Source organism: Oryza brachyantha, chromosome 12, assembly GCF_000231095.2.
Source record: "Oryza brachyantha chromosome 12, ObraRS2, whole genome shotgun sequence".
Lineage (NCBI taxonomy): Eukaryota > Viridiplantae > Streptophyta > Magnoliopsida > Poales > Poaceae > Oryza > Oryza brachyantha.
This window is the reverse complement of record NC_023174.2, coordinates 882,269-953,067: the sequence shown is the minus strand read 5'-3', so window position 1 is coordinate 953,067 and position 70,799 is coordinate 882,269. Positions and strand designations below refer to the sequence as shown.

The window sequence follows — 70,799 nt, the reverse complement described above, 5'->3', positions numbered from 1 at the left end:
GTCCCTTAACTTTCTGCCATAAGATTCTGAATCTGTTCTATGACAGGATACTACTACTGATAAGAAAGAGAACATCCAAGAGGTAGAGCACGAGGAGAATCCCAAATCCTGTGAACTTGAATATGGGAGCTACTGCCTCTGGTCTGTTGAGTATAAGGAAGTGATGAAAGATTTTATTGTGAAGAGGCTTAAGGATCAACTATTTATGGCAAGAGCTCATTATCCTAGTATAGCAAAGCTGAAGAACCAGGAAACATTTACACGTGAACTGAAACAAAACATCCAAGAACATGAACGCATGCTCAGTGACACCATTGTAGATTCTGATCTTCCACCATTGTGAGTTCAATCTTAGTGTCAAGTCTATATCTTATTATCGTCTGCTTTGTTTCTCGTAAAGCTTACATGGTTTAATTTCATAACAAATTGTATGAGGATTAGCAAATGTCAGGACTGCTTCTTCTTTTTATATATAGTATTTGACCTTATTTGCATTCTTTTATACTAGTCATAAAGATTAAATATGCCTTGTTTTTCAGTTTTGAGTATTTTCCTTCAAACATTTCTGATTATAGAGGCTGCTTACCTTTTTTTTTTTTCCAGTTTTGCAAACAAGCTAGAGAAAATGGAGCGCACAATTGAAAGGGCGAAGTCTTGTGAAGTAGGTTGCTCAAATGTTGAACGGAAACTTAGGCAGCTACTTGATATAACTGAAGATGAAGCTTATTTCCATACAAGGCAGAGTGCATTTCTCTATCATCTTGGAGTACAAACTATGCCAAAAACTCACCATTGCTTGAACATGAGATTAACAGTTGAATATTTCAAATCCATGTCTATTCGTATGGACCAGTCAAATAAGCAGAAGCTTCAAGACCCTACATTCCAACACTATGTAATATTTTCCAAGAACGTACTTGCAGTTTCAACTACTATCAATTCAACAGTTATGAACTCCAAGGTATTTCCCAATGATACAAAACCTTATGACATATGAATAATCCATCTCAATTCTAACTTGAGTCCTCTGACACATTTCAGGATTCTGGTAACACTATTTTCCATTTATTCACTGATGCACAAAATTTTTATTCGATGAAGCATTGGTTTGACAGAAATTCATATTTGGAAGCCACTGTTCATGTGGCTGACATTGAGGATCACCAGAAGATCTATAAGGATGTTGATTCTCATGGTATGAAACTGTTATGGCCTGCTGAGGAATTCCGGGTCACATATCGTAACCGTTCTGAATCTTTCCAGAAGCAAATGAAAACTGAATACATTTCTACTTTTGGCCATTCACATTTCCTCCTTCCTGATCTTCTTCCTACCTTGAATAGAGTAGTTGTTCTGGATGATGATTTGATTGTCCAGAAAGACTTGTCATCTCTGTGGAATATCAATATGGGAAGTAAAGTGATTGGAGCTATTCAGTTCTGTGAAGTTAGACTAGGACAATTGAAAGCTTATACAGAGGAACATAATTTCAACAATAATTTATGTTTGTGGTTGTCTGGTCTGAATGTCATTGAATTGGAAAAATGGAGGGAGCTCCAGATCACCAGTCGGTATGATCAATTGCTTCAAAAGGTTAGTAGCATTTTACCATTTCTCCTACAGTCCTATCCAAAGGATCTCACATTCAATTACCAACTTATAGCATAGTAAAATATTTGAATTCCTTTCTAGTATCCCGCAAAAAGAAAAAAAGAATTCCTTTCTAGTAGCCCTTGTCTTATCCTTCAATACCATTTTACTAATTATGTTCCAATAAGGGCAGTATTTTCATGCATTTCTTTTGTCCCTGTAGTTGCAAAAGGACAGCGTGGCATCATTTCCACTCAAAGTACTTCCTATAAGCTTACTTGTCTTTCAAGATTTGACATATCCATTGGAAGATTCATGGGTCCAATCAGGTCTTGGACATGATTATGGAATTAGTCAAACTGATATAAAAAAATCTGCTACTCTGCATTATAATGGTGTCATGAAACCTTGGCTTGATTTGGGCATACATGATTATAAGGGCTACTGGAGAAAGTATATGACCAACGGGGAAAGATTTATGACAGATTGCAATATACATTAATAGCAGAGATTCACTATATGCTGCATTTGTGGTATTTTGGAGTAGAAAACCTTGTGAACTTTGCTTGAACCGAAGGTGATCTGACGTGGTGAAATCTGCTTCAGTATTTATTATGAATCGGCTATACCTAGATGGCATGGTGGCACTGCATCAATTACAAAATGGAACCAACATGAGATGCTTTCTGCCAAAATTTAGCCAATAGTAAAAATGAAAGCAGATCACCAACATTAATACCTTTGAAGTAGATTATAGGTTTAGCGAGGTGTATGATGATTCTTCCCCATGTTGTACGTTGGGATGTACCACTTTGAGATTGCAAAAGTGCAGTTAGCTGGTGGCCATCTTTCTTTTTTTGTTATATAAATTCTTTCATGTAATGACTGGCATGGCATGTACAGAGGTTAAAATGCCTTAACCAGAAATTATTGAATGATTTTTTTGGCACATGGTTGACAATTGGTATTATGCAAATATGCAATGTAGCCTCCAGGGAATTTAAGAAACTTTATGTTTGTACAGAAGGGTTGTAGTATTGTCGCTGAAAAGCAGCCCGTGTTTGGTACAGATAAGAAAAAAAAAAGTTAAATCAGTACATTAGGGTGCATCTTTTCATTGACACTTGGCCATGCAAAAGTGCAGTTCCTGGTCTTTTTAATATTCTTACTTGATATGCTTTACCAAAAAAAAAAAAGAGTAAGCTACACAGAATAACTTCAGTGTTTGACTCTACAGAAGTGCGCAGTGTCATTGAATGATTTTTCGGCACAAGTTTGACAATTGGTATTATGAAAACATGCAAGGTAGCCTGAAAGGATGTTTGTACAGAAGGATTATAGTATTGTGGTCCGTGTTATAAATTTGATACAGATAAGAACAAATAAAAAGTGAAGTGGTACCATGATTTGGGTAGGTGAAATCCATCCTTGAGCTCGGGGTCAGGTTCATCGTCTTGTTGATCTGCTGCTCCTCCACCTCCATCATCTTAATTCCTTTCCTTTGGGCAACCTCACAAGCCAGCCATCAATCAGCCTCTTCGTCTCGGTTCGATCTCGATCTGCACTGTGATGTGGGCCCGCCTTTGCAGGCACCGGACCCAAGATTTTATTGTCAAGAGGCTTAAGGATCAGCATTTTATGGCAAGAGCCCATTATCCTAGTATTGCAAAGCTGAAAACCCAGGAAACGTTTACCCATAAACTGAAACAAAAACATCCAAAAACATGAACGCATGCTCGGTGACACCATTACAGATGGTAATCTTCCACCATTGTCAGTCCAATCTTCCACCATTGCAGGTGGCGGACGACGGCCGGTGCAGAGAGGCCGAGGCGGACGGAGCTCGGGTCGGAGGACGTGGGCGATGACAATGGTGCCGGCGTTAGCCCTCGTAGATTCGACGGTCATGCAGCTGCGAAGCTCGGGTCGGCACGGATCGACAACCGCACGACACCGGTGGGGCTTGGCCGGTGCAGATTGATACCATCCTCTTCCTCCTTCGCCGGTGCGCATCGGCGGGGATTAGCCAGCACCACGCCTCGCTTCACCGGTGATATCGTCCTCTTTCTCCTTCACCGACGACCCCTCTCTCGAAAGCAGATGTCGAAGCCACTTGCTTCGTAGTGTATAGCCAGCTCGTACCTTCGTTGAGCCCGAGGTAGAGAGTCGTGCGTCCTCGCCAAGATCCTATGTCTTCTGCAGTGCGACGAAAATATGGGCCCATAGACACCATAGCCGACATGGCGGCCTAGGGCTCCTCGCTACGTCGGCGCACAGTGTCAATGCCTTCAGCTGCCACTTCGATTAGTACAAGCGCACACTCTTCGAGGTCACTAGGCCGCATCACCCAGCGACGTCGCCCTCGTCGTTTGCCTCATCCCGGACGGATCCTAGCCCAGGAACGCTTGGGGTGAGGAAAGAGGTTGCTCCGGCCGCAACCCCTTTGGATTCACCTGTTGCTGTCGGCGGCAGCCAGATCTGGTCGGTGACACATGGCACAAGCGAGCGATGTGGGTGATCTTCGCGACGGAAACGTCTTTTCAACTTTTATGACGTGCGAGACCCATGATGCAGCCGACCCACCAGGGCTGAGCGCGCGTGCGCTTGAGCACGAGTTGTTCTTTTTATAATAATCAGGTATATGTCCTGCGTTGCAACAGAACTAATTGATAAACAAATATTAATTAGTTCAAAGCGTAAATTTTATTTTTAGTATACCAAAAAAAGATTTAGAAATAATCACATGCACGTGTGTGCGTGTTGCATGCGTGCATGATTTTCGTTTTCTTGTGCAATATGTGTGGGAAGATTTTTGTCCGTGGGAGGACGGACATACGAAACTCACTAGGTGGTTTATGTGCTGGAACGTGCATCATTTATCATAATTTTGTTGCCCCCATTTTGATTCATATGTCACTTTTCATATTTACTGTCGGAGAAGGTATCATCTATACTCCTCTTTTTTTATCTATTATACTCTATTTTTTTAAAAAAATAATGGTGAATTCCATATATTAACCGTCCCATCCACTCTAATATCCACTCTACTATTTATTATGAAAAGAAAATAACCATGAGATTAATAAATCCATATATCAATAACAAATATATGTAACAACTAAAATATGACACATATAAAAATAATGTTAATAACATGTTATAATTGTTTTAAAAAAATAAATCTCGTTGCAACGCACTCGTTTCTCCTCTCAACTGTCTCAAAGGTACTGTTTACTATTCATCCTCTCAGACGACCACGTCATGTCTCAAAGGTACTGTTTACTATTCATCCTCCTCAGACAACCACGTCATGTCGTTTGAAAAATCAAAGCCATCCGTTCGGGGCCAGTTCGCTCACCCACCGTCCGCTACACTTCTCAATGCTTCTGTTTGCTCGTCCTGGCATTTTTTTTTGACAAATTGGTCCTTTTTCGCCGACTTATTTCGAAACTGATTTTTACCAAAAACTTTAATAAAAAATAGGCCTTTGAGTCAGCGCAAGTCGCTGAAGTAGTACAGAATAACGTCACGTATGTTGGCGCTAAGACATGCCAACGTGGAGCCGACCTACCGACGTGGCACGGAGGTCAGCGCCATATCTCGTGGTGCTGAGATGGCCCCAGCTTAGCGGGAGTGAATTTGGCGCTGAGGTGCACTGTATGGACCCGGTGACAGGTGAGAAATCATGGCCCCTCGTAATCCAAGTTCCGTCCCAAACTCCCAGTGATCCTCGGTGCCATCCTCCCTCTGCCTGCCAACCCGTCGGCTCTGGTTTATATGAATTCATATTTAATGTCATTTTTTTGTATTCCTGAAGAAGAGACGATACGCTGGCTGATTTGAAAGGCACTTTAGAAACCGTCGCGTGCGCACGCGTTAAATTACTGAAACTTTTGAATTTTGAATTTTATTTATTAAATAATTGACAAAATTATTCTTTTATTTCAAAAATTCATAAATCTAACCTCCTGCGGCTCTCCAGTGGGAATGCCCACGTGGCAAAAGACAGGCCGATCGGCACGTCCTTACAGATGTAAGCCTGCGGTAATACTTGGATCCATGGAGAGGAGAAAGTGAGAAAGTATCACGCCCCAACCCTAGGAACCCCTCTAGGTCGGGCCTGTGCTCTAGGATATCAAGACTTCCCTCACACAACCAACACACATGTCTTTTCTACGCACTTTGTCCTCACTCATGCGCACCCGAGAAATGACTTCCCTATCGGTCACCTATCCCAAGATTGCTCTAGGCCAAGCACACTTAACCTTGGAGTTCTCTCGAGATAAGCTTCCGGAAAAGAAGTTGCAACTTGTTGGTTTGAGTATCTATCAAATCCTATTAAGCCTTGGGCTGGGATGTTACAGAAAGCAAGGTTCAAAATGAATCTCAAGAAATCAAGCCAAAGGGCAAATGAATGAACAATGGGAGCAGCCGCCCTAGCTTGGGGGTGGGAGGGGGTATTTATACTCTCATTTTCTGCCCATTGGGGGCAAAAGATGCTCTCTTCAGAACTTCCGAAGCCTCCTTCGGAACTTCTAGCACGTGGCAAAAGATAGCCCCCAACACTTAGAAAAATTCAAAGTCAACTGTAAAAACTCAGGTCTTTAGAAGTTTTGGTCAAATCCTTCGGAACTTCTGTGAATCTTACAGTACCGAAATCAACTTCTTCGAAACTTCCGAAGCTCTCCTTCGGAACTTCCGTGATTCTTATAGAACCGATTCTGGCTTCTTCGGAACTTCTGAAGGTTCTCTTCGGAACTTTCGTCAATCATACAAAATTGAATCTGACCTCTTCGGAAGTTCCAACAGTACCTTCGGAACTTTCATAAATTTCAGCACAACTTTAAAGGATAGCAAAAGATGCACTTCAAAATATTTCTGAGCACCCCTCTTATATTACGGCATTTCTAGTGGACTCAAATTCAAAGTAAACACACACGCCAACACGAATATACCGATTTTTCTTCTCTTTTCACGTGTGCGGCGCAACAACAACTTTTTCATGAGAACTATTTATACATTCACATTCTCACACACATCATTAGTCCTGATCATTTGATTGTTATTAATCACCAAAATAAATTAGGAGCTTAGATGCACTTTCAATCTCACCTTTTTTGGTGATTGATGATAACCATTTGATTCACAAGAGATAATTGAATAAATTTGACGAAATTTTGACATAGGGTAAAGATCGAGCTCCTCCTTAAGATATGCATTATAGGCATAGGGTAGCTCCCCCTTACACCTTGCATCTCTCAATAAGCACAAATGTAAGCAAGCATAGATATAGCAATGGAAATAGCAATCTCACAAATAATATTACATCACATCACATAGTCTTAAACGAATAGAAACTAACAAGTGTTCCACCACATAGGCAATACAAATTAAACATGCGATGCAAAGATGCAAGGAGTTCTATGAATGCAATGCGACGTAGATAATTTAAGTGTTCTAACCAATTTGACACAAAAGAAGACAAATTACTTCTCCCCCTTTGGCATCAAACACCAAAAGGAGAAGAAGCGATAGAACATCGCAAGGACTCAGTTATGAGGTGCGTATGTGTCAGGATCAAACTCCTCTTCAGACTCCCACTGCCACACCTTTGGCTCACTCACTTGGCCTTCAGATCCAGTGTTAGAATGCTCCAAGTTGAGGTGCTTCTGGATTTCCTTTAGCCTCTGAGTGTTCTTCTTTCTTGCATTCCTTTCCTTGTCAAGGATTCTGTGGTTGGAGGAACAGATAATAAAGATCTTCTTTAAGAACTTGGTGGGGGGAGGAGGACTTCTGTTGACTGGAGGCTCTAGTGCGACCCCAAAAGGAGCTAGGAATGTCATGCTGTCAGGACCCGCCAGCCTAGCGAGAACCACCTGCCTGACTTGTGCCTCCTCGCTCCCCCTCATCCCCAGATTCATAGAGAGGTTGATCGAGGCGAAGACCAAGCTTAGTGTGCTTGACTTCCTTTACATACTTGGTCCCACTGACAGTCTCAATCATGAGCATGATGTAGGGAGAGTAGCCCAGACCCTTCCTGTGAGTGACAAAGGTGTTGTAGATCTCATCCTATATGAACCTTGGTACATTGAAGGGGTCAATGTTCTTCATTCCGTGAAGAATGTTGCGAGTGTAGGAGTTGATGTGGCTAGCATCTCTATCCTTAGGAGTAATGGTCTTCCTCAACATCCTGTTGAGATAGACAAAGGTAGGCTTAAGCCCTTTCACTGTCCCCAAGTCTGGGTTCCCTCCGGGGATGTACAAGCGGGACATCATACCATCATTGAGAACATCTTCGTTATGTACTTTATTGTAGATTTCCATAGGGTACTTATCAAAACATAGGAGAACCACGAAGTCATTGTAGGTAATATTGTACCACTTTCCCTATGTCATCCAAAACATCGTGTTCTCCTCAGGCCCACCAAATTACACTGTGGTATAGAACTGAGTAATGATTTCCTCACACCAATCTTGCTCAAGTTCCATGATCTCAAGAAGGAACATGCAGCTGCTGATGTTGATTATCTTATTGACCACGGGAACATTCAGCCGGCGCAAACCGTCCCAGTCTATCCACTGCATGGGGACAGTCTTGTGCTGCTTTGCCATGATCACTGTTTTATAGAAGTCTTGCTGAAACTTGGTCCAGAAGCGACTATCTGAAGCAGACCTTGTTGCATCTGGCCCACTTTGAGATCTGGCCCTCACAAGATCTTCCACCTTCTTGTTTCAGTTGGTCACATTCCCTCTGTTGACAACTGGCCCGTGAACATACAAAGGAATGAACCCTACAAAATCATATGAATTTTCTATGGATTTTGGAGGAAATTTAACAAGAGATTGAACCTCATGGAAAAAATCTTTTGAGTCTTTATCTCTTCTTAAATTCTTGTGTTTTTCTGTGGTTCAATCAAACGGTCATTTATACGTTTTTTTTATCCTTTATTTTACACTACATTTATATCAAAATCCTATATTTTTTATACTCTGTTTTTTCATTCGTGTGAGTCAGAATAGCCTTTTTAAAGGGTCGGACGATAACGAATACAGCACTAGTCACACGACACGCGCAGCTGCAGTGGACCACGACCTCCTCGATCTCCCCTATACGTTCTTTTAAATAGGACATCTTCGGTTTGGACATTGGAGGGAGATTACAACATGTGTACAGAAGGAAAAAAAAATTCCCATACTTCACTTATATAAATTTGGCGACCAGTTTTCAGATTTTATTTTAATTTACATAAATATAATTAACTTGGCCCCGTGCAACCCACATACATTTTTGCTATCTTTTGTTATAAAAATTTATCGTATTTTTGTTTGTCCGTCCGCCTCGCCCAAGTGAGCCGGTCAGGTTGCGTCGGCCAGGTCGCATGCACTGTGTACGTCTTTCGTCTACATGATTGGTCTACCATCCAGTTTAGATTATAAATGCAAAATAAGTCTATAAGTTATGAACCAATTTCACAGTTACATGCTTGTTATTTGACCATGTACAGTGAAAATATACAATGATTAATTTATACTCTTTATGGGCTTGATTGTCTGTTAAATTTTACAAACATGACATATAATTATCATTTGGTTAACTTAATTAATTAATTAATTCTGAGTCTCATATATGTTTTAGTGATGTCTTTTAAAATATAACGATTTTTTACCTGTAGCGAAGCACGAGCATCCTTGCTATAGTAATATATATCTATACTATTATAATAAATAAATTGAGTAGACATAAATTAAATTATGTGTGTATATATATTATCTAAAATAAGTATACACGTTTAGATTGAGAAATAGGAAATATCATGTGTTGTTTTTGACATGTTGGTACTCCCCTGGGTATTATGTTTTTTTAGATACAATTGAATTTTGGATCTAAGTTTAAGAATTCATCTTTTTAGAGTTTTTACACTATTATAAGTCATTCTTAAAGTCTCTTTAGTAATAATAAATCAAAATTATAAAGAAATAATAAATTATATATATAGAGAGCAATTTTACGGTTCTCGAGGAGGTACCATTTTTTTCTATATAAATTTTTTGGTACCTCTTGGTACCTTAGGTACGAAGAGATACTAAATTTTATACTAAAATTTTGATACATCTTGGTATATACTCAATGATAGTAAAATTGCTCATATATAATATCAGACAAATGGTCTAACATAAAGCCAAAATTCAATGGCGTCAAATAAAAAATAGAACGGGTATAAATTAAATTATGTAATATATATACACACACATTCATGTTGATAAATAGGTACTAGCTTGAGTTTTTTTGACACGCTGGTTATTTGTACACCCTAATGTTTATTTATAACCGTTGGCTTTTGGATTTATGTTCTATTGTTTGTTTACAAAAGTTTTGTGTAGATATAAAATATTATAAGTCATTCATAAAGTCCATATAGCAGTAATCAATCAAATTGAGAAAGATATGCATATTCACATGATCAGATATAATTGGCAGACATATCTTCGTACAACAATGCTAATCGAAACATTATTATTCCATCTTAATTGATTGCCTGCCATAGTAAGTTTTCGCTGGTGCGATGATTAAGAAGAAGCCTTTGCGATTAGTGTCGGAGTGATATCCGCAGTTAATTTACGCATGTGTATATCATGCATTCATGCTTACATCATTCTGTATATATTAGTCATCCAAGGACTATGATTTGCAGCTACACCGGCTATACTATATACGTACGACAGCATGTTTCGCCGGAGGAACAGCAACGACGGCGGCGCTCCGCCGCCACCCACACCGAACCACAGCGTGCCGCCGGCGAGTCAGCGACAGCAGGTGCAAGGCAACGTCCTCCCTGTGACGGGCGGCGAGTCGTCGACGACGATCAACCCTCCGGCGAACGTCAACGAGACGGCGAGCGCAGCACGACGGCGTGGCGGCATACTGGGGATTGGCCCTCGCGTTCGTCAACAGGCCCAGGCCCAGGCCCAATCTGTGCCACCTCCTCCTTTCTGCGCTGCCTGCAACCGCAGAATTACACCGCAGAATGACATCTACATGTTCAGGTATATTTACCCCTACTTAATTATATTTAACATCTTATCACTTGCTACTAACAAAACATTATATTATAATCATTTTTAATGCTATTAGCTAGCTCATGGTATTAGTTACTGTTCGATCTAAGGCACATTTTTACTTGTTTTACATGCACGTGTGTATTCTTATGATCATTTTTGATGGAGTAATTAACTGTGTGATGTTGTGCTGTGAGAGCTGAAAATCCACTCCATTTTATCTTTGCTTTGTTTTTGTTTTTTTTTTAATTTCAAGATGTTGCACTGCAGGGACAACGCTTACTGCAGCGAAGAATGCCGGGGCGAAGTATAAATGCGTACAATCGGTTTGGGACACTATTTCATCCTTGACCGTTAATTGCATCGATCATCAATACTGAAAGCAAACGGAATAAACCAACTCATTCCAAGCCGTATTTGGAGAAACAATTGCTCTATATATGCTATTCAGTTTATGGATGGATAGTTATGCAATATTTGTGCCTTTAACTACGGTATAACAAATCTCATCAGCTACTCTACTGAATAAGCCTCCATGCAATGCAGTGTACTTGGGTCTTACCTATGTCGGTTATATATATAGCCACAGTAAATCGCAAGTCTACTGACTATATGCATGTAATGCTACTTCTATTTATATAAATATGGTGGTATTTTAATTGTGTATTTCGTTATATATATATATAGGAAAGTTGTTTTAAAAAAACCATATTAATCTATTTTATATTTTTTTAATAATTAATAATTAATTATTTATGTACTAATCTACTATGTTTTGTATGCCGGGGTAAGTTAACTTACCCCTCGCACAAAGGCGGCCGTGGTAGAAGAAATCATATTCATTAATGAAATTAGAGAGAAACCTCATTAAGGGCCCCTTTGAATCGCAGGAATCGAAAAACAGAGGAATAGAAAAAACATAGGATTTTGATAGGAATGCAAGTGTAAAACAGAGTATTGCAAAACACAAGAAAAACGTAGGAATAACCGTTTGATTGGACCACAGGAAAAACACAAGAATTTGAGGAGATAAAGACTCATAGGATTTTTTTCCATGAGGTTCTACCTCTTGTTATAATTTCTCTAAAATTTGCATAGGAAGATACAATCCATAGGAATTTCATATGGTTCATTCCTTTGATTCAAAGGACTTTATAGAAAAAATTCATATAAGAAGAAAATCCTCTAAAATTTCTATAAACTTCCTTTGAATCAAAGGGGGGCCTAAAATGATGGATTAATTTGTCCTTCAGGCTAGCACATATTACTTGGCTTGATCTTGTCGAAACACACAATTTCTCCTATTATTCCCTCCAAAATATTAGAGCAGTGGACATGAATAAATTTCCAACTTTTTGGAAAAATGATATCCAAACTTTCAAAAAAGGATTTCCCCCAAAATTTCAAATACGTACCATAAAACTCTCAAGTCACCATCACCCCCAAGTATACTGCTACCACATTTACTCCATCTTTACTCAGGTGGCAAGTTAAAAGCTTATGGCCCGAGGGGTATTTTTTTATTTTCAAATAATTTCTCTCCTATTAGAACAAAATAATAAAACTAGGCTATGGTGTCATACGGTAAATATCAATTTTTGGAGGTGTCATCTAGCTGTGGCATATTTTCACAATGGCTAGAGACAAATTACTCTAGAGACATTGTAAGTTTTTTTGAGTTTTGGTTTTTTCCCTACCATTCACTTGGTACGTAAGTTTTGGTCTAGTTCGATCCTACATATATTCCATCCTCCGTATCACGCTCCTATATTTTAGTAATGTTATGTAAGTATTGTTTATATTGTGAATGCTTTTAAAAGGATGCATGCGTTCGGATAGCACAATCAATTTAGTACGCATGTGCTAATTACTTGGAGTGTGGGGCTAATTTTGTACACCAGATACTTCTTATGATACGATCTTTAAATCAATTTTTTGCCTGTGATTTTCTATGAAAATATATTAAAAATAAATAAATAAATATTTGTTTTTATTAAAGTATGTTTTAAGACTCATCTATGCATGTTCTAGTGTTTTCAAACTGATTGTTTTATAAGTTACTAGTAGTTAAATTTTTGTTCAAAATAATAATAATTATGGAACTAGAGGGAGTACACAGATGAGTTGACAACAAAAAAGAAAGAAAGAAAGAAAGAAAATAAAGTAAAAGGAGCCAAGGCATAAAACCCTCCGACTCCACATCTGCGAGTCGTCGGCGCCACCTGATCCCCTCGCTCCTTTGTAATTATTCTTAACTGAGCTATCCATCCACCACCATTGCTCTAGAACCACCGCTGATGTTCGAGCTGCCCCAGTCCACCCCCTACATCCTCTAGTGTTGTGGTGACAAAGTTGCTATTGAATCCTCCTCTTCTAGATATGGTGACCTCTGCTGCAAGATTGGTCCCTTAGCCGCTGAATCTACCTCTTCTCGACGCCTCACTACTATATCCGCTCCCCAGACTATCAGTTCTAGTTGTCTCTATGTGTACGGATTCTTAAATTATGGCAGGAGAGCTCAGGGCAACTGGACATTGGATAAGTATAGGGAGATAGGCACATCAAATTCAGTGTGTAGGAAGTTTGTCTCCCTGGATACTGGACGCTACCAGTGATTTGGTGCATTTAGATCGATCGATGTCTAAATATGATTTTCTATTTTTATGTGATTTGGCTTTTTTTTATATGATTCATGTTCTAGTTGGTGAAAAGGATTTTATTGGAGTTTATTTCTGCATAAATGTTTCTCTCTGGTTCTTATTTCAATTGCTTTTTTTATTTGATCAGGGCAGACTTTGGTGGAATCTTCTTAAATACAAGATTAACAAACTTGGTGAACTTATTATGTTGCAAAATATTATAACATTGGTTCATGAAAATATCAAGATTTATATCAACCCCCACGTCAAGAGGAAGTTGGTTAGTTCATGTAAAGCTATGTAAATCAAACTAATGATTGATTTATTACATTAACTTATTTTACATTACTAATTTTCCACTAGAGCATTCAATATTGGCCCAGAAAAGAAATCTGGAAATTATATTTGTGGCTATATCTAAATTAAATTGTAGAACAAGCTTAGGGCATGTTCTAATCAGCTAATTGAGCTTAGCTACTCCTCATTTTCCGTTAGCATGTTTTTCAAACTGTTAAATGCTACGTGCGAAAACTTTTTATGTGGAAACTGTTGTAAACGGCAAACAAATCTATTTGAAGATTATAATGGTTGATACTTAATTAATCATGTGCTAATGATGCTTCTCTTTTTTTGTGCCGAAGAAAAGCTAGCTTCAAGCAAAAGTTGATTAGAACACGTCCTTAGGGTTATATGGCATTAAAGGTCCATGCATTCATGCATTATTCTTTTAGGTGTTGGAATGTCTAAACAATAACTTACAAAACATTAAACTTTTGGTAAAAAAGGATGTGATCCATATCATTATCTTGCTTGTAAAGCGAGTGATGAGTCATAGCATTATCTTGATTGCTATCTATGATGAATATGAGATGATCACAAAAGTTACTTTGATGATGGTATCCAATGACATCTGTATGCCAACCTAACAAAACTTCCAAATGCTGTGACTCATTCTATCCTAACAAAACGTCTCATCAAAACTAACACTCCAAAGCAATTGAATGGAACATGCTATCACATCTATAAATAGACAGGCAAAATGAATATCCTACTCATCATTCACACAACTCAAATAATAGAGAAAAACAACAGGACTAGCATACTGCAACAATGAAGATCACTTTTGTTGTTGCTCTCCTTGCTCTGGCTGCAACCAGCGCATCTGCGCAATTTTATGCTTATAATGAAGGTTATGGGCAATATTTGTTACAACAACAACTCCTTCTACAGCAACAAATGCTTAACCCATGCAATGAATTTGTAAGGCAACAATGTAGCATAGTGGCGACTCCCTTCTTGCAATCAGTTGTTTCTTCGTTGAGAAATTGCCAAGCCATGCAACAACAGTGCTGCCAACAGCTCAAGCTGATGGCGCAACAGTCTCATTGTCAGACCATTAGCAGTGTTCAGGCGATAATGCAACAGCTACAACTACAACAGTTTGGTGGTGTGTACTTTGATGAAGCTCAAGCCCAAGCTCTTCTCACCTGGAAGTTGCCATCTATCTGTGGTATCTACCCAAGCTACTATAGTACTCCATGCAACATTCCCACTGTTGGTGGTGTCTGGTACTAAAATGTAATAGTTTAAAAGTCATACATCATCATGTGTGACCAGTTGAAACTTAGGGCAATATCAATCTAAATAAAATTAAATGTCTTGCACATTTAAATATCATGGCACTCTAAGTAAAGACCCCAACACATTGTGTATGTCATTTACCATCACAGTGGGTCATGTTTGCATTTATTATTTTACTATAGATGTGTTGTTTTCTCGCACATGACCTTACTTATACGAGAGATGCAAGAGAATGTTGGGTTTAGTAGAGATATAAAGCATGTGAGAATTTCTGGTTTTTTTTTTAAAAAAAAACATGTGAGCATTTCACCCTTAAGTTGCAGGTTTACTAGGGTGTATGTTTATTCCTTTACCTTTTCAACTGCACGTTTAGGTCTAAGAAGGTTCACATCGTTGGTTTTCATTTTTACCCATCTTAATTATTTAGCCATCCTAGCTATTTTTAAGGTCCATTGACATCTAGTTATATCTAGAAAAAATATGCTTGTTTTTTTCTCTTTGGCGTGAAAAGAAATGCATATATTCTTAAAGAATTTAAGAACTTGGGTAGTTGTATCTCAGTAGGGGTAAATTGTATTGTTGTTGCTTTGAGCAAAGTCGTCACAAGTTGTGTCTTGTTTTTTCATGTCAATATAAGTAGGGAAGTATGGCATTTGGTTTGGTGTAAAAACACAACTTGTGTTAAAAAGGGGGAAAGTCCATTTTACACCCTCAAACTCTTATGCTCGTCGAAAATACACCCCCCGAACTATAAAACCAGATATAATACACCCTCCAACTATCAATACAGGAGACTTAACCTCTCCCCCATGTTGTTTTTACCATGGTTTTTGGACACATCGGATGCGTTGTCACCCGAGCTTGCAACGACAACCCTCGCCAAGTTAGTGCATATGATTATATGGGCCAAGCATACGCAGTCTCAATCAGTTTTGCCTTCACATGGGCATTGGCGGCGGCAGCGTGGAGCTGCGAGGGTGCACGTCAGTGCTGCTAGGGCAACAACACAGTGGAGCTATGGGATCAGTGAGGCTGAGCTACCAAGGTGGTGGCGCAGGTGGTGCCCGAGATCGATGCAGTTGATAGGAGGCCTTTTTGTTGGGTTGTGGGATTAGAATGTATGTGACATTGGGGAAATTTGTGTTTTTAGGTTTATGGGTTATTCCATTCAATCTTTGATAGATCCACTGATTTTGGTTGTGGGGTTTGATAGATGGATGCACTAATAAGCTTGTGGTCATATTTCATTTCAATGGTAAATTTCTTTTTGATGGGATGAACACAGGTAATGTTAATGCATAGATGTGAGCATTTGTCTTTCATTGACCGGAGGAAGGTTTCCCTCCATGAGATTCATGGTCAGGCAAAGGGTCATTGTGATGTTGCAGAAGAGATGTTGTTTCACTAGTGCTTTCCTAGAAGATCAATGGCCAATGGACTTAGGGTTTTACATGATGATTAGTATTATCATCTGATGTCAGATAATACCACAACAAAAGTTGTGGCAGACATTATGTTGAGTTGGTTGATATTGAGATAGATGTTGAAGCAAACAAGGATGAGGTTGCTAGTGACTTCGTTGATGAGTTGGAAGAATCTAGTGGTAAAGGTGATTCAGATGACTATCCTATAGAGATGATTAGAGACAATGAGTTAATAATGATAAAAGTTTCACCAAATCATGTAAACAGATAGAGCCAATATGGGCTTGGGCCATATACTGGCGTGGAGAGGGCTTCCATGGCATCTAACATGCCCAAAAAAACATGGTGAAAATAGTTGAGGGAGGGGGGTTAAGGCCAGTATTCATAATTGTAGGATGTATTATACTCGTTTTTTAGTCACCGGTGTATTTAGACAAGTACAAGAGTTCGAGGGTGTAAATTGGATTTTTTTTTTCTTAAACACACACATAGAGATAAATCTGAAAGGTAGCAATATCTGCAAGGTAGCCTAGCCTGTAAGCGATCGGTGATTTCTGCAAAGATCAATCATTTCCACTCATCCACAGTAAGTATACAATCTTTTGTTAGGTCGTTGCTACTTTCTAGAAATGTTCCTTTAAAAATTGGTTGTATGTATTTTTCTGCAGAAAAAGATATAGTAAGGTAGCAATTTACTATTAGGGAATACACTGTCAGCATCAACCATCAAGCAACAACAGAAGCAAAATTCCAATCCTGGTGTTACAAGCCATGAAACTTAGGATCATGAGAATAATGACCTTCTAGAGGACACTTGCAGTGCTTCTGCAACTCGAGGTACTTTTCCATATCAAACCTATGTCTGGCACAAAGCTTTCTGTGTCTTGACAAAAACAGCCTCTCCGTGAAGTCTTGATACGTCGGATCCCTTGAAGTAATGAGGAAATATGCATAACCAACGAGAAGGCCAGATGCTGTTGTGAAGAAGGCAATTGGCTCCATCACATCCCATGAGAATTCCCAGAAAGTAAGACGGAAGAAGAGCCCAACTTGGCACATGAAGAAACCTAGTCCAGACCACAGGATGCGCCGGACCTGCTTGTGCGCCACCTTGTCGATCTCTTCCTTCTTCTCTTGGAGCTGCTTCAGCTCTTCCTTTCTTGAATCATTCCCTGGTGAGAGTGCAAGCGGCACAGCTCTTCGAACCAGGTCAACCACCTAAAAATTGTCAACAATAAAACATGCTTCAGTTTAATAGCATAAATGTCATTCTGTTCCGAATATTGATCAAGCAATTAGGCATGATTATCGTTTCTCTAGGGTGAAAAGCAAAAAACTCCCCCTGTTCCCCTCCTAGAAATGAACAAAAAGAAAAAGAAACAGGGAGAAATCATCACAAAGTTATGACATCATGTGCATTAAGATATGCTTTAAACTTTGGTGGGTGTAGTGTCCATAACTCATGGAATAAAGTTGCAAGCTTTGCCAAGGTTGGATGTTGAGAAGTTATAAATGGCACAAAAGACAACTACAAAGCCATTTTTAATATTTGCTTTTCCTGGTTAGAGTGTTGTATGGTCTTTGTTATGACTAGGGTAGGTGAAGAACGTTTCATTGGAGACTGGAAAAAGTAAACATATTTGGTTTTACCATATTGCGAATAGTCATAAACATATCTCATTTCCACTGTTTCTGATAAATTCTATAAATTCATGTCGAGTACATCTCAATCCAATACTTCATGGCCTCCTGGTAAAAAAAAAATACTTCATGGCCTCATGGGTTGTACGAAAAGAAATCAATTTTGAACAAGATTGCATTTGCAATTATTGCATAGTTATACAATTTGATTTACTTGAAACAAATTGCACATATCAAACCTGGACCTCCATTTCAGAAACAATATAGAGATGTTGCTGGTCCAAAAAAAAATGGGGTCTAATATAAAACCATCTAAATCTCTAAGTGTCCTGAAACAATTACCGTACAACAGTAGTTATTATAGGAGTTAAGTACCTCTAAATATATTGTGCATATCCAATTTGATCCTCCATTTGAGGAACACTGTTGACATTGCATGTCAGCAAAAAAATGGGCACAGAGGCATCTGAATGTCTAAATGGCCTAAAACCAATTAGTACATCAGTTGTCATTTGGGCAAAATGGATCCATTCGAATCTGAACCAAATCATCATGAAGCACCACGTCTAGAGATTCTAAAGGAAAGTGCAAATAAAGAATTCAACGATGCAATGATGCAAGTATGAGAAAGACGGGACGAAATTTGGGAGAAATGTCACCTTCTCGGGGTGGAGATAGGCCTTGTCCCGGAACAGCAGCACGACGCCGGCGTCGTCCATGGCCCGGACGAGCGCCTCCGCGTCGCGGCGCGTGCGCGCGGCGCCAGCGTCGACGCAGGTGTCGAGGAGCTCCCCGTAGCCGACCACCTCGTCCCGCCCGTCCCTCAGCCGCCGCTTGAGCGCCTCCACGCCCACCAGCCGCACAAGCCTCCGCGCCTCCGCCGCCGTCACCTCCGGCTCCGCCTCCGCTGGCCGCGAACGATGATGCGAAGGCGGTGAGAAGAGGCGCACGTGGCGGAGCGCGCAGGCCGCTCCGGTGGCGGCTGCCGGAGACGAGGGATGCGCGCGGCGGAGGAGGTGGGAGGCGGCCGCGCGCCACATGGTAGTGGTTGCCGGCCGTGCGGAGGTAATGGGCAGGAAGTGAACTCCATGGAGACCCCTCCCCTTTCCTTTTCTTTTCTTTTATTTTTTCTTTTTCTTTTTTCTACATGTTAAAATAATACTATATTTTGGAACTTTTTCTTTTTTTTTCTCTCTCCTTTTGTCAGTATCTCGTACTATTCATCAACATGTGATCTGTTCTTTACTTTCTAATCTGATGACTTGGAATCAAGGACAAGAATCAAGAAAGGGATGTGCAGTTAATTGCGTTATGGGGTGAACAAGACTTTTATTTCCTTGGTTTTAACCCTGCGGCTTGTGCCACCAACCAAGTTGGTCATCCTTTTGCATCCTCATGTCCTTTGATTAGTCAGTTCTTTTTTTTTTCTTCACCATTCTGTTTGAGAAAACTTCTAACAACTGCACTGTAGGTTCTCTTGGAATTTTCAGCTCCATCAATAGTTTAGATTTTTTTTTTTTACTTAGATCGTGAGAATTTATAATTATAATCCAAAAAATTGACTACAGGCCAAAAGTTAAAAGGCATATTCTCATCGGTTGTTTCTAAAAATCTCAAACTTTCCACACAGAGATTTTGTTAAACTTGGTTTGTTTTTGTATTTACAGACTTTACATTACTCATTTTATTTCAAAATATAATCATTTCAAGGATTTAAGTCATGTTCCAAAATATAAACATTTCAGAGATTTAAGTCAGGGATTTACGATACAACTTGTCCTATCCATCACTTCTTATTCAAGAATTTTTTCTATTTTACCCTCATCCATCCTTCCACCCTCATTCATTCCTCATGTATTAATCATAGTCTTTTATCGTTAATCTTGATTTGTGCTAATCAATTCATAAATACTTGCATTACTCTTATCAAACTTGACTGGAACATATGGCCTATCATTTTGACCTCTTCCAGCCCAACAGAAGTGGTTAGACTTCCTTGGCAATTGAGCCCACAAAGGCTAGGGTGGGCCTAGAAATGGAGAAACGACCCAGCCCAATTATCATTGAGGACTTTGCTCCATGCGTCTTGTTTTCCTTTTCACTTTGTTTTTCGTTTTTATCGTGATCTCACGTACTCAGCATTCTAATGGCTACCATTGATCGATAGGTTTATGGATGCTTCACTTTTGATAGACTGTGAATTCAGAATTGTGAATAGAAATGTGTGATTGCGAACTCCACAGAATGCATTCACCATAGTGAAATGGACTAGTAATTTTTGCTTTTTGAAGACAGCAAATTACCGCGAAATAGTAGGATGGATATGACACTGGTAAAACAGTGGATGCAACACAAGAGACAGGCAAAGATGGAGAGGCTGCAGCAGCTTACAGTAACTTGTATACCGTACTGGTCTCCGACGAGCGAGACAGACCAATTTATCGCCAACTGCTACGCTCGCAAGCAATTACTCCTACCAAAAACCAATACTGTATCTTCTTCACCCAACTCCTCTGAATTCTACTCATCATTTCTGAATGTTATTAAATGTTGCTACCAAGTCACACACAGACAACACAAACAAGAAGGCTATGACACAAACAAGAAGGTATCCACCGCCGGGACAGGTTACCACACCAAACCGTACAAAATTTATTTATTTTCTTAATTTATTTAATTTTAGTGAGGTTAACATAATTTCACGAGACCCTGTTGCATCTTCTGATCACAATCTAAGGTCTAGTATTGGAGATGAAACTAAGGTGGGATTTTTTTTTTTGGCAAAATCTCTTTTGATCGCTATAAATATTAATGGTACTGGGATAGCTAACAAGTTAGAACCTAAAATTGAGAGATTTTCTAAAAGAATAATAAAGGACCGATATCATTTAAAGCGACACTAAAGTGGCTATTTTATGCAACATTCAGATTGAAAGAACCCAAACAACGGGATTTGTGCAAAATGTTGTGGATTGCGTCCTCGTAAAGCAGCAGTTAGAGAGAGTAATTCTCCCTCCACCGCCTCCTCTACCAAGCCGATCAACAAAACCCTTCTTTTGAAGCACCGTCACCGCCGCTGCCGATGGATCCATGGTGGTGGACTGGTGGTCATTCTTCTATTGGATACGGTGGCCATGGCCATCCGGTGTGTCATCTTCTTCTTGTGCCATACTCACAGGAAGGCAGCATCAGCTCAGGCGTCAACTGTAGTAAGTGTGTTTGTTCTTGTTTCTTTTTGGCGTCGCTGTTTTGTTGAAACTAAGCACAATTGCGTAAGCAAAATAGCTTATTAACCATTAAAAAATTATGCGTAGAACCTTTTATTCTAGAATCAAATAATTAAAAAACTACGATGAAAAAATCTCAAAAAATTAATTTTAAATTTTAATTTTAAAATTCAAATTTTGGGGTATAAGAATAAGCATAAGAGAATCTTTGAGAGGTGTCTAAAATCCCTAAACCTGAATTTTGAGTATTAGAGAAAAAAACATAATTATGACAGGTCCCTAAATCTATTATCAATATTTACGTATATTTGTCATATTTCAGATTTGGGGAAAATATATACATTCCCAAAATCCCAATACAATACAGCTTAACTCAGTTTTAGAGATCCCCAATACACTATTTTGGGAGTTAGGTTTTAGTATTCTCTCTCGGAGGTGCACTTAGCGAAAAGTTGGGGGCTTTCTTTTTCTTCCCCCGTTTTTGTCTTTCAGGCTTCTGCTTGTTGATAACTCATCAACTGAACCCAAGACAGAACAGAAATGTAAGCGTGCCATTGGCACGGGAGAGGCGTGCACTGCACTGTTTCTGCTTCTGCTACACCAGCAGACACTGCATACAGTAACTCATATTCTGCAATTTACCAGGGCCAATTTACTATCACCTGTAGCCTCTGGTTAGTACTCAACCCAGTTACAAACCAAAATGAATGCATATTCACCCACTCTTCTGAATTCTGCTCTCATCCTTTCGGCCATTAATAATGCTACCAAGAAGCAAACAATCAGACAACAGAAAGAAGAAAGCCCACAGTTCCAATCCACAATTTTCCCCATCTGATATGATCATATCATGCTCCTATGGCTATGACAGACACTTCATCAAGGCAATGCAGTCCTCCCAACACACCCAGGTCCACAGTCTAATAAGCCAGGAGCAACATGCTGTAGGTATGTTTGCTTGGCTGCTAGCTTGCTCTCTCTCTCACACACACATCACAATTCACACACAGTGTGCAATTTGATTTGGTTTGTTGCTCCATGATTGAGGAATATTCAGGACCATTGCACTGCTTGCATGTTCCCTGGCCCACTGATCATGCAATCACCATCAATTTAATGCTAAGTAAACCATATCATCAGGATTCAGGTACTATACTAGTTTCTGATGAAATGCTCAACCAATAATCACTGTAGCCCATTCTGGCGACAGTCCTTGCAAATTACCCTTTACAACTATAAAAGCACAAGGAGTAGAGGATGTTAACCATCACATCAGGTGATGAAGAACACCAGAGAGAGAGAGAGAGAGAGAGAGAGGCCTTTCCTGGGATGGACTGAAGACGTTCAACAACCACTCTCAACTATCATCATCATTCCCAAAACCATTCCACTGGAGTGGCAACCCTTTTCTGCAACTCCAAGGCTGCCATGCAATGCAATGCAGAGAGCAAGAGAAGTCAGTGTCTTTCCAAGCTGACCTGTGCCAGTAGCTCCCCCACACTACCACAAGAGAACAAGAGACAACAGGGCACGGCCTCCTCTGCTGCTAGAAAAGGACTACTCCTTGGGCGCAATGCTGGGCCCTGGGGACAAGAAAAGATTGGGCCCTTGCTTGGACCCTTTCTTGGAGGAGAAAGAGTGATACAACATGAGAGAGAAGCTTTTGTAGTAGCAGTAGAAGAAAGAACCCATGCATCACCCCATCATGGCAAGGCAGGCAAAGGTCTAAAGGCATCACTGGGAAACAAATTTATAGCTTGCCTTCTCTCCCCACTCTGCCCCCCAATCCCAACCTCTCCATAATAAGGTGTAAGCATGAAGCAATTGCTTCATTAGCGGGTAATTGCATCAGGTGGGTCAAAGTTCCAAATCTTGATTCAAAGTGATGATTTGCTTCAAGATTTCCACATTGGCATATAACCCAGTTTGGAATGTGACTAGGAACCTAAGGCAGTTACTACTTCCAACAGTGGCATGGCAATATATAGTTAGTTGGAAGGGGTATGCCAAAAACTGACACTCTTAGCAAAGCAAACAATGTGCAGTCATCTGCCAGAAAATAAATAGCAATCATTCAGACACTTAGTATTTTGCATAAAGTTGGTAGGCCAATAAGATGCAGCAAATGATAGACAAAGCCAGCATACGGGGGGGGGGGGGGGGGGGGGGGGGGGGGGGGGTGTTAAACTACTTCAGAATGTTACCAACTAAAGGCAAATAAAATCTCAACCAAAACATTCATGCTGATATACTATAATGCCCAAGAGTATGCGAGACAATGACGTCCTGGTAAACAATGCCCAAGAAGCCCGTTTGGCTTAGGTTAGCCAGGAACCCAAAAAAAAAATTACAAAACTAGTGGAGTGGGATTTCTTGATGGGGATGGTCAAGTAACAAAATCCCCAGAATCTGAATCGTGGAAGGTGACATTGGCTGATAAAGAAACGTGGAACCAAGCTGATTATTCAAAAGGTTATAATTGCCGGAAGTGTCCAGTAAGCAAAGACTTTAACAAGCTAATCACTACCATGGCCGGAAAGGTGAAAAGGATGTTAGAGTAAACCATGTATATCCAATGAATACAGGAATAAGTGAATTCCATAAGATAATAGCCACTAACAGAGAAGTGTAAGAACAGTGATATACCAAATCAGCAGTGAAAAGATCAGTGATTTCAAATAAAAACAGGAAAGAAATCAGCAAAATTTAAGCCACCAACATCATGATTTGGAAGTATACAACACCTGTGCTACCATCATTAGGTATTCAGAAGAAACCTCCACTCATTTTCTGGGGAAAATCTGGAGCACTAACTTAAATATACATTAGACTTCTCATACTAGATGAACAATAACAATACCACTCGGTGATCATTGGCAAGGCAACACAATCAAGAATCTAATTAAACTCACTAACCACCAGATATTAGATTTTGTGATCACCGGCCATATGATAAGAATTTGCATCTCTAATGTCAGTAAGGGTTAAGAAACGCAATAACATGACGCAATGAACAAAATTGACCAGAATAGTTAAGTGGATCATGATCTGAATAAAAACTAAGCTAAGCTGAACATTAGTAACTAGCACTATGTGGAGATCTGGCAATTAGTGATCAGAGTGTTTTCATTTTTTTTTTCTTTTCTCAGAATAGACCAAATTGAGCGGCTAAAGAAGCAAAAGAACTAGGCAATTGCATCTAATAAGTAAGATGAAGTGGTAATTTAGCTCTATAAATTTCCCTCAATCCTAACGGCCAGTAGTCTGAATTGGGCGCCAAGCAGATGCCGTAAGAAGGCACAAATCCTTCCATCCAAGCTTCAGAGCACCATTCTCCTCAATAAGCGTGTATCCATCGGAGGGGAACATTCCAAGCAGCAGCGCAGCCTGAGCAGCGGCGCTTCCAGCAAGCGATGACACATGGAAGCCGGACTGCGCAAGCTTCTCACGCCAGCTCCCAAACTTAACATCTCCGGTGCGTGCCGGACCGCCCACCGCTAGCACATTGCGGATCTCCCGCGACAAGAGTTGTTGCTCCACGACATGCCGCTCTGGGCTGTCTTCGCTGTAACTTGCATCCAGTGAGTCGAACAATGCCGAATAGTAGTGGATGGCCTCCACAAAACGCGCCAGGAAGGAGCCTGAGTGGCTCAGATCCTGCTCCACCATTGTTACAACCTTTGGTGCCAACCTGATTTGTGGTCCAGAGTCAATGTCAGTACATCAATTTATTATGATTCTGTTCGACAAGAATGACTCAACTAGCAACATTTAGAACTATAAATGATAACAATAAGTTCTGAAGGACACCTAAATCGGTTGCCTTCATGGCTTGACAAGTACAGTGGGACACATATATTGCAGTCCACTAGAAAAGTTCAGCATAACTATGTGATCTAGTATGAACTGGTTAGTACTACTCCTTAGAAGATGACAGTCATTTGAGTTTAATAATCAGTATTTGACACTTAGAACTAGAAAGCTGAGACCTTTTGGCATGAAAAGTTGGTCATGATGATAAGAACTTTTTAGATCGTTCATAGTGATCCACAAACCAAATGGAGGTGATATCTTTCCCATTTCTCGGATCACCAAAGACCATGGAAAAGCTTGATACCGCAGAAGCAATAGAAAGGTGCAACCTTTTTAAGCCTAAAAAGTTGGTCATAATGACATGCTTTTAGGGCTCAAAAACGCAATTTTTTTAGGGACTGCTTCTTAATCCTATTGTGAACTAGGGTTAGTACTGCCATTGATGTGTTTGATGCGTACGTCGCAATGTCAATGAGGCGTAGGCTGGAAAGTAGCCATGATTCCGGGGTCCGAGTTGACAAAGGGAAGAAAGGAGAAAAAAGCATGGAGCAGTACTGTACCTCTGGATGAGCCAGAGCGTGTTGGAGTCGGAGCCGGTGACATCGTAGAGGGAGTGGCGCAGCCAGTGAACGGCGACGGCCTCGCGCCGCGTGACGCCCAGCTTCTCCGGGTCGAGATTCCCGGCCTTGTCAGCCACCGGGCAGAACTCGAAGGGCAGCCCCAGCGTGTCGGCGAAGTCCGACAGCCGCTTCCCCGTCGCCTCCAGCGCCTCCATGGACGCGCCCAGCCCGGTGAGCTTCACCCTGGGCGGCCCGCCGGGGCGCGACGCCAGGATGTGAAACAGCCCCGGCCACTGGAGCCCCTGCATGATGTCCAGGTCGATGATGTGGACGAGCTCCTCCCGCTCGAATGCCTCCTGGATCGCCTGGTTCGCCGTGAAGTGTGAGAACTTCACGAACGGGCTGATTCCGTTGAACACCTGGAACGCCGCCGCCACGCGCCCGTGGAGGCGCGCGGCGGCCGGCGACGGGTTGGGCAGCGGCGCGTACAGCCCCAGGCACGAGCTCACGAGGCGCGCCGACATGGCCTCCGCGAAGTAGGCGGCGACGCGCTGCGTGGAGGTGCCGAACGGCGTCGCGAGCTCCGCAATCTCCAGCAGCGCGCGGTGCGCCTCGTCGAGGTTGTCCGCGTTCACCGACTCCGCGCACTGCAGCAGCAGTGTGAGCAGGTGCAGGCCCTCCTCGTCGCGCTGCTTCCGCCGCTGCTCCTCTTTCCTCTCCTTGGCGGCCGCAGCAGCCGCCGCTGCGGCGGCGGCGGCAGCCGCGGCGGTTTCCTCCGCGGAGGGGGGCTTCGGCGACTGCGGCGGATTGGGTTCCTGCTCCTGACACTGAGGCTCGCGGCGGCGCTTGTCTTGCGGCGGCGGAGGGGGAGGAAGCGCCGCGACCGATGGGGGGGCGGGGGGCGGCGCGGCATCGGCGAGGAGAGCAGGCTGGTGGGGAGGAGGAGGCGGCGGCGGCGTGGGGTCGGAGGCGAGGAGTGAGCGGAGGCGGAGCTCGAGGATGGAAGCAAGATCGGGGTTGCAGGGTCGGATGATCTCACGGACGTTGTGGATGAGCTGCGCGATGGAGACCGCGGCGCCGCTGCTGGCGATGATGTCGCGGATGATGCCATCCACCCAGGCCGTGCTGGGCGCGCCTCCCTCCGGCGCGTGCTGCGGCGGCGCGGCGAGGTCCATCTCGGTCTGGTGGAACGCCGGGAGCTGCGTGGGCAGCGCGGGGAGCTGCGCGCTGGCAGACGACATCGGCGGCGCCCCGGCCGCGGCGGCCGCCGTGACATCTGACAAATCACCCGTGACGTGGCGGCGCGGCGGCGGCAGGTCCATGTCGGAGGCGGGGCGCTTGCGGACCATGGCGGCGGCGTGGTGTTGGTCCTCTAGGTGGTGGAGGTAGAGGAGGTGGTGGTGGTGGTGGTGGTGGTCGGATGAGGAGGGGAGAGGAGGCAGTAAGGAGGAGGAGGAGGAGGTGATGGCATGTGAGGAGGAGGAATAAGAGGCGGAGGAGGAGGAGGTGGTGGAGGAGGGGAAGAGGAGAAGGGAGGAGGAGCCCATCTAGAAACGCCAAGAGGAAGCGGCCGCGGGCATGGCGAGCGCGCGGGAGAGGTGAGGGAGGGAGGGAACAAGGCGAATGCTTGTGATGGAATTTTTATGCGTTTTGGCGCAGCACAGGCGAGGCGAGGGCGCGAGCGAAGAGTAGTAGTAAAGAGGAAGAGGCCGAGAGGAGGCGACCAAGAGGGAGAGGTCGAGGGTAATTTATGGTGGAGGTCAGGAGCATCGCCATTGCCCTTCTTGGACTCCGTGTGTCTTTTTCTCTTTTTTTTTTTCTTTTACCTTTCCCGTGTAGATTACTCGTACCAGTGTCTGTCACCGTAGTAGTGATGTTCAAACTTGACATGTAATAATGGCTGTTAATAGTATCGTACAAGTGTATATTACATGTAAGAAGAATCAAATGATCTTTTAGGAAATTTGTAGGATTTAAATCATATGGAAAATATTTTGTTTGACTCATTGAAGTAAAAAGGTATTGGTGCATATTCGGTTAGGAGAAAAAATGAAGGATTTAGATTCTACGGATTAATTTCTACAAGTATAGAAAAATAAAATGATTTTTTTCCTGCAAGTTGGAGAATGAAAATATAAAAATAATCATCCACTCAAAGCTCTGAGAAAAAAATTCTATGGATTCCTATATATTCCTCAATTTTCATATTCATATGGGGTGAATTCCTTCAAACCGTACAAATCTCCCATGAAATTCCTAAGGAATGGCAGAGTGCATATGGATTTTGCAGGAAAATTAGCACAAACTTTAAGGCCCTTTGATTCAAAGTGAATTTATAGTAATTTTAGAGGACTTCATTCCTATACGAATTTTTCAAACAAAGCCCTTTGAATCATTGGAATGAATCAGATGAGATTCTATCAAATTCCTATGGAATGTCTCTTTCCATACAAGTTTTAGAGTAAATTTAACAAGAGGTAAAAACTCATGGAAAAAATCATTTTAGTCTTTATCTCTTCTCAAATTCCTGTGTTTTTTCTGTGGTTCAATCAAACGATCATTCCTAAGTTCTCTCTATATTTTGCAATTCTCTGTTTTACACTTACATTTATATCAGAATCCTATATTTTCCATTATTCCTCCGTTTTTTTCATTCCTGTGATTCAAAGGAGCCCTAACTTCTTGCAAAATTTCTTATGAGTTTATCTCGTTCAATTCATGTGTTCTTTTATCTATTTAATGAAAAATTCATGGGTTTTTCTTCATTTTGTAATTATCTATTTTGCACATGTATTTCTATCATAATATTGTGTTTTTTCTATTTGTTTGTTTTCTTAATTAGGTGCTTTGAAGGACCCTTATTTGAAAACTTTAAAAAATTAAAAACCAATTGTTGATCATAAATTCAGACATTTCGCGATTGGAACAAAGGAATTTTAGAGATTCTTTAATAGACATGAATTGATTTGGGTGAAGTTCTAGTAAAACTTTTATGTTCCATTAAAATTGTTTATGTTAGCCACTTATAACTAGGGATGAAAAATATTGGAAAAAACCTCGACCATTCTTGTAAACGTAATTTTTTTTATTTCAGATTCAAACCTGAAAAGAGTAGAGTTAAAATTAAAAAAAAATCAAAAATACAATTATTCAGGCGCTGATATTCAGTGAAAACTGATAGTCCACAAAAATCTAAACCGTAAATCACATAGTATAACTTAGTATAGCTACTGAGGCCGCGTTCGCCCACCCCAGTTAGATATCTAAACCCCTCGTTTTCTACGCGTATGTTTCCCGAACTGCTAAATGGTGTATTTTTGTGAAAATTTTCTATAGAAAAGTTGTTTTAAAAAATCATACTAATCTATTTTATTTTTAAATAATTAATAATTAATTAATTATATATTAATCTATTACTACGTTTTCCGTACCGGATAACCCACATCCTACCTCCAGCCGAACGTGGCATGAGCCTATCCCAAATATATGTACCTTCGTAGTTTAAATTGAATTTTGAACTACAAATATAATCATATTTGAGGATAAAGGGAGTATTCAATATAACCATATTATTATAATTCATACATACGTATTCAATTATCTTCCCTTTAGCCACGTATTAAAAAAGGAGTTTACCTGGGGAGTGGTTGAGCCTCTATATGGGCAAGTAGACGCATGGAACAAATGGTTTGGGGTATTTAGAAATGCAGTAATTATTCTTATCAAAGCAGTAGTCTGCGCGAAAATACAGCAAAGCAAGAAAACAATCGGTAAGACATTAAAACTAATGTCAGTAAGGGATTTTTCAATTTACCTTGTGGTAGTCATCAGCTTATTAAATCAGTAGCCTGCACACTGAGCTTGATAGCATGGATTTTTCTATTTACCAACTAATATGTCCTCATTTACCAAATATACCATACTACTTTCTTTTTTTTAATATCTTTTTAGAATATTTTTAGATTTGTTTTATTTATATTCAGTTGTCCTGAACTATCCGGCTTTGTACCAAAGTCGCACAATAATCGTCCGAAACCGCTTGGTTTTGTTAAAAATCCGCAGAGACTGTGGAGTTTGAATTTAAAATTTTAAATGTGAATGTGTCATGTTTTCTATGGTTTTTATGTGGTAACCGCGCTACCGGCGCGTGGCAGTAACGGCTCAATGTGGTTTCGAAAATCCTGCTACTAGCATGTACTAAGCAGTTCAGTTATAGCTCACGTGAAGTTCACAGAATTCAGCTGGTCTAAGTTGAGATGGTGTTACGCTGTAATAGTAGTACAGTATTTGTTAATTTAAATCAATATTTTATCATGGATTTTCACGTGATGCATGCACTCACAAGTCGCAAGCGTCATGTTGCCCCTAAGATCGTTAATGGAGTAGTTAAGCTTTATCACCCTAGCCAACAGCTACCAGCCGGTACATTTTTTTCCCCTTTTGACACTAGTTCTGCGACTCTGTTAGCTCTTCTAATTTAGAGCGCACTTGTAAGCTAGCTCTCTCTATGCGTGACATATATGATCAGAAGCATACGTAGTTTGTGATGAGTATGCATCGGAAGAGAGGATTAGTTACTTACATCGACCTCACTAGAGCATTGAGGCTGCTGTCACAATCGATCGATCCAACGATGTTAAAAACTCGAATATTAAAATACAGAAAAGAGAACAAGAAACAGAGCTGAGTGATGACGTACTTAGATCTGTTCTTAAACAAATATCGTGCTGTAATACCAATCAAATATTAGAAATATAATAACTAATTAAAGTAACACATTAAGATTTGGCATGAGAGAACGGTGATGGCTACACTCGGGCAAAGGGTTACAGAGGTACTGGTTGGCAAGAAAGAAGAAAGGTACACCCTATCTCACACAAACCTACTGCCATCCAGGTATGATATCCAAACATCACGGCAGACTAATGACGACATTCCCGATGTAATATTTAGATAGTGTGCATAGAATTAAATAATAATGTATTTGGTTGGCTGGATATCCCTTGATGGGAGAGGGCAAATCTGGATAGAGCGAAATAGGAAGGGAATATCATAAAGACATTAGATAAGCGTATTTGGGCAAATTAGACAGATGAGTTCATCAACCTTCCCTAATCATGATCATTAGTGATTGTCTAGTGATAATTAACATATTTTGTCATTAATTAGTAATTATCAACTTTAGATTAGTGTTAATTAGTGATCATAGATATATTTTGTTGCTAATTCGTATTAATTATAATAAAATATATGATGATTAATTTATATTGTTATTTATTAGTAATTCAATATACTTGTTCATCCAACCAAATAAAAAATTGAATTATTCCATTCATTCAACAAACATAAAATTGAATCACCATGTCGTGACAATATGAATTGTCATGTCTCTTCCCACCTTACCGCCAACCAAACATATCCTAAGACCCCGTTTAGTTCCTAAAAATTTTTACCCAAAAACATCACATCAAATCTTTGGACACCAAAATAGAGTATTAAACATAGATAAAACGAAAAACTAATTATGTAGTTATGTGAGAAATCGTGAGACAAATCTTTTGAGCCTAATTAGTACATGATTAACTATAAGTGCTACAGTAACCTACATGCTCTAATGACGATTAATTAGGTTCAAAAGATTCATCTCGCGGTTTTCATGCCAGCTGTGAAATTCGTTTTTTCATTTTTGTCCAAAAACTTCTTTCGACAATAGGTCAAACGTCTGACGTGACACAAAAAAATTTCATTTCACCGGCTAAACACGCAAAAAGTTGTGTCCACGTTTATTGCGCTAGCTAGGCTGTTGACTGGCAGGAAACTTTAGATTGGGTTAATAAGTTAGGCGTTCTTTAGTTCTCAATTTTTTTTCAAAAACATCACATCGAATTTTTGAATACCGAAATAAAGCATTAACATAGATGAACCAAAAAACTAATTGCACAGTTATGGAAGAAATCTTAAGACGAATCTTTTGAGCCTAATTAGTCCATGATTAGCTATAAGTGCTACAGTAACCAACATGTGCTAATGACGGATTAATTAGGCTAAAAAAATTCGTCTCGCGGTTTCTAAGCTAGCCGTGAAATTCTTTTTTTTATTCATATCCAAAAACTCCTTCCGATATCCGATCAAACATTCAATGTGATGTTTTTGTAAAAAAAAATTTTGGTACCTAAACACCACCTTAGGTTGGCACGCTGGGACATAGGAGTATCTTGGGCGAATAAAAGGGGCTGGATATATACAAACGTTGTTGTCAACGAGTCTTTGGAGCATGGATCGATCGATGATGGATGGATGTATGCACGGATCATTCGATACGTACCTTGTTGAGGACGGAAAGATGGCCATCTCCATCTGTCCCTCCCAGTGAGAGAATTCATTTCATTTGGTCAGTAAAACCAAGACAATGGCTATACCTATACCTGCTAGTATCGATCTCTCTCTTCAATCTCTGCACCTTGTATCTAGGGTTCACGCGGTTACTGCGTGCTCTGCTGGACCATGGCAACGGAAGGATGCAGTTTGAGTTGCTCTAAATTTTGTTTAAATTTAAAAACTTTTAAAAAAATCGTAAAGAAAAATATCAGTGGTATGAATCGATTTATAGAGTCGTTTGGTGAAAGAAAGCTATAAAATATTTGAGTTTTTAACAGAGATTAAGGTTCAACCTATTGTTATCCTTGGAAAAATAAAAAATAAAAATAGCATTTTTCCACATGACCCAGGAAGGCACAACTATAAAATTTGTGCTAGTTATTATTGTATTGGTATAGGCATGTATTATAACTTCTAATCATGTTCTATATTAATTATCAACTGTGAATTGACGTTCGAATATCCATTTTTAATAGATGTCATGCCAAACTTTTCTGTTTTACAAATACTATATCCTAATGTTCCAAATATATCATATTATTTATTTCCTATTATTTTTTGATTTTATAATATTTTTTAGTTTTTTCTATTTTTATCCGCGGAATGAACTGCTCACGGTTTTCTACACAAACCATGTGGTTTTCACAATTTTCATACTTTTTGCATAAACCTTGCTGTAACCGCCCTGCCACCAGTACACAGCTTTCCTACACAATGCCAATGAAACATCTCAGTGCACCATAGCAATAGCGTCTTATGAGCGGTGACAATGTCTCTATGTGTGACAAAGGGCTAGGTGGGCCCCACAACATTTTCCTTTGGTTATGTGTGTAGCCAAGCAACTCTCTCTTTCACCCACTCCTTTATATGATCAAAAAAATTCTAGTTGACGCTTTTATCGCCCATTATTGTAATTGTTTTAGAGACATCTTCCAACCCACCTCCTAAGTTGTTTTTATTGAATAAACTAGTCATAATATGTTACAGTTGGACTTAGAGTTGAATAAATGGACTTAGAGTTGTATTAGATGATAGGAGTATAATTAGTGTTGAATTTTGCAACCTGACATCCCATTAAATAGAGAGAGGGTCCATGACAATGTAACTATGGTGACAATAGTGTACCATTGACACACGGAAGAATGGATGACGACAAGACCATAGATCCGTGGTAACAAGGTATTTTGTTGATTAAGGAAGAGTGACTATGAATCAGAGCTCTAAGAATTATCCTCCGACTGAACGTTATAATAAATATCATGTATGTCTTTATCTAGTGTGTTTCAGTTGATATATGGTTAATGAATTAAATGCTACATTTTTTTATTATAAGAAGTTAAATGCCTAGTAACTTCTAACCGGAATAAAGAGGAGTAGAACGGTAATACTATGGTCAATTGTTGGGGGAGGCAGGGCATGAGAGACTGAGAGGGGAGGGAACGCATATCAAGAGGTATATATGCAAGGGAAATGGCAGTAGGTAGAGGTAGAGGGGGTGCTTTGTGCATTGGACCCCGGCTGGCTGGCTTTCTGGCGCTGTCTTCTTCACTCGTCCATCACCAACGTCGATGTGCCTCGATCCTGTTTCCGGGGTGCTGGAAAGCGTCTCTCCTTTTCCTTCGTCACTTGCTCTTGTTCCTTCTCATTTTGCAGCCTCCTCACCTGCTGTGCTGCGTGCCTCGTGCCGTCTCGCTCTTCGCATCCATCCAACACACCCAACTCCAATGAGCTCGCTCTTACCAATGTGTAGTACTTACTAGGCATGCATGTGTTGATGAAGCCCCAACCATATGAACCATGCAGAGCTGCAGAAAATCCATTAGGTTAACGTCTTTTTAGAGCTTAGAGTTTGCAGTGCTCCCGTGTCGATCGATGACAACGGTAGGATACGCTCGGATGCCCCTTTTGCCGCACTATTCGTCTGGATATGAATATAGCTGCTGCTGCTGATGCTGATGCTGCACGACACTGGCACTGTTGCGTAGATCGAGCCAATTAAATCAGCTACTGATCACTTGGATGGATCATTGGCTACCTGTATATATGAGACAAGCAAGCTGTAGCAGAGCCTGTAAAAACTCAGGTCATGGTCACGCGTCCCTCGGCCGGCTGAATTTTGTTTCCTGCACACTTCTGCTCAATTCCTTTGTAATCTTGTTCATGATAATTCTAGCTAGCTTCAGCTGCCGGTCCACCTGATCCACATGGCCATGGCCGAGCAATGAATATCTTCACGATTCGCACACATACCACTGTCTCTGCTCATCGTTCAGTCATCATATTCATCCACAAATGCACCAAGAAAGTACACATATTATACAGTACTGCCAGTACATCAATACTCTGCCTATATACTGTATGTTCATTCATTGAACAATACGTACTGCTCGTGATTGTACAGTCTGCGTCAACTACAAATGCACTATAAACAAGCAGGCCGGAGTAATAGTGCTCTCTCGGTTCAGCTCAGGCTTTCAAAATACTGTGATGGTACTCCAGCCTTTTTATTTAAGAAAGTTGCAGCCTTTAACAGTGCTCCCTCCGTTAATTAATTGGTTAGGACTGTCTCGCTTCCAAAATACTTATTCTAGGTTGTTTTTGTATAGATTAAGTTTTTTTAAAAAAAATATCTATAGTGCCTCTCATTAAATAATGTGTGGTTAAAAGTTGGATGGTATTTGAGGATAGTATAGAGAAAAATTGTATTGAAGATGATTGATGGAATAGTTACTATATCTGTTCCAAAATATAATTATTTAGAGGATGTTTAACATAGACTAAAAATAAGTTTAATAGTAGAGTCAGCTACTCGCTATAAGCTTATATAAGACCTAACATGTATATATAGACTCTACAATTTTTCTCAAGTGTACTCCCTCCGTCCCAAAATAAACCAATTTTCCACTTTTTATCTATAATTTTTGGCTCTTATTCAAATTTTTTTGCGATTGATATTTTTGTTTTTATTAGATGATAAATCATAAACAATACTTTACGTGTGACTAATTTTTTTCTTATTTTCTAAAAAAATTTCAAATAAGACGGATAGTCAAGCGTTAAACACGGAAACCGGAGAATTGTTTTTTTGATAGAGGGAGTATTTCTCTTACATGTGTATTTAATGTATCTAAATCAGAGCATGAGTAAAGCTCACTTTTTATACGAGAGCTAACACTCTTTATTTTTTATTTTCTCCTCTCTCTACGTAGTTTTATAGTTATCACGAAGTACTTGATCTAAGGGGATGTCAAAATATTCTTAGTCACTTGAGTGGTTAATATTTAAAATTTAAATTAATTAGATTTTCTTGCTAACCATCTAATTGTCTCTAGAATCATTAAAATGGTTGAAAATATGAAATCAATACATAAATATTTATATTGCGGTATAAAAACTTAAATCGTATAAATACTTATATTTTATATTTTAGGAGGGAAGTACTCTCTCTTTTTTAAGAAAATTTAAATACAAAAGGAACAAGTATTTTGGGAGGCAGTGAGTACACTATAGCTGAGTTAATAGGTTAGACTATCAACTGTACCACAAGACTACCAACAATGCATACAGCACACACCGATGACAGATGCATGAATGCTCTCTTCATTCTTCATTCAGCTGGCCTTTTATGAGGTGATGTAGGAGACGTAACGTGTGCCTGCTGCTTGTTGTTTAATTAGTACTAATAGTATAATAATACTCCTAAGTACTAGTGCTAATTGAAGTAATAGCAGTATATACATTCATGGGATAATAGCAAAGTAGGTCAACCATGACTCTAACAGTTGTAGCATGCAGTAGTCATCACTCCAGCTTGGAAAATGCAGTGATCAACATGCTATTTTCTCCAGATTATACTTATAATTTAAATTTTTAATCTTAAATTTAAAATTTAAAGTTGATTTTGGAAATTTTTATTGTATTTTATTTTATAGTCTTTACTTTTACTTTTAGATCGGTAAGAACATGTAAATATTGATGGTCTTTTTTCGTAAAAATGCCAAAAGATGACCACCTAAATTTCTAGCCATCTATATCTAGAGAGAAAAACAGAAAAAAGAATTATGGAAAAAACCATTTTTATCTTTTTCTAAAATTAAGTATTTCTATATTATTTAGCAGAGATTAAGATCAAGAAAAATGATCACGGGACCTATTAATAAATAAGGAATTGTGGGAGAGTGCATGATTACATGGGGATAAATTGGTGAAAATTTTGAATGAGGAATAGTTGTTGTGACAAGTGGTATTGCGAATAGTGCTAAAAAATATTTATATTTTGATACAAGATTAAATATCAGAAATACTTATATTTTAAAACAGATGATATTTTAAAACATATGGAGTATACTAAACAAGTAAGGTTATCAAAATATTGACGGATAAATTGCTTGACAACCCCTCACATACATAACGCTGTACAAAAACCACTAATAAGGCAATATATAAGTTTTTTCCTTTGAAAATAAAGACCATAGATAAGATGCAAATGACAAAGGTGTATATAGCATTTACGTCATCTTACAAGTAATTTTATTCTCTACATATTAGCCTGGCCTTCTTGGGATAACCATTGAAATGTGTTGTTGACTCACCACAAATACTGGAAGGGTCCGGGGAAAATTTTGGCTAGTCTTTAATAGGTTGTGTGAAAGACAAATTGATTTATTTCTTAATAGCTAGGTCACTATACTTTGATGGCATCACGGATAATTCATCGTCTTGAGAGTTAGTAGCCTTTTTGTAAAAGAAAAGGAAAAGAGTCAGTACGTAGTAACCTTTAAGGTGAACGTTTGACCTGAGCTAAAAGGCTTCGGAGACAAAACCCAATGAGAGGACGTATACTGTGTCCTAGTAGTACCTAGGGCTGGATAACCAGCCGGCTCGGCTCGGCTCGGTCTAGCTCATTAAGATAATGAGCTGTCTCGGCTCGGTTCGTTATGGTAACGAGCTTAAAAACTCAGTCCGGCTCGACTCGTTATAAAGCTCAAGCTGGCTCGTTAGGCTCGTGAACCATGCATAAAAAATGAATTTAAACAATTTTTCAATGGATTATATAAGTAAATTTTTAGTTCAAACATAAAAATAATATAAAATTGTATCTAAATATTAAAGTTTAGACCAACATATCATATTGTGAACCTATTAAGTACTGAACACATGTATTTCGGGGTAGAATCAATGAACACCGACGAATCGCGTGTCTTTGGTCTAGCTTGTTAGGCTCGCAAGTAGATCACGAGCTAGCTCGAGCTGGCTCGTTATCTCTAACGAGCTAAAATGCTAGCTCGGCTCGTTAGAAAAATGAAATGAGCCGAGCTGAGTTTGTCACGAGTTAAGCGAGATAACGAGCCACGCGCTTTTTGTACCATAAGTAGGAACTCATACCCATAAGTAGTAACTCATGGGGATCATAGGAACCCTACGCTGTCACAAAAAAAAAATCTATTCTTTTGCTTGTCATTTACATCATCAGATATAGTTTTCAACATCGATCTTACTATACTTAATTTTAATCATATAGATATGTGAAGCAATGAGAAAGCTTTTATGAAAGAGAAATTCTACCGTGTGCCATCGACAAGCGATAATTCTATAAATTGCCATCGGCAAACTCAAGTTCTACAAAATTATATCATCGTACATACGTTTTCCCCCCTCGTAGTCCTCCGTTAAGTCTTTTATAAATACCATCTTGTCCCTAGAATCAATCATACCATGTGAAACAATTCCATTATTTTGCACTGACAGAAAATTAACAGCATATTATACTCATTACCTACCAAATTTGTGTATGCACAAGTCATATACTTCACTGTAACGTAACTAGGAAAGATATCCGTTTTTAATGTTATGCCTTCTTTAATTATTGATAGATGTAAAAACCAATCAGTAAGGGCACGGATAAATATGATTATTAGCCAAGCCACATGAGCAAATACGATGACATAGAGTAAAGAGAAGAGAGGAAAGAGAAAAATAGTTATTATATATGGCAACGGTTTAAAGTCGACTCTCTTAGCATTTATTTAATAAAATTTTGTTGATGAGGTAGATAAAAATGAAAGAAGAGTAATAAAAATATATTTTATTGTATTAATGAAGAAATCATACATTGTACATACACTTATAAAATAAATTAATGTCATTGCAATCCTAGGCTCTACCTTTTAACATGACAAACAATGGGTAAACACTAGAAGATAGCACATAACAATGAAATATAATTAATACAAAAGCTTAAAAATACAAGAGAGTAGTAGCTATAGTTAATGGGGACCAGAAACTAGAGAGCTGATAATTAACTTGGATTTAGCCAGTTGATAGGTGATAAGGTGAATGTGTGGAATTAATTGTGGATAGGAAATGAAGGGTGGATAATTAACTTGGGTACATGGGCGATCATAGCAGAGCAAGCAATCGAGCTACTTACTACGAAACAAACGACATGATCACGAGTATATACACCCATGCATCTTTGGTACTATTATGTATGCACGACAAACAATGTAATATGCAGATCCGAATGGACGCATATGCATATACTATCAACTGACATCCAGATGTGCAGATACATGATACAGTAGTAATCAATACTATAATTTTGATCGACCAGGGAGAGGGCGTACTACTAGCATGCACCAACAGGGTAGGCATATGCATGGACCTTCATTTCCTGTTGCATTATTAATCAATTGCTTCAATTGCCTTATCCAATAGTAGCAGCTACTCTGTTCTAAAATCTAAACATTTAGAATCTTGTCCTAAGCATATTATCCATAGTATTGTTTGACTTTGTCCCGACGATCATCTCTTAGTCAAAGATATTCTTTTATCCTTCAACTACCTTCTTATCCTTTTTCATTCCTCATTACTAAAAGACCCTATTCTTGTCAATTTTCTTTTATACCGAATAATCTAGAAATATTTATATTTTAAAACGAAGCTAGTAATTTATTTCTCTTGTTTCGATACCTGCAAATTAAGCATGCAACTAGATCAACCACAGTGCATGTATGTAACAAATGGAGAGACGTACCTAGTAGTGGTACTATAAATTTTATAGAAAAAGACAAACTACATATCTTGTAAACGAAAAAAAATAAATTATAAATAAAACTTTTATATTTGTATTCTTAACTATCTAAAGGCCAAGGCTAGAGAATAAACTTTGGTAAAAGAAAATTCTAAATCTAAAGTTTGAAAATTTAAATTTTAACTAAGAAAAAAACAAAAGGATAGGGTGCAAATTTCTACTGAAATGCTACATTTATTATAGGAGGAACAATACGTGCGTTGTACTCCTTTCATCTAAAAAAACTTTATTTTTTTCTATATCCAACGTTAACCATCTATCTTATTGAAGAAATTATAAAAAATAGTCAGGCGTAAAATAATATTTATGTTTTATTATCTAATAATAAAAAAAATATCATGAATTTTTCTAAATAAAACGAAGAGTTAAATATTAAATTAAAACTAAAAAAATAAATTTATAAATGATGCATATGAATGACACCGTGCATGCATATAGGATGGACGAGCGCATCTGAGTCTGTGAGTACCAGACTAGCAAGCGGACGATGCAAATAGGGAGAGATAGATAGAGATAAGCAGGGAATGCAGCAGTGCAAATATGCCGGCCTATTCGCTCATCGATTTGGATGAATGAGCATGCAACCGGCTGAAATCACTTTGGCCTTTGATTTGAGCCTTTCACGTGACTTGCTAAAATGGATCGGAGTGACAGTACTGCTACTGAACTGCACTGCACTGCACTGTATAAAAAAAGCCACAAAGAGAACAGCAGCAGCCCATGCATACATATATCATCAGTGGTCCGTCTGCTGAATCTCGATCTGATCGATCGATCTCACGCATATATATGCCCGTAGGTTCCTACATATATGGTCCCGACCATCCATGGCTTAAGTTGTTTGTTCTGAGTATATGTCATTCATTCTCTACTCTAGGTCTAGGACAGTACTCAAATGAGGGGATTGCTTGATTTCAGTCACATTAGTTTTTTCAGAGATTTTAGTCTCCTCGATCAGTCCCTTCCCCACGACCACAAGCACCACTCTGAGTGCAACGGCGCATGGACTAAATAGGTCCAAGGCTTTGGGTGAGGGTAAGACCAAAGGTATATTTAGTAGGATATATTTACCAATTTATCTGTTTTAATATGCATGATATATTATACATAAATTTATCATAAGGTTATATATTTTAGTTCTAATTTTATCCCTATAAAATTTCTACTACGTATACTACCGGTGTAGTATAATAAATTAGGTCTATTGAATCCAAAGTAACGGACGACTTATCATTAAGTGTGTTAGATTATGCCTCAATATACTAGTCCTAGTCCTAATTCTAGTGCTAGTCCTTATAAATATAGACAACCCATGTACCTGTAATCATGTACTGTTATTACTAGATTTGTCTCACATGGTTTTTTTCCTCTCTATATTGCGTGTTGCTTGCACGTACATTTAATTGTTTTAAAAATCATACTCCCTCCATATTTTTATATGACATTGAATCTTCATTTGACCGTTAATCTTATTTAAAATATATATCTAAATATGCAAAATTATAAAGCATATTTAAAGTTCCTATAATAATAAATCATATTATAAAAAATAATTAATAATTAAATAATTTTTTAATAAGATGAAATGTTATACGTGATCTAAAAGTCAATGGCGTCATATAAAAAATATGGAGGGACTATTAATCTATTTTATAGTTTTTTATAATTAATAATTAATTAACTATATATTAGTTATTACTGTGCTTTTCAGGCTAGATAACATATAGGCAGCCGAGCGCGGCCTATACGATCAAACTACTCAAACTACATATATCAGTATATGTAGGAAAGCGGCTAATTGATCAATTTAATTAGTTATACTGTTGAGTGTGTAATACAGTATGACAGTGAAATTTAAATATAGTTGAATGAATTAATTAAAGGATCTGGCATTACATGAATGTTCTAGCTAGCCAGCTAGGTCGTCAGAAGATGACATGAATGTTGATCTATCTAATACAACGTATATCTGAATGCTCTAGATCGACAGCATGCCGATTATCCCGGGCAGACAAGCAGTAAAAGCTCAAACTTGGGACTATATATCTGTATATACATTAACTATCACATGCAGTACTATAGTACAATAATAATCCATTATATCGATCGATATATGGTTTCATTTCTTGAAAGAAACAAACAGCCATCGGTAGTGCTGTTACTACTATAGTATAACTTGTGGCATTTCATGCATGTCTTGTGGAACAACAGTAACACACACCAGTACATGCACCACCACTTCGGCACGAACCGCACGTCTGCACCTGCCTAGCTTGCTCAAGGCCGGCTTGAAGCTGCTCCCCCTCCAAAAATATAAGGACAAGCTGGAGATGAGAAATTGGGTTAAAAAAATTTAAATTTTAGATAATGAAATTCGTTATGACCTTTGTTTCAAAGAAACTATCTATAGCTAATTAATTATTACACAAGAGTGCTATGAATTATAAGATCATAGCATAATTAAAAACAAGAAAAATATATACCACCATAGCGGTAGAGATTTTCATCGATGGCTGATAAGAGAACACGTAACCATTGTTTCTCCTAATTGTTTACAAGTTATATGTACTCCTTATTTTTCTCAAACTAGAAACATAGAATCTATGGAATTAGCGATCAATCTTCTGTCGATTCTCACTCTCATCACTGTTGATGACTAACATCAAATCAAAGCGGAAGAAACCATCGAAGAGTAACTGAGTTGTAAATCAATCATTTGCCTAGATTTTGCTACCGCCATTACCACCAAACCCAATCCAATAGCCGAGGACACTGTGAACATCGCGTCAAAAGGGCGTTTTTACAATACGACACCTTTAAGAAGGTCACAACATCTTAGGTGTCATCATTACTATTATGGACGTGCAAAATAAGGTTTTCACCTAGAGAATTTGCCCCGGGGCATGAAAGTAAGGAAGAGATCATCGTGACATCACCTCCAAGAAGATAAGCAGCCCCTACATGTTTCACTGATATCGAGTGGCATCGGGATCAATTCAAAAGGCCTAGACCAAGTCCCTATTGGAATTAAGACATACTCCCCACATTCCTCTTGCCTCCCATGGTGGTCGACGCCCAACACACGATGCCACCGTGCCTGGCTAGATCCAAGCGTAGAAACCACACCTTATGTTGCCTAGATTGCATGTAGAGCTCCAATGATAACGAGAGAGGAGGAGGGACTTCCTTGATGGCTGAGATAACCTAAGTTGAGATGGTATCGCCTCACCTCTCCCTCATCATCGTTGTGGCTACTATCCAAGATATCATCATCATTGACCTTGTCGCCCACAGGCCAAGGATCCCTAGATGATGTTACCAGTCACTAAGCCTGTGGGCTCGGCCAGGCCATGAACGACCAGAAAACCTTAAAAAGTTAGGCCTAGCCTGAGAAAGCACAGGGATCAACAGTGATGAGGGTGAAAATCTAAAATTTTCTCCTCGCCTCGCCTCCCCCTCATCATCGTTGTGGCCACTATTCAAGACGTCATCATCATTGACCCTGTCACCCACGAGCTAAGGATCGCAAGATGATGTTACCAGTGGCTAAGCCTATGGGCTCAACCTGACCATGCACCGTCCTATTGAAGCCTAAAAGCCCAAAAAATACTAGAAAGTTATGAAAATCTTGAGAAAAGCCAAAAAAAACCCTTAAAAAGTTAGGTTGGCCTGGCCTAAGAAAGCATGCATGGGGATCAGGTTGGACTTGGCCTTTGTTTTTTCTTTTTTGCGAATTGTCGGGCTCAAGCTAGGTTTTTTTGGCTAGGCTTTTTTCGGGCTCGGCCTGATGTTTGAACAGGGCTAGCGGTCGTATGCTAGGAAGGAGCTCGGTTCCGCGCCACCATGACCAGATATGAGAGCGGAGGCCCAATATCCAAAAAACTACAAAACCACACTAGAAAGATGTCTCGACACCATCGTCATTTCCACTGCATGAAAGATAGGTAGCTGGCTTGAGCGGCAAAGAGATGAAAAATGGAAGGGAGGTGTTAAGGGTGTTGCGAGATCCATCATATCACCACCCATGACACCCAAGTTTTATGTGGTGGTTGTTACGTTGTTTTCATGAGGCAGAAAAAATTAATGAAGTTGTGATCGATGGAGATAAGAGGATGATATCTCAACATATTTTTTTTAAAAAAATAAATTATAGCATGTATTTGTAGACAGAATGAGTAATATCAGTGGACATTATACTGTAGGCCGGCCTGATATATATATTTGGATCATGATCGTTGGAAACATGCAGTGCAGGTACAGACTACTGTTAGGCATGCGGATCAGTTCATGGTCATATATAGATAAGCTTTCTGGCTTAGCCTGCTCATCTACAAAGGGATACCAACCCATATCTAGCTAGCTAGCATACGTACGTACGTATAAACGTATATAGTACGTGACAAATTCTGATGGCCATCGTCGATCTACTACCTCTGTCTCTGTCTTAAAATATGGTCAATTTTTAATTTTTAGATATAATGTTTTGGCTCTTCGTCTTATTTAAAAAAAATTTTGTGGTTAATAATATTTTATGTGTGACTAATTTTTTTAAGTTTTTTATAAATTTTTCAAATAAGACGAATGTTCAAAGCATTAAGCACAGAAATCGAAAAAAGGCGTTATCATAGAGCAAGGCTAATAATATAGCCAACAAGCTGACTATAAGACTTCTTATAGTCAGCTCTTAGCCTACCCATATACTAATCTTCATCATTAATGCAGGACCCACGTTTCACTCTCACAGAGTTTTTTGGTTCTTGTACCTGAGTTGGCTACAAGCTTACAGCCTACTTACACTCTCTCTTATCCACTCTCTCCTTCACATAAGCATTTAGTCAGCTTATAGCCTGCTATTATATTTGCTCATAGGACAGAGGTAGTACGACATTTATACTTAACGCAGATCGACCACGTACGAAGCTTTCTTACTGTTCAGTTATCGGCTAGCAGTAGTACGTCTGTGCATCCCGACGTACTACACTACTACTGTCCAATTCCAATGCAACGTTCGGCCGGTCGGTACGTGCGTGTCCAGGCAGAGCCAGAGAGATCAGCATTGGCTTGCAGTCGTGTAGTCCTGTGCAAACTCAATCTGTGACATGTACGTACGTACGTACACGCATATTATACATACAAGTGTACAGGTGGTCGTCATTCACGCCTCAACAGAGCGTCACTTCAACCCCCAATCCTGCCTATACTAGCCCCTGATTTGAGAATTTGTCGGCAGATGAGATGATCATTGCCGGCATCATCACCACATTATTATCGATCCATCTCTCCAATTGTCAGCATGCTTACGTGACATGCTCACGTGGAGGTTGGTTAACTATATATATTGTTACGAGATCTAAATAAATTAGAGAGAGCTTTAGCCCTATTTATATTGGTCTTTGATATAAAATTTTAAACTAATCTTAGTGGAGGCTTCTGCAGTTATAACAGGCTACCTACCGTGGGCTCGAGCCCCCACCTACATCTTAGTAATACCAACAGAGACACCGATAGACATAAACTAAATAATTAGATAGCTAGTTAATTCTCCATGCACTGCATTGATCTGATGTGAGATCGATGCATGCCAGCGATGGTTGCATGGCGTATGTATATGCATCTATCGTGTTCCCCTTGTCTGTTGTTTGTACGCACCACCTTGATATGAACTCTCCTCTGCACCTTTTTCCCCTTGTATACTACTCCTGCCTGCGTCTCCATTGGAATATCTATCTATCTTATCTATCTTTCCTGCCTGCCTGCATGCCACCATGTGAAACTGCGTGTCTCCACATATGTATATGGCATGCATGTCTCTTCCTCCTTAGACTCATCTAGCTAGCTAGCTACTCATGTGCATTGTATTTTAATTAATTGATCAGATGGATTAATGTGCAATTATTTAGTCTTAGATATGACCTTCGGGACACCTGCCTTTACATATAAATATTGTATTACTGAACTGTGCATCGAGTATATTACTAGGTTGGACTTGGATCGAGTTGCGTATCAACGATACTGCCGGGTTTGAGTCGCTCAATGTAAACCAGCTGTCCATTTAAATACTATTTGTGGACATTATAATGTAAATTAATCATAGTGAGAAAGCGCTCTGTCAGGCCTCCAGATATGTTTATGATTGTATCCCGTATCACCAGATATCGTGTTTTATAGTGTGATCATCTGACATGTATATATGGATAAATATATAGCTGAGAAGATTGAGTAGGTCAATCATTGTTAATTTGTTATCCGTAATTTTGGCTACCGCTTATAACAATAATAATATATTGCAAGCCAACAATAACTGCAACTTACTCCTATATATCAACTTGACTCTATTATGCAAAAGGTCTTTTATATAACTATGTTCAGAAAGAATACACTACATATGGTTTAGGAAAAAAAATCACTTGCAATTAAGTGTTTTTAGCTCATTTTATTAATCCATATATCTGTTATTTTTTTCTAAATTTTTAAAGTATACTCCACTGGAATTTATTTCTATACTAAACCTTTTGTCTGTCATACCAGTCTAACCAGCGTGTGACAATGTTATCTAGCCAGAGCAAGCAGTGTATCATGGCCAAAAATTCAGGTTGAAAGGTTTGGTTGAGTTTAGTTTTAATATTGAAAAGTAAAAAGTTTACAAAAGAAAAAAATCATTTGTTTTGCAACATGCATTTCTTCGGCCTGCTGCTATCTTTTCGATCCGGAGCCTGCGTAGGTAGCGATCGACCGATCGAGAAAATGTACATGTAGTTTTGAGTGCTTGACTAGAGCAACATATGGGATAAAAAAAGATGCAGCTATGGACATTTTGCAGGATTTGGATGGATGACACACGAAGCGCACTGCGGAATTTCGGTTCAGCCCAGTATCTTTGGAATTAAGCCCACCAAGACGATGGCCCAGATAGGCCCATAGATTCATAGGCATCTATCTGCTCGGTTTTGCACTGAAATGGAATTGGGCCTGAAATTAGTAGGCCTACGGTATGCAGCATGCCATTTATTCGTGCGAAATGTAAATTTCTTACTGCTTTTGATGATTTTCTTCCGATAACTGCAAACCTCCCTGCATATTTTCCTCTCATCCTCTAAATAAAACCTTGCGCCGCTGATGACCGCTTAATTAACAACATATTATATTTTTTAATAATAAAAATAATTTACATCTCTGACCTCTTCGCAATCAACATGACAAACCTTACGATCTGAATGTTGTAAAAATAATTTACATGCCAGTATGCATGACGGGCTAGTTGTTTTGCCGATAGAGATAAGTAGTTATCTGTGACGGGCTAGTTGCTTAGCCCGATTGAGATAGGCTATCCGTAATGGGCTAGGTATGACTCGTACCGTTTGGTCAACCTTATCGGTGACGGATGTTTTATTTGGCCCGATTGAGATAACATCTATCCGGGGCAGCGTTATGCCCGATTAAGATGTTAGCACACATCAGTGGCCTTTGCTGACTGACAGGGGCACTACCCGATAGAGATGAGGCTTTTAGCCCGTTAGAGATAAGCGATCCCATGCTAGTGATCGCTCTGGACTTCGATCAGTTTCTCCTACCTTTGGCCTCTTAAAGCATTAAGGGTGTGTTCTTACAAACATGGCCGGCATACCAAGTGGATTCAATGGTCCAAACTGTAAACCGTAGTTACTAGGTAGACATGAAGTTGAGTAGTAGTTCTTCTTGATGTGAGTGGGGAGGGTTCAACTGAATTAATTGATTGTCTTTCCTTGCTATCGTGAACTGTTGTCCCCCATTCGTTCCACATGTCTGATTGGTAGGTGGAAACTGTTTTATACACTTCGGTAAATGTCCACCTATGTCAACCTACGTAGTTATTATGAAAAAGAAATAAAAAATATTGATAAGATAGATTAATAGGTGATATATCATTTCACAAACATACAAGTTTAAATTTGACTTTTACAAGTTATAATAAAAATAATAAATTTAACTGTGAATATACACATACTATTTAGAGTCTAATTTGTTATTTTTTAAAAAAATTATAAGTAAAATTTAAACTTATATGCTTGTAAAGTGATATACTTTATATTAATTTATCTTCTAAAATTTTTAAAATCTTTTTATTATCATTAAATTAACATCTAAGAAACAGATGTACGCCTACCCGAGAGATTAGAAATTTATATAAGATTATAGTCATGATCTATATTTTATGATGAACAATTGGTTTGTAAATTGATAGAATTTGGTTTGGAAACGGTTATGATATTAGTGTGAGTATGTATGACTAATGTGGGTCAGGTTGCGATATCTATGTCTGAAAATGGTTGGTTTGTTTCTATGTGTGCAGGTAACTTGAGATTAGCTATGGTCAATGACGAGGACTATGGCTAGGTTCAGTGAGGAACCAAGGTCTAGATGGTCGGGATGCCATGTGACGTGGTTGGACTAAAGTCGTGATTCTCGGAGGTCAATATTGGTCAACGGCGGTGGGATCGTGACTATGCTCAGCGAGGAGCTGAGGTCCGGACGATGCTTCACATGTTGTATGAAAATAATGAATAAATCAGAGCGAAATTGGAGGGATGGTATGGTTGCTACAGTACATCGGGTACTGTAGCTGTGCACTACGTTTGTATATCGTGCATGGCTGTTTGACTTGGTCAAACATGCATGCATATATGTCAGGCTGGTGCATGCTGTGCGTCCGGTCCGGGCGGATGCAGCATGGATTTGGTTTCCGTCGGTTATACGGCTGGATGCCGTGCGTGGATGGCCGATCGGCTGAAATCGGGTAGCGTTCAACTCAGACTTGGACCGGTCTCGCGTCCACGCGACGGAGTTGATATATTTGAGTACGTTGTGGACATATTTTCTGGAAAGTGGAGGAGTTGGTTTCGGCTCGTGCGGATGCGAGCTAGCGTCCGTGGCCGAGTCGATTATAATATTATTTTTGTTATAAATAAGTATCGAGTGATATATTTTTGATGTGCTTTTTGGGAGATTTAGAATTAAAAAATTAGAAATTTAGTTGTTGATTCTAGATCGATAATTTTGAGAGAAGTGTTGTTGGTGTGTTTTGTAAATATCAGTTGATGCAATAAAGTCAACAGCATCCAATCTACTTCTTCAGCTTTTATCTACTAGTGGTTTTCTGGATCCCAGCATCCAATCTACGTCTTCTGCTTTTATCTACTAGTGGTTTTCTGGATTCCGGCGATCTGATCGGCAGCACAGGAGCGGCACGATCAATTTAATCTCAGGAGCGGCGTAACTGATTGTTGGCATAGGAGCGACGTAATGAGAGGTAATTTCAGGAGCAGCGTAACCAGAGGTAATCTTTTATTTTCGCTAAAAAATTTTTAGGTTTTGATTCTATCTACCATTTACCCCTCCTCTGATAGATCTATTATACTCTGTTTGGAGGTAGAATTATCTTCGATTGGTATAGCCTTGTCGTAGTCGGTTACTGACTCGGAAGTCGGAATCATGTAATGCATGAGTTCATGACAGACCGGCAAATTAAGTGCCTCACATCCTGATCCTATATATTTGTATGCAGCCACGCACTCAACCAATAAAAACTACTCCAGTTAGTTAGCCGCGGAATTTGCGTGATGGCCCTCTCGACCGTCGCCGGCGACAAGCCAGCGGCGAGCTGGTCAGACATGCTCTTCGACGTCCTCGCCACCGTCCTCGCCACCTTCAATGACCCCGCCGACCTCCTCCGCTGCACCGCCGTCTGCCGCTCCTGGCACGCCGCCGTCGCCTCCGTCCGCGAGCACCACCCGCTCTTCTCCCGCCGCCCGCCGCCGCCGTGCCTAGTCTACACGGCTGCCGCCTCGGGCAACAGCGACGACAACACCCGTGCCGCCACCATCTTTCCCCTCGCCGGCGACGGGAGGACGTTCGAGGTCACGCTGTCGGCTGAGCCCCCCATTCGCAACAGGTTCTGGCTGGGCAGTTCCCACGGATGAATCGTCACCGCCGACGCTGATTCCGCCGAGCTCCGCCTCGTCAACCCTGTCACCGGCCAGCAGATCGACTCGCTCCCGCCGGTCGACACTATTGAGCACGTCAGGCACCGCAGCCAGAGCGCTGCCGCCGACAACGACGAAGATGACTACGACTACGAGATCGTCCAGTACAACTGGACCATGGAGCAGCGTGACGACCGGCCACCGACCCAGGCGAAGGCAGACGAGCTCGCTGACTACCTCCTCATGCGCGCCTTCCTGTCGTCTGATCCATCATCGGACAGTGGCGGCGGCTGCATCGTTGTCCTGCTCCACCGGCCAGAGTACCAGCTCTCGTTCGCGCGGGTGGGCGTCGACGAGCGCTGGGCTTGGGTCAACCTGCCCGACTCAGACTTCTACACCGACGTCGTCTACAACAACCGTGACGGCATGTTCTACGCTGTCACGCACCAGGTCGCCATCCACGCCTACGACTTCTCCGGTGGGCCATCCGCCGTGCGCCGGACGATCGTCCTAGCCGACCAGTTACACGGCGTCATCAACCTCGAGACCAAGTACCTCATCCACGGCCCCAACGGCGACGGGTGGCTGCAGGTGTGGAGGATGCTGAAGCCCGTTCGTGCGGGCGAGGTGCACGACGCCGGCGCCGCCACCAACGGCGACACGACGCGGACGACGGCGGTGTATAGGAAGACGACGATCTGGATCAAGGTGTACCGCGTGAACCTCGCCGCGCAGAGGCTGGAGGAGACGGCGACGCTGGGCGAAGGCAGCGACAGCCACGCGCTGTTCATCGGATGCTACCAGCCGTTCTGGGTGCCGGCCGCCGGCGGCGACGGCGAGTGCCCCAGCGGCGCGCTGCCCAACCATATTTACTACACGGACAACGATGAGGACTACGCGCTGCTCTACCCGGAGGCACCCAGGGACATCGGCGTCTACAGCGTCGCAGACGGCAGCTTCTCGCCGTTCCGGCCAACTCAACCATGGCTGACTTGGCCATTGCCGACTTGGCTTGTTCCCAATTTCGGATACTACCATCAGTGTTAAGTTAATTAATACAGAGAAACTAATTTGTTTGTTTATTTGTTTGATTAATGTTGCTTTCATCGTTTAAAGCTAGTTTTTCTTCTCTGATGTTTTTAATGTTCTAATTATCGTTCAATCAACAATCGGGCTGAACTCATAGACTAAAATTGATAATTTTCCCCTAAATTTTGTGCTGATAAGATTGGATTTTACCAATTTAGCTACATTTTTTAAAGCTAGAATATTTTTTTAAAAGCTTCTGAAGCTCCGAACTTCTCTAATCATCACTACCTCTTCAAGGGAGAAAATGAAACTCGTTTCTTCAGTTAACTTCATCTAATTGTAATACATACACAGGGAAGGGGCTCTGTTTTGTGCCTTTGCAATATGTCTCATTAGTTCTGATTATCCACATTTGAGGAACATTTGTTGTTTAACCTATTTTAATTTCTCTTTTCACTATCAATATAATCATCACGACAAAAATGTGATGACAAGCATAAAACATGCCAAGACTGCAGAGACGAACTTAGGCCTTGGACAACCTAAGCCATGGCCTAGGACCCGTGTTAAAAAAAACCATGGGCGATGGTAAAATTTCGCCATGGTAAAATTACACCATGATTTTAGGCTATTATCAATAGCACAAAATAACATGGTCAGGCCTTGGTTTTGGGCTAGGTCTGCTCTAGAGGCTGGGGAAATATCAATACGGGTAATTAAATTTCCTCTATACACATATAAACTCACTCAATCTTTTCTATATTCCTAAAATTTATCCAATTTTTTCTATACCGCTAAAATTTTAACTTGATCCCTTCCATACCTCTGCCATTATATTTCCCTTTCATACCCCTGAAATTTTAACGCAAATCACGCAAATTTCATGGCTAACGAAATTTTATTCAACATTTCGTTTGGCGGGACCTAATATTTTATGTAGTGGTTGTCAACGTTACAATACATATTTCTTTTGTGTGCATCTCCTTGAAATATTTGATAATTGAAACATTTTTTATGAGCAGTGAAACAACGCTCGATTTTTCTAAACAAATATATTTTTATTAAAATATAACCGTGCAAGATTTTCTTAAAGATTTATGAGAAAAATATTTAAAGTTTTCTGAGTAAGTGGTTAAGTAATACTCCAGTATCAGGGGCATCCCAGGGCTACCCAAAAAATCATGAGCCCCAAGATTTACAAAGTATACTTAGTATATGTAATAGTTTTGGGTTTTGTTTAATTAGAAATCAGTTTAAGTTGTCTTGTATAATAATTATATATAACAGTTTAGTTCTTTAAGATTTTATTTCACAAGAAAATAAAGGTCCGGTCTAAATTCTAAATTTCTTAAAGCGACACGAGTGTTTTCCTAATACAACCATTGTATAAGCGTCATTAGTTTTTTGTTTTGATACTCGATATTAGGTCTCTACTTAGTACTCTGAATTTAGTCTCATATTTCACGGCACGTCGCTGTCTATTATTAATAATAGTATACTTAAGGAGGAAGAGAAAGAGAAAAAGAAAGAAAGAGCGCAACGAACACCTATTGCATTGCATGTGTGAGAACTGTTTGCATGTGTCGGATGCATGTAGGCTGTGGGCAGGCAGGCAGAGAGCGCAGCATGTAGGCGGAGCTGGCGAGCACAACAGACAGAACAGCGCACCATTTTTTGCCCGAAAGATCGGACGTCTCATTTGTAGTCTCCTCGATCCAATAAATTAGTGTACGATACCGACAACCCATCTTAATAAAAAATACTATAAATATTATCTGATGTCATTGATGATACTATATTAATATATCATTATGAATTATTCAAATTAGTTATTTACTGCTTTTCAATCTTCACTAATAATTTATTCGCAATGTAAATATGACTTGGTTATCCCAATAAACATTTGTTTCTTCTCAAGCTCTATTATTTTGACAATTCAGATTTCCTTTCCTAATGTTTCGATAGTACCGATATCTAGGGGCATAACAAGGTATAGGGCGGCTTAGGCTTAAGCTCATGTCTAGCTAAAAATTGAATTAGGAGTGTATTAAATTTTAGCTAAGACTTATCTAAACAATTTATACTCTATCATTTGAGCCCTAAGCTTAGGAAACTCGTAGTTCCGCCCCTGTCAATATCGTTACCATTTCCGACTGCTATTTCGATCATCGGACAGTCACCTTAAAAAATCTATGGACAACCTAGGCCATGTTAAAAAATCCATGGACGATGGTAAAATTTCGCCATGGTAAAATTTCACCATGATTCTAGGCTATTATCAATAGCCCAAAATAACATGTCGTCTGCTCTAGAGGCTAGGGAAATATCAATATGGGTAAATTCCCTGTATACACCTGTAAACTCACTCAATCTCTTCTATACCCCTGAAATTTATCTAATTCTTTCCATACCCCTGAAATTTTAACTTGATCCCTTCCATACCCCTACCGTTATATTTACTTTCCATACCCCTGAAATTTTAACGCAAATCACGCAAACCTCCCTGCATATTGTCCTCTCATCCTCTAAGGGCATGTTCAAAGGTAGAGCCCGTCGTGGGTTCTATCTCAAGTCATGTCAGCAACAAAAGTCTATTTCATACTGATACGTACAAAGATATAGTCAGGTGTGGTTTCTTCATTAATACAATAAAATATTTTTTTATTAAGCTAGTTTTCTTTTTATACATTGTCATGTAAGAGAGTTTTCTTTAATAAATGCTAAGAGTTGACTCTAAGCCGTTGTCATATATGGCAACAGCTTTTCTCTCACTTTCCCTCTATTTCATCCATATCATCAAATTTGCTTACGTGACTTGAGAGAATCAGCTAATAGGCACATTTTTACTTGGCCTAAATAAAACCTTGCACCACTGATGACCACTTAATTAACAACATATTTTTTAATAATAAAAATAATATACATCTCTAGTTCCTTCGCAGCCAATACGTAAGGGAAAAAAATCAAGTGACAGAACATGGTCCTAACTTATCTTAAAATATAACCAAATGGATTAAAATCTAACATAAATCAGATAGACTCTAACAAAGAATTCTGTAGTAACCAGGTCATCCAATCCACTAGGTACACCACACTGTATAGTTATTTTGCTTTGCTCTCTTCTTTCCTAAATGTTTGACGCCATTGATTTTTTTAAACATTTGACTATTTGTCTTATTCAAAAAATTTACATAATTATGAATTATTTTTATATTATTTCATTTATTGTTAAAATACTTTTATGTATATACGTAGTCTTACATATTTGACAAAAAATTTGAATAATACGTTAAATATTTATAAAAAAAATCAACAGCGTCAAATATTTGGGGATCTGAGTTACGATATGTTTAAGAAGAACGATGGAGGTAGTATATAATGAATGATAATGCTAAACACTACTATGTATAAAGTGATTTGATATGCGATTATTTACAAGCAGAAGATCGATTAGAAAGATACTCCCTCCTTTTCGTAATGTAAGACGTTTTAGCTATGTTTAGATTTATGTATTAACCAATGCATATTGTTTATATATATGTCTAAATTCATTGATATCTATATAAATTTAGGATACGCTAAAGTCTTACATTACGAGACATTATATTTCTAAGGAGCAGACCGCGCCCATGGCCTGCGCCCACTGGCTGACCTCTCCGTCGGCGCCACGCTCTCGCCGCCCAAGTCCACCGACACCGCTCCCACCACCGCCGGCCTCCCGTACGCCTGCAGCACCAGCACCGACGCCGTCGTCTGGAAGTCCTTCGACGCCAGCAGGTCACCGATCGGCCCCAGCTCCGGGCACTCGCTCCACTCCGCCATCCCCGCCGTCAGCCCCGACCCCCCCGGCACCTTCCCCACCACGAACAGGTCCTTGTTCCCCATCGCCTCCACGTTCTGTATCTCCGCCACCATCTCGTTCGCGTTGAACACGCCGCGCTCCCGGTACTCCACCGTGGCGCCGCCGCCCTCGTTCGCCCTGTCCAGGAACTCGCGCAGGCATCCGTCGTCTGCTTTCCGCTCCTTCAGCGCGTCGAACTCGCTCGCCGTGAAGCTGCCGCCCTTCTGGACGAACCGGAGCACGGTCAGGTCGATGGCTGGGTTCTTCGCCATGCGTGTCGCCAGCGCGGCCACCTCGCGGTCGTCGCTCCCGCCGAAGAAGAGCGCCACCACGCGGTACCCGGCACCCGGCACGGCGGCGAGGCCACGGTCGACGAGGATGCCCACCGTGCACGGCGAGAACCGCAGCACGCTGCCGTTCAGCGGCTGTATCGCCGGGTGGGACACCCCCATGCCGCCGTCCACCGACCGGTGCTTGTGGAACGGGAGCAGGATCAGCGCGGAGTGCTGGTTCTCCGCGGCGGAGGTGATGTCCTCGTGCATGGACACGTACGGCGAGACGGCGGCCATGGTGCGCGCCGAGACGCCCTCCGCGTTCTCCGCGTACGCGACGAGGGCGTGGGAGATGTGCTTGAACTGCATCTCCGTGTGGCTGCGGCCGTGTGCGGACGCGTCGTCGGAAGACGACGACGGCGCGGACGCGTTGATGAGGAGGAGCGCGGAGGAGCGGCCGGCGAACTCGATGAGGTGGAGGGCGTGGACGCCGACGGGCGAGCGGTTGGAGGGCGAGACGACATCGAGGAGCGTGAGCAGAGCGGGGACATCGCGTGGCACGTGGATGCAGGCGAGGACTCGGAGCTCCGCCTCGGGGTGAGGCCACGCGACCGTGCGCCGCTTGTAGAAGACGAGGCGCCGCGCCGGCTTGACGACCATGGCGAGCAGCGGGCTCACCATCGCCGTGATCAGCGCCGACATGAACACCAGCACCGTGAACGACTGGTCGCTCATGATCTGCACAAACAAACAAACAAACAATTAATCATGATTTGCATGGAGATGAATTATAATTAGTAATTAGGTTACGTACCCCTTTGTTCCTTGCAATGTTGAGGATGACGAGCTCGATGATCCCCTTGGTGTTGAGCAGCAACCCGATGGACGTGCCATCATTGAGCGGCATGCCGAACACACCGGCGACGCCGACCGCGGCGGCGACCTTGAAGACCGCGGCGAGCATGGCGGCCACCATGAGAAGCACCGCGGCATGCACGCTGGTGATCTTGGCGGTGTCGGTGCGGAGGCCGCTCAGTGCGAAGAAGAGCGGGAGCAGAAGTCCCACCACGAAGTCCTCCACCTTCTCCACCAGCGCCACCCCGACCGGCCCATTCGGCACGGCGAGCCCGAACACGAAGGCGCCGAATATGGCGTGCGTGCCGCCGGCGTCCGCCACTAGCGCCGCCACCATGACGCCGATCAGCACCGAGCACTCGCGGACCTCGCCGACCACCTCCCCCTCCGCGGCGCGTCTCGCCAGTCGAAGCAGCATGGGCCGGACCAGGAGGTAGCTGACGCCGAAAATGGCGACGCCCGACGTGAGCGTCCACGTCGTCTGTAGGAGGCTGCTTTGCGTGTGTTTGAGCGCCGTGGCAACGGTGAGGCCGGCCCAGGCGAAAGTGTCGTTGATGAGGGAGGCGGAGAGCGTGAGCTGGCCGACGTCGGTGCCGGCGAGCTTGAGCTCGGCGATGGTGCGCGCGAGCACGGAGAAGGCGGTGGAGGAGAACGTGGCGCCGAGGAAAATGGGGAAGGAGAGCCTGTTGAGGAACGTTTCGCCCTTGCGTGAGTCATCGGTGCTAAGCGCGACGTATCCGGTGACGGCGCCGACGAGGAACGGCGGGAGGGCGCACCCGGCGGCGAACCCGAAGCTACGCAGTCCGGCGTTGGTGATGGTGGGCACCTCGATCTCAACCCCAACAATGAAGGTGTAGTAGACGAGGCCGAAGAGGGCCAGGGACTCGAGGACGAAGAGGCTGCGGATGGGGAAGACGAGATCGGAGAAGTGGGGGAGGCGGCCGAGCACAGACGGCCCGAGGAGGAATCCGGCGAGGATCTCGGAGATGTAGCGCGGGAGGCGGAGCGGGGAGAGGAGGAGGGTGGCGGCGCGGGTGGTGGAGGTGATGAGGAGGACCTGGAAGAGGAGGAGCGGCATGGAGAAGTCGAGCGGGTTGTCGCCGACCCAGACGCCGCCCATGGTGATCTTGCTCGGGTAGAAGCACATGAGGTCCGTCCGGTCCGTCGACATGGTGTGGTTCCATAGCTCCGCCAGAGGGTCGGTCACCATCGTCGCCGCCATCGATTTGATTGGGTATCAACTCAACTCCAGCCCCGCCGGCGACGGCGAGCGGTGAGGCAGTTTGGTGCGGTGGCGAGGGAGGAAGGCGATGGCGATGGATGAAAGGAAGAGCGTGTGTTGTGGAAGTGGAATGCCCCATGCAAATAATAAAAAAAAAAATCAGGAGAAAAGAGCGACGTGAATTCGTGGGCTATTGATGATGGGCTAGAGTAAAGGTGGGCCGGCCCATATGTTTAGAGAAGGTGGGATGGGCCAAAGAGTTATAGGAAAGCCTGTAAGGGTTCTTCTCGCCCAGACCGCCGCCGCAGCGAGCGCCGCTGTCCGGTTCCATTTCCGCCACTGCGGCTGCGGCGAGGTTGGTGTGCATCCGGACTCCTCCCGCCGGCGAAGCAGCGGAGGCCTCAGGCTTGTGCGTCTGTACGGTTCGGTGCCGTCCGTCAATGCGGTGCGGTGCTAGCCAAGGTCATTAGGTCAAGGTTGGTGTGCTGGGAGCGATTTTTTTTTTCCTTTTAAATTGGTCTGGGGATGCAGTGCTTGTCTGAATACCATGTAAATGTTTCCGATTTTCATTTGTATCTCGCGGGAGTTAATTTTTCACCCAAACAGAAGAACAGAACAGGGAAAGAGGGGTTGGGGGCATCTAGTACAAGGCTCCTACTTCTATTTTCTTTTTCTTTCTTTTTTTTAAAAAACTCTTTCTTGCAGAAGTTAGATCCTTTAAAAATAAACAATGGATTAAGAATACCGCTTTATGTTGCGTTTAGTTCCATGAAAAATTTAGGAAGCTGCAGCTCACCCACATTAGTAAAATGGCAAAAAGTGCATCTCGCAAGTTTTCATAACCACCGGAATGGATAAACAGCATGTAAGCTACTTATAAAGTACTCCTATTATGGGATAAATATGTAGGATTCAGACTCTATAGATGCACAGCTGTTGTCGATATCAACTATGTAAAGTACAAACAACTAACCATTTGAATCGTGAACGCAACAACATGCCAAAATATCTAGGGTGCAAGGCATACCTAATCCAACACACCTAATGCACGCCTTTTGATAAGCTGAAACTGTTGGTTGTGTTGTGAAATAAGCTGAAACTGCTGGTTGTGTTGTAAATGAAAACATTTGTAAAATTATTAGTTTTGTTTTTCTGTGAGGAGACTCGCTGAAGTTCTCAACACGAACTTTATTCACTTCATCTTTTATTTTACATTTTTACAGTATATGCATATTTTCAAGACTTGAACTTCGCACTATAATTACAGTGTTTCACGCTTGTGTCATCCAATTTTTTTTCTATTTATCTTTGAAGGTTTATCATAAATAGGCAAAGTGCCATAAACAAAAAGTCAAACATGTATATAAAACTAGTGATCTCATCGATAGTCATTCTTTCTTTTTCATAAGCAGACAACCAGAGATGGCCTTCTCTATCTTCCTTGGCTACCCCTGCCCTTTCGTCCTACTTTTCTCAAGGAATCTGCTTCCAACCATCTTCCCTTTACTTCCCTCTTGATCTTCAATCCTACTTGACAAACCATACACATTCATCATCGACCTCTTTATTCCCACATAGGCCATCATCACCTGAGATTGAATCAAGTGGGTGTGACGAGAAGATGCTGAAGAAACTGCTATCAAAACCCAAGAGCAAGAAGAAGAAGGAGGCTGCCTCCTCTGCCCTCCCCACTTTGGATAGGCTCCATGAGGTTGTTCATCCCTTTTCCTTTTGCTTATTGTTTCTAGTGTTTGATGCTGCTTTTTTGCTTAAGTTTCCTCGAAGAAATCTATCTGCTATAGGAGTGATGTGTTAGGAAATTGTGAGCAAGATAGGAAACAAAGTTTGTATAGAGCTCTAGTTAGTTTGTTTAATAAGGTCGAGAATTAGGAATTGACCACTTGGAAATATATAAAGAATGTAATTCCTCATTACTATGTATCACCAAGTAAATATGGAAACCAGTCTCATGAGAGGCAACCCTGTTCATCTTATGTTGAATGCAGCAATGTGAATGATCGTGCTCTCAATAGGTTTGTAGAAGAAAGTGTGGAAGAAAGAAAAGAAACACTGTTAAGTTGTATTATTTTGACATGGCCAAAACCAGCCATCTGTATATCTTGACCATTTTGGTGCAATTGGTCTAGAAGATTTTACTTAGTCGAATTTGACATATGCTCAGCCAAGTTGCCCTAGTCATTTTTTTGACAGCAATTTTATCTGTTATGAGGGCATAATAAAATAAAGCATTTGATCCTGATACTTTTAATGTCATTGATATAAAGTATGTTTGGGCACAAAAACTATGACTGAAGTGGTACTATTATGTCGAAAGAAAAAAGAAACTTCAAATTAGGTCGATGTGTTGTTTCAGCTGCATCCTCTGTGCAAGTAATTTTACTGTATTCTGTCTCATATTTAATGTCTCAAAGTAACTTTTCTCATAACAAAACATTGTGTAGTGTTGAGAATAGTTTTAATTAGCTGAAATAAAGTTGAGATCCTCTTTTATGTTGAGGAATTGATACTAGCTAATTAACTAGATAAGAGTTATGAATATTGCTGACGATATTAATTTTGATATCTTACATTTACGATTGCAATTGTTTATTTTTAATACAATATATATGTGTAGACTCTAGAAATACTGGAGAAGAAAGAGTGTTTCCTTCAGAAAAAGGCTTCTGCAGAAGTTGAAAGGGCGAAGGACTATACAAAAGCTAAGAACAAAAGTGGTAAGCATTTCTTTGAAGAAACTCTTGTTTCTCAAATAACTTGCAGCACATGCCTTACAATTTTGTGATAAGTACCTTTGAAATTTGTTTTTTTAGGTTTTTCATTAGCACTTGAAAAACTTCTCAGCTTTAAATTCACAACTATGTTTGGTTATGCAAGATATGACCATTGTGCTTTGGTCAAAACCAATCTCCCATGGTCGATGTCTTGCACATAACCCATCAACTCATGTATTAAGACATGAGAAGACATCAGCATGGTAATATGACAAACAACTTTCTGTTTGTTGCAGCTGCAATTCAGTGTCTAAAGAAAAAGAAGTTGTATGAAACACAGATCGAGCAGCTATCAAACTTTCAGTTGCGAGTTCATGATCAGGTGATGAAAGATTTAGGCACATATTAATCTGGAATTTTGAATCATTCTGATATTTTAGTTGGTTGAAATAAATTGACAGGAAGCTGTCTGTTTTGGTATGCTAGATAATAATGCTTGAGAGCGCAAAGGCAACTACAGATACTGTTGATGCTTTGAGGTCTGGATCATCTGCTGTCAAAGCTATTCACCAGTCCGTGTAAGTGTCTGTTTGCCCTCTTCTTTCCACTCACAATTTCTGAAATTGAGTAATGATACAAGCAAAATTCTCCATTTCTACTGTTCTATTCTCATTTAAAATAGTAATACATCCTCAATTAACATTTTTGTCCATGCTAGCTTAGGTTTCTTTTGTTGTTCTCTTTGTCTTCTTGAGTTTGTACGCACATTATGAACTTAAATACAGCTACAAACTTACAACATGTGTAATTAAAATCAGAAACAGTTTCCATTAATCCATACGTAAATATACTTACTAGGCTTAGATATAGCCAGTGTGCTAATATTAAATTTAGAATAACATGTGCTTGGATGAACTGATAATGGAAATTCATCTACAGGAGTATTGATGACATCGAAAATGCCATTGAAGAAGCAAATGAACAAACTGAAAATATGAGGCAGATACAGGAGGCACTCGCAACACCAATCGGTGCTTCTGCTGATTTCGATGAGGTACTGTGCATCTGTTTTTTTTTTTTACTTTGTGGCAGGTAACAAGTGGTTGAGATCAGTATTATTTACTTAAGATAGCCATGCCACGAGACATAAAATACATATTTACTTTAGTGTCAATTTTCCAAAGATGCTTGATTCTTCTTTTTTCTTAAAAAAATGAAGGATGAACTAGAAGCAGAGCTGGAAGATCTTGAGGAGGAAGAGCTCGACAATGAGCTGCCTGAGCCACCACAGCGGACAAGCATGGAACCATCAGCGAGAGCTATTACTTCTCAAAAACCAACCAATGATTTGGCTGAACTGACCAAACTTCAAGCAGAGATGGCACTTTAACCTCAGTTTGGACTCGGAGTTGTCTGTATTTTACTGACATCCTGCTGTGTAGTGTACTCGATTTTAACGTGTTGTAAATTCAGTTTGTTGTAGAAAAAGCCCTTCCTTTTATTACTGCGTTTCTTCTTTGCTGTTTGCCTTGGTATTTTGCTTGTGTTTGCGGCCTGACATACAAGCCCGACGCCATAAATAAATGAGTAAAAATCGGAACGCTATGCCTGTGAATGAGGCAAGAAGAAGTTGAGTTTTAGTAACAGCCACACAAAATGCCCAGGTTGGACCGGCTTCCAGTATCTAGATTGTCCACGAAAGTATTAAATTTTGTGTTGAAATACTATTTCCGGTTTCGTTCGTGTCCGTATGGTGATGAACTCTTTGACCAATGTGTTTGAAATGATGTCACGTATACTTGTCCTATGGGAAAAAAAAACTTAACCATAGTGCTGAACTAGTATTCTTTGGTCATCCGGATCAAATTTTCTTCTGCATACACCGCCACAAAGACAAAACAAACGAATATTAAATATATTCTCAGTTTTTAATGTTGATGCTTTTCTGGTTTAAAATTACGTTTGACTATTCGTCCTATTTAAAATTACATAATTGTTAGTTATTTTATCATTAAACTTGTTTTAATCCTCACTTATATTCTTATATGTTTGTACAAAATATTTAAATAAGACGAATAGTCTAATATAAGTTTCAAACATAATGGTGTTAAATTTAAAAAGCAGAGCTAGAGTAACAACCATGCATGCAACAGATTGCCATTTTCAGCTTAATTCGTCTCCCTTGTATTTTGAGGTGCTCCACTAGATACAGTTATCTGTATATGGGGCTAGCATCTGATGCTGGCTGCAAATGAAGCAGAATATGTGCAGCATATCCAACGTCATAATCAATCACAGACACATCCTTGTCCGTCCGTTGAAATTTCCTGCAAACACCAACACATGTTTGTTCATCCTTCAACATGCAAAGGCACGGCCCATTTCTCCGGTTGGTTAGCTCAACCAATCCATAAACCCTCATCCTGATGCTAATGTCGTGTGTGGTGTTGTCATTATCCTAGTATTTATTTTCGATGTCATACGTGTATGGATTATACCTCAACAACACATTAGTGATCTGATCCAATCTTTCGATCCGTATAGCTGGAGTATTTACTCTCTATTAAAATATAACTATTTATATATTTTTAAAGAAACTAGCTGACGTTAAAAGAGTATTCTATTTAAAAAATTATCATTAGACCGTCAATGCTGTGTGCATGTTATATTCCTTAATTGATGCATATATTTGTTACTCATATTCATATAATGAGTCCTTTGGCTCTCTGTTTATTTAAACATAAAATATAAATATGTGTAGGAGACAAATTTAAATTGAAGAGCAAAACCTTAATACTACCTCCGTCACTGACATCGTTAATTTTTTATACACGTTTGACCATTCATCTAATTCAAAAAATTTAGATAATTATTAATTATTTTTATATCTATTTATTGTTAAGTATACTTTTATGCATATATATAGTTTTACATATTTAAAAAAATTAAATACGACAAATGATTAAACATATATAAAAAATCATCACCGTCAAACATTTATATGGATAGAGTACTGCAGGCCACGTCACAGCGCCATGTGGGCCACGCTAATTGACTGGTCGGTCCCACGTGGCATCGAATCCTTCTCGTGGAGACGGAGGGAGGGAGCTCATCTCTCCTCCGAGAGGGAAGAGCCGAAGAGAGGGAGCCAGAGCCTTCTCCTCGAATGGCGATACCCTCTCCTCCTCCGCCCTCGCACCCCGATCCCTAACCCTAGATCCCTCCCTCCCTCCCACCCGCCGCTGCCTCAATCTCCCATTTCTCTATCTCTGTTAATATGGAGCCGCCGGGGCCGGGGAGCAGCAGCAGCAGCGCCAAGCTGGTGGCCGCGTGCGTCATCGGTGGGATCGTGCTCGGAGCCTCCGTCCTCGCGCTCCACCTCGCCATTCCCACCCTTCCGCCCGTCGACGACCTCCGCCGCCGTCTGCGACGCCGCCGCCGACGCCCCGTGCGCGTCTATATGGATGGCTGCTTCGACATGATGCACTACGGGCACTGCAACGCGCTGCGCCAGGCGCACGCGCTCGGGGACGAGCTCATCGTCGGCGTGGTTAGCGACGACGAGATCACCGCCAATAAGGGCCCGCCGGTCACGCCCCTCCACGAGAGGTTCATTCCAAACTCTTTTAATTTCACCTTGTTTTCTCCTTTTTTTATTATAAAAAATCTAATGATGCACAATGTAATTCTAACATACTGTTGCGCTCCTAAGGTTACCTGTTGAGCATGATTTCCTCAAATTAGTGTACAAAGCCGTGATTTTTCCTGTTCCTGTACATATGTGCCTGCCAGTTTCAATTTGTGCTCTAGTTCTCTAATCTAGATGTTCTTACGGCTCTTCTTACGGGGTAACTGTTGCGGGGTGTTGATTATGGCCATTTTTTGATGGTTTAATGTGCTACCTGAGAAACTGCTGCATCAAAGTGCCTTTCTTTTGCTTCAATTTCTGGTGCACAACGGTTTTCTCCTATCATGGTAAATATGCTACTAGTACATAGATTAATCTGTACTGCATACCGCTGTTTCAGTTTCACATCTTATCTTTAATGAACTGTTGCACAATACAAGTTACTGGTAGAGCGCTTTTATAGGGATATCCTCACTTCCTCCAGTTAGTTTATAGAGCAGCGATGTTTTCCCCACAGATCAGATATGCATCTGTCGGTCTCAGTTTGAATGATAGTCCTGTGGAATTGCTAAATGAAATGCTGCAACCTGTGGGTTGTAGTTAGTTGCGGAGCCCATTCTGATAATTGTGTGGTGGATAAGCTGCTTATGTTTCTCTGATTTATATGGAAGTATGGATTCAATATCTAAGCGGTGACCAACAAATTAGCTATATTTCCTTTTGGTGTCTGAAGGGTAAAAGTAGCCAACAAGGTTTTCTCTGCTGAAAGTACTAAACAGTAACTGTTTGGTCTGTTCAAACAAATTCAAAGAACTTATTAACTTGTAATGAACCATTTCAAGAGACTTGCAAATTCGGTTCTTCTCAGTTTGCCTTCAGTACCTGCTAAGTGATACCATGCTTTCCCTTGCCTTGTTTGTGATCACAAGCTGCTCACACAGCATGAAATGTGTGGCACTTTAGATTATGTAATACAAAAGAATTTCCTTTTCTCATTTAAGCATCGTCATGGTGGTTTACTTGCTGCAGCACTGAAAATTAGTTATTCTTGCAGGTTTTCTTTTGTTGTTTACTGCTTTCACTGTATTTGGTTCTGCAGTTTAGGAGTTACTGCTCAGTTCAGTGTTTTTGTATGTTTGCTTCCTATTTTAAGCTGTATTGTCAACTTTACATGTGACCCCAGGCCGTATGGAATTCTAAGCACTTTTGGCCTTGTATGCTTGCAGTTTTACATCTTTGAATGCATTAAGTGTTGACTGTATTATCATATATCCATATCTTCCCCTTCGAAAATTCCTGATATGTTTTGAATTAATTTTTAATAGTTTCCTTTTTTTGGCTAATACAGGTTGATAATGGTGCGTGCGGTAAAATGGGTGCATGATGTCATTCCAGATGCACCTTATGCCATAACTGAAGAATTCATGAACAAGCTATTCAATGAGTATAATATAGATTACATTATCCATGGCGATGATCCTTGTCTGCTCCCAGATGGTACCGATGCATATGCCCTTGCCAAAAAGGCTGGACGATATAAGCAGATTAAAAGAACCGAAGGAGTGTCAACGACAGACATTGTTGGTACTAATTCTGTTTTACTTTTCTCTTTTCTATTTTAATCATTGAAGTTTGTTTTTCATAGTGAAATTTAATTGAAACTTCTATCCAGGAGAATACATGGGCTCTTGTTAGGTATTACAAGTTTACAAGCTATTTCTTTACCTCAATATCATAACAATTTTCAACGTAGTTACTTCTAGGTCAGCCAAATAATTATTTTAGACAAGTTAAATGCCCACCTTATTTCTCCTGATGTGTTAATTTAGGAAAATATTCAAACTATTGCTATATTATCACTCTATCATTGTTATATTATCATTCTATCAAATGACCAATGGATGAGCTCTCCCAACAACTATATATTCCCGTTCTGTATCATTGCAATCCCCCAAAATTCTGTTTTTTTAAAAAAAATTTTTAGCCTTTAATGGTCGCGTTGTGTTTAGAACAGTATATGCAAACTCCCTTTTCTTTTGGGGGATGAATTGATCATTTGCAGTAAATAAAATGCTTATGACCATAAAAAGGTTTTGATCTCGTGCACGTCCAGCTCATTTTTATAGTAAATAAACTGCAGGAAGAATGCTTCTTTGCGTTAGAGAGCGATCAGCTTCTGATAGTCACAACCACTCTTCACTACAAAGGCAGTTCAGTCATGGGCATGGCCAGAAAATTGATGACAGTGGATCTGGAAGTGGAACTAGGATATCTCATTTTCTTCCTACATCTCGGAGAATAGTTCAGTTCTCAAATAGCAAGGTATAATTCTTTACATTCTTTCACGGAAGTTCATTTTCTGAACTGCTCATGTAGAGCTTTGGATGTCCATTTTCTCTTTGAGATATCACATTTTTTAAGGCATGAACTCGTTGACAGTATAAAAATGCCTCATTGATAAGTTTTTGCCATGAAACAGTACAGAGTGTGTTATTTGGCCTATGGATCCTTTCATCCTTTAGTTGTTACTTCTGCAATTTGCATTACAGTTGTTTTTTGGTTGCATTCTATGAAGCTAGTCAACATACCATCGAAGGGCCCTACGACAAATGGATTATTTCATGGCTTATATATATATTCTATATCATTGAATCTTAAAAATTCATATGCTGTTAAGCTCACTATTAATTAATCATTGCATGAATAATAATTGTCTATGTCATTTATTTCAAGCTGTTTACATTTGATGCTATTCTCTAGATAAAACCAGTTGGTGTGTACGGGCACTTGTTATTTATGTTGACTGTAAGTTTTACTTATGCAGGGTCCAGGTCCAGATTCTCGGATAGTTTACATAGATGGTGCATTTGATCTATTCCATGCTGGACATGTCGAGGTAAATGTAAAGTCAAATGTCTGTCTCAGCATGTTGAGACACATGCCTATAATGCATTTTTTTTTGTTGGTTGTGCCTTTGTTTTCCTTTTTATTTTTCATTCTTGCTGTAAGGGTGCATACTGAAATGTCCTATCTAAAACATAGTGATTTGGACTTCCTGTGTATTTATAGTTTCTTCTACTTAGATTTTGCGACTCGCTCGAGAACTGGGAGATTTCTTGCTCGTGGGTATTCACACAGATCAGACTATCAGGTAAATTATGGTTTTTTTTCCCTCTTACATTTTTACAAGTTATGATGCTTACAATATTTTTCAGCTTTGCTACTTAGTTTATAGTTAGGTTGTATTGTGTTGAAGCATAACATCTCTACTCAATTATATCATCATAACATTATGTTTTGGCGGCTCTTGATGTCTACTGTATCTCCCAGTTCAACAAGAGGGCCACATCGCCCAATCATGAACCTCCATGAGCGAAGTTTGAGTGTTTTGGCTTGCCGTTATGTTGATGAAGTGATCATTGGTGCTCCATGGGATGTTTCGAAAGATATGGTTGGTTTTCTGTTATACTTTATTATGATGCTCTCTTATTGTGGTATGAATTGCTTGATGTAGCTGCTAGTAATAGTACATTGAACATGGCGCAACTATGCATGCACTTTACAAAGATTAATTGTGATGCTTATCCTATTCCAGCTAAATCCTTACATCAATTATTAATTTTAGATACAATTATGGTCTGATTTGCACTTATCCATGAATATGCGTGCCTCGCAATTTCATAGATCGTTATGTCCATGTTGCAGTCAAATAAACTAAAATAACATGACCTGACTTGGTTCCAAAATTTTAATTTGACGTAGTTTAGGTTTCAGTTAGTTAAACTCATGCAAGTTAGATATTTTGTTATGAATGAGATTATGTATTTATATGTATGGAATATCATTGGATCCTTAACTGTTATGATTATCAGGTTACGTGTCTGGAGGTTGTTAACTTACTTTTTCCTGTGCAGATTACCACATTTAATATTTCGTTGGTTGTTCATGGAACAATTGCTGAGAACATGGACTTTATGAAGGTTACTAACCCAGTTTTTTTCTTAGAATGTGATGATGTATAGCATTGAGTATTAACTACTGGTACTTGTGATACCTATCAGGATGATTTAAATCCATATGCTGTTCCAAGGGCTATGGGCATCTACTGCAGACTGGAGAGCCCTTTAGACATCACTACTAGCACTATCATAAGGAGGATAGTTACTAACCATGAAGCCTACCAGGTATGTAACATGGTGTTACATCAAATTGGCAAGTGGAGTTTGGTTTTTCTGTTTGCTGCATCCAGCATAGTACAGTACATAATCCCAGTCAAATAAATGTGATTTGCGTGTTGTCTTCTTCATATCAATGATGTTCGTACAGGATTTATTATAAACAGATGCTTATAGTGCTTGATTGATGCTCTATGCATATGTACATTAAATATTTGTCTGTTTCTTTGGGACCAATTTTTTCATGCTATAACTACTCAGCAACATTTTGTTTGGTGTGGGGCTTGACATAGTTTGCATTTATTCTGGTCCATTGATGTGCTGGTTTTGTTCACTTTTGGTCTGTGGTGGTATTTGCAGAAACGGAATGAGAAGAAGGAAGCCAGTGAGAAGAAGTACTACGACAGTAAAAGCTTTGTCAATGGGGAGTAGCTTAGGAACATGCCTTGCGTTAATGCTGTTGCCCAGATGTTTAGATCTTAACCTTCTGTCGCAAATGCAGTGGGTAGATGATCCACAATTTTCTAGTCTTGTGTTTACTGTTTTCATATTGCTGATATAGCTTAGGAAGCTTCAGATGCAACCCTGAAACCCTGATGATGGTGCTGACTTGGGTGATGCTGGAGACAGTATTTCCATGTATATGGGCCTTTGTGGCTGCCAATACCGGCTGTTTTATTTTGAGATGGGTAGATCTTTTTTCAGAATTGAAGCTTGATTAACTATTCTGATGCTTTATTTCTTCCTTTCGGAGCAGTCTTTTTCTCATATATTTGGTGCAGTACTGTTTTGATCTGAAACTGAACATTGTCAAACTGATATTTGTTGTGGGTCGGTGACAGCAACTGTGTCTGGAATCTGGATGTTTTTCAAGGTGGGTTGTTGACACGTTGGGATCTTATTATGATACACATTGATGTGTGAATCACTGGACCTTGACAAAATGGTTGCAAGAACCGGCAGGCTGCCAAGTGGTCGCAATCTGCTGGTTCAGTCTGGTACACGCTAATCGCCATGGAAAGGGATGTGCTACCTGTGATCTCCAAACAGTGGTACGCTGGGCAGTGGGGCACGCTGCTGGGGCAGCCTGTGCCTGCTCTTGTGCAAGCAAGATGCCACTGTTTTTCTGGCCGCTGATTACTTGATTTGCCTGCCAATATAGACCCTTCTTGGGAGCTGGAGATGCAAAGAAGCACAAGGTAAAAATAAGGAAAAACTGAGTTGTCCAACCTTTGGCTCCTGTTCGTTCATTTTGTGGATTCTGTTCTTGTAATCCGAGTGAAAATCCAAACTGTTTGGTGGAGCTGTAGTTCGACTGTTTTGAGCTCATTCAAACAAGATCTTATGGTTATATTTATGTTTTGTTTGGTTTTGATTTTGGACTGTGACACCTGCCTAGTAGCTTTTGGGTGTTTATTATCTTGCTCACATGTGAAGGGGCCTGCACGTACAGCTACGGTAAATTCAGCACTAGTTAAGAACACGCGTGACTTGATGGACTTGAGTGTCTCTTCTGTTTGGTACATCATTTCAATTTTCTGGGAAGAGGCATGCACCTTTTAGCTCCAGTTGTGCAAAGTTCAGGTTTTATCCTTATGCATTTACTAGAGGTAAGATCAAGTCAGTTCTCGCAGGACTGATAATGCAGCTTGCCCCTTTGCAAGATTGGAATTTGGAGTACTGAATTGCGTATGGACTGTAGTTAAACTTCAGGCAAGAGTGTGAATGACATAAAAAAGAAAAGAAGAAGAGAAGAGATGGGTGCTGTTTTGGTGGTGTCGCCATGCGATCGTGTGGGACAAGCTGAAGAGATCCAGCTGCTGCTGTGTAATCCAAGGACCTCATCTGACGAGTGTCGCAGAGGCAATGCAATGCATGCATGGTCACTTGTTACCAACCATCTCATCTCATCTCATCTCATCTCACACCTGGAAATTCTGTACTCCACTGTTTGGTTTGGTTTCATTTCATGTATGGGGCCTGGAATGCAAAAGGGATCGATCCTCAATCACTCTCTCTTTGCTGTTTTTCCCCTTCAGGTCCCATGCTTATTAGCAATAGACAGGATGATGATGCTTGTGGGGCCAAGCCGTCAGTGACTGAACCTTTGAGAATCAGGTTGTCATGGCAGCCTCATGCATGGATCATTGTCTGTCTAGTTAGTGTGTAGGCTAATGAGGCCTTTACCACATCAGAAATGATCATACAGTGTCAGTGTGAGATCAATTCCTGGACCAGTTTCACACCCGTGAGCTTCTGAATGGTATGGTCACATTCGACATGATTAGAAGCTAGTGAAAATAATGTGTGTTCTGAATTTCTGTAAGGTTACACTCGATGAATCTGAAATTTAGAAAAAAATGCGTACATATACCACATATGGAAGAAGATAATTTTTCAGTAGAGTTCTGATATTTACACTGGTTGGGAGTAAGGATACATATGTTTTGTAGTTTTTATAAAAATTATAAGATTAAAATTAGTTGATTTGAAAATTGAAAGAAAAAACTAAAACAAATCAGTGCAGAAGAGGGCGAAGCACTATCTCAACGAGCATTTGTCTTTCATTATCTTAGAATTTTATTTTGATTTTTGCAATGATGTAAACCACATAGTCCCTAGAATTGATTTTTAGAATGTTCAGAAACTGCTGTAAATTTTCACCCCCTGCACTGTCAGGCTCCACTAGTGTACCAACTCATGGAATCTATCCTAACCATTTCTATATTTTCTAATGATGTTTATAAATTTTTTTACAGTTGATCAGGCCATCAAAGGATCCTTCTTTGCATGCTTGCCGCATGGATTCCCTGTAGTTGCATTGCATGCACAACTGAACTGAACAGAACAAAATACAGTAAAATAAAATGCAGGTCAGCTTTAGTTTGTCCTGTGGCTAAGCATGCACCTCAGAACTCACGAAATTGGAGGGCCTAAAAGCCTCCAGCGAAGAGCTTTTGGCGTGGATCGATCAGACTAGTTTAATCACATCACTTAATTAGCTCACTAATTAACATATCCCAAGAACTCTCAAAACTTGCAACCATGTGCATACACGCACTTGCACGCCTAATTAATTCCTTAATCGAGTCCTTGTCGCTGCTAATCCGTTACAAGTACGCACACGCAGTTGCTACAGTCCAAACGCTTCACACGTCTCATGCTCCTTCTCATTACATGTTGACATGTAGCTAATTAAGTTAAGCTGTGCATGCATCTAGGGATGATTAATCTACAATAATCGCTGACAATCTGTCTGATCGGCATCAGAGATGGATTGCCAAATGTTTAATCATGAGGTAACTACTAGTTCCCTTTTTTACTTTTATATATAGGAGTAGAAAGTTTAAAATAACTCCCTTCTGTCACAAGTGACGCTTTTACATTGATATGGTTTGTAAGATGCAACTTGTGTTGCATTCTATTTGTATATTGTAGAAAAATTTATGTAAACATAGCAACATGAATGTTGAAGCAGATATATGTTTTTGTTATGGGTAGCGTTAACTAAAATATGCTAATTCGGCCGATAATATTGTAAATCCATATCTGTTTGAATCATTGGGTTTAACTAGCAGCGGAGCCAGCTCTCAAATAGGTCAGACACACAGTAGCATGTTCTTCAGAACCAGCAGCTCCAAGGTTGACTACCGTCACATCTATAGAAAGTGGTCAACTACCAGAAAACATATCATTAGTTGCTCAGACTTGACGATGTCGGTTTACAACAATAATGGTGGATTAATCGACATAATCATGTTCGTCGATGAACTCCTCTGTAAATCCATGAAGATATAGACATATAGTTACTGAGAAAAATGGATCTCTATCCCTGGGGAAAAAAAGGGTGATGGGTAAGCAAATGATCATGGCTCGGAGCCCTCTCACGTTCTTCCCAACTGTCACTACAGTACTGCAGCCATTTGTTTACTCACTTATCTCTTTGTTTATCTTGTCTCGAATGGCCAACCTATTACCTACCTTTTGCCATGGATCTTACTACTATGGAGTAGCCCTGCTGTATTTTAAGCCTGACAATTACAAGCCATGAACTAAAAACACAGTGACAGTTTGGTGCTGAAG

General features: G+C 40.5%; 8 protein-coding genes across 10 annotated transcripts in view; 5 read left to right on the top strand and 3 right to left on the bottom strand.

Moving 5' to 3' along the window:
* LOC102710929 (probable galacturonosyltransferase 7) overlaps positions 1-2,804 on the top strand; it is a 7,298-nt gene extending 4,494 nt beyond the window's left edge. For both annotated transcript variants that reach the window (XM_015843330.2, XM_040529572.1), the window contains 4 exons: positions 47-339; positions 604-961; positions 1,042-1,593; positions 1,814-2,804. In XM_015843330.2, coding sequence (XP_015698816.2) covers positions 47-339; positions 604-961; positions 1,042-1,593; positions 1,814-2,092 — 1,482 coding nt within the window. In that variant the 3' untranslated portion in view covers positions 2,093-2,804. The remainder of the gene's footprint in view (positions 1-46; positions 340-603; positions 962-1,041; positions 1,594-1,813) is intronic.
* An 11,592-nt stretch (positions 2,805-14,396) lies between these two features.
* Positions 14,397-14,861, top strand: LOC102710645 (prolamin PPROL 17D-like). The gene has a single exon (XM_006663701.1). The coding sequence runs from the start codon at positions 14,397-14,399 to the stop codon at positions 14,859-14,861; it is 465 nt and encodes a 154-aa protein (XP_006663764.1).
* Positions 14,862-16,840: 1,979 nt separating this feature from the next.
* On the bottom strand, positions 16,841-19,038 carry LOC102706900 (calcium uniporter protein 6, mitochondrial-like). The gene is made up of 2 exons (XM_006664229.3): positions 18,592-19,038; positions 16,841-17,509 (listed from the first exon to the last, which is right to left on the bottom strand). The coding sequence occupies exons 1-2, from the start codon at positions 18,970-18,972 to the stop codon at positions 17,054-17,056; spliced, it is 837 nt and encodes a 278-aa protein (XP_006664292.2). The 5' UTR covers positions 18,973-19,038; the 3' UTR covers positions 16,841-17,053.
* Positions 19,039-24,208: 5,170 nt separating this feature from the next.
* LOC107305344 (protein SCARECROW 1-like) lies at positions 24,209-27,249 on the bottom strand. Its single transcript, XM_015842706.2, has 2 exons — positions 25,533-27,249; positions 24,209-24,850 (listed from the first exon to the last, which is right to left on the bottom strand). Exons 1-2 carry the CDS (start codon positions 27,077-27,079, stop codon positions 24,409-24,411), a joined length of 1,989 nt encoding a protein of 662 aa, XP_015698192.2. The 5' UTR covers positions 27,080-27,249; the 3' UTR covers positions 24,209-24,408.
* Positions 27,250-48,599: 21,350 nt separating this feature from the next.
* Positions 48,600-50,009, top strand: LOC102706618. The gene is made up of 2 exons (XM_040529352.1): positions 48,600-48,931; positions 49,064-50,009. Exons 1-2 carry the CDS (start codon positions 48,600-48,602, stop codon positions 50,007-50,009), a joined length of 1,278 nt encoding a protein of 425 aa, XP_040385286.1.
* Positions 50,010-53,361: 3,352 nt separating this feature from the next.
* Positions 53,362-56,208, bottom strand: LOC102706343 (cation/H(+) antiporter 15-like). Its single transcript, XM_040529692.1, has 2 exons — positions 54,919-56,208; positions 53,362-54,842 (listed from the first exon to the last, which is right to left on the bottom strand). The coding sequence occupies exons 1-2, from the start codon at positions 56,179-56,181 to the stop codon at positions 53,601-53,603; spliced, it is 2,505 nt and encodes an 834-aa protein (XP_040385626.1). The 5' UTR covers positions 56,182-56,208; the 3' UTR covers positions 53,362-53,600.
* A 286-nt stretch (positions 56,209-56,494) lies between these two features.
* LOC102710355 (vacuolar protein sorting-associated protein 32 homolog 2-like) lies at positions 56,495-60,438 on the top strand. 2 transcript variants are annotated; one of them, XM_015842917.2, is made up of 7 exons: positions 56,495-56,657; positions 57,760-57,892; positions 58,817-58,916; positions 59,210-59,295; positions 59,400-59,491; positions 59,853-59,967; positions 60,133-60,438. In XM_015842917.2, exons 2-7 carry the CDS (start codon positions 57,803-57,805, stop codon positions 60,301-60,303), a joined length of 654 nt encoding a protein of 217 aa, XP_015698403.1. In that variant the 5' UTR covers positions 56,495-56,657; positions 57,760-57,802; the 3' UTR covers positions 60,304-60,438. The 2 variants fall into 2 exon arrangements, with proteins under 2 accessions (XP_015698403.1, XP_006663763.1); XM_006663700.3 differs by having other exon boundaries at positions 57,594-57,892.
* A 1,598-nt stretch (positions 60,439-62,036) lies between these two features.
* Positions 62,037-67,423, top strand: LOC102706061 (ethanolamine-phosphate cytidylyltransferase). Its single transcript, XM_006664228.3, has 9 exons — positions 62,037-62,522; positions 63,890-64,125; positions 64,682-64,863; positions 65,366-65,437; positions 65,625-65,692; positions 65,872-65,992; positions 66,456-66,521; positions 66,603-66,725; positions 67,077-67,423. Exons 1-9 carry the CDS (start codon positions 62,191-62,193, stop codon positions 67,146-67,148), a joined length of 1,272 nt encoding a protein of 423 aa, XP_006664291.2. The 5' UTR covers positions 62,037-62,190; the 3' UTR covers positions 67,149-67,423.
* The last annotated feature ends 3,376 nt before the right edge of the window (positions 67,424-70,799 follow it).

Excerpts from the sequence above, each read along its gene's own strand:
- LOC102710645 (XM_006663701.1), top strand. The coding sequence starts at position 14,397 with ATGAAGATCACTTTTGTTGTTGCTCTCCTTGCTCTGGCTGCAACCAGC.
- LOC102706900 (XM_006664229.3), bottom strand. The coding sequence starts at position 18,972 with ATGTGGCGCGCGGCCGCCTCCCACCTCCTCCGCCGCGCGCATCCCTCG. Across the intron at positions 17,510-18,591 it reads CCTATCTCCACCCCGAGAAG|GTGGTTGACCTGGTTCGAAG; the intron begins GTGACATTTCTC and ends GACAATTTTTAG.
- LOC107305344 (XM_015842706.2), bottom strand. The coding sequence starts at position 27,079 with ATGGGCTCCTCCTCCCTTCTCCTCTTCCCCTCCTCCACCACCTCCTCC. Across the intron at positions 24,851-25,532 it reads ACGCTCTGGCTCATCCAGAG|GTTGGCACCAAAGGTTGTAA; the intron begins GTACAGTACTGC and ends ACCACAAATCAG.
- LOC102706618 (XM_040529352.1), top strand. The coding sequence starts at position 48,600 with ATGGCCCTCTCGACCGTCGCCGGCGACAAGCCAGCGGCGAGCTGGTCA. Across the intron at positions 48,932-49,063 it reads GAGCCCCCCATTCGCAACAG|GCACCGCAGCCAGAGCGCTG; the intron begins GTTCTGGCTGGG and ends TGAGCACGTCAG.
- LOC102706343 (XM_040529692.1), bottom strand. The coding sequence starts at position 56,181 with ATGGCGGCGACGATGGTGACCGACCCTCTGGCGGAGCTATGGAACCAC. Across the intron at positions 54,843-54,918 it reads ACATTGCAAGGAACAAAGGG|ATCATGAGCGACCAGTCGTT; the intron begins GTACGTAACCTA and ends TTGTTTGTGCAG.
- LOC102710355 (XM_015842917.2), top strand. The coding sequence starts at position 57,803 with ATGCTGAAGAAACTGCTATCAAAACCCAAGAGCAAGAAGAAGAAGGAG. Across the intron at positions 58,917-59,209 it reads AAAAGCTAAGAACAAAAGTG|CTGCAATTCAGTGTCTAAAG; the intron begins GTAAGCATTTCT and ends TGTTTGTTGCAG. Across the intron at positions 59,296-59,399 it reads AGTTGCGAGTTCATGATCAG|ATAATAATGCTTGAGAGCGC; the intron begins GTGATGAAAGAT and ends TTGGTATGCTAG.
- LOC102706061 (XM_006664228.3), top strand. The coding sequence starts at position 62,191 with ATGGAGCCGCCGGGGCCGGGGAGCAGCAGCAGCAGCGCCAAGCTGGTG. Across the intron at positions 64,864-65,365 it reads TTCAGTTCTCAAATAGCAAG|GGTCCAGGTCCAGATTCTCG; the intron begins GTATAATTCTTT and ends TTACTTATGCAG. Across the intron at positions 66,522-66,602 it reads AGAACATGGACTTTATGAAG|GATGATTTAAATCCATATGC; the intron begins GTTACTAACCCA and ends GATACCTATCAG.